At 33.1% G+C, this 60,948-nt stretch overlaps 1 protein-coding gene and 4 long non-coding RNA genes across 5 annotated transcripts; 2 read left to right on the top strand and 3 right to left on the bottom strand.

Moving 5' to 3' along the window:
• The first annotated feature begins 14,110 nt into the window (after positions 1-14,110).
• Positions 14,111-18,698, top strand: LOC141676481 (uncharacterized). Its single transcript, XR_012557035.1, has 2 exons — positions 14,111-14,272; positions 18,460-18,698. It is a non-coding gene; the product is annotated as an uncharacterized LOC141676481 (long non-coding RNA).
• A 7,539-nt stretch (positions 18,699-26,237) lies between these two features.
• LOC141680799 (uncharacterized) lies at positions 26,238-26,726 on the bottom strand. Its single transcript, XM_074486919.1, has one exon. It carries the CDS (start codon positions 26,724-26,726, stop codon positions 26,238-26,240), a length of 489 nt encoding a protein of 162 aa, XP_074343020.1.
• A 15,263-nt stretch (positions 26,727-41,989) lies between these two features.
• Positions 41,990-42,487, top strand: LOC141676478 (uncharacterized). Its single transcript, XR_012557033.1, has 2 exons — positions 41,990-42,092; positions 42,235-42,487. It is a non-coding gene; the product is annotated as an uncharacterized LOC141676478 (long non-coding RNA).
• A 4,254-nt stretch (positions 42,488-46,741) lies between these two features.
• On the bottom strand, positions 46,742-47,333 carry LOC141678513 (uncharacterized). Its single transcript, XR_012557776.1, has 2 exons — positions 46,996-47,333; positions 46,742-46,882 (listed from the first exon to the last, which is right to left on the bottom strand). It is a non-coding gene; the product is annotated as an uncharacterized LOC141678513 (long non-coding RNA).
• Positions 47,334-53,644: 6,311 nt separating this feature from the next.
• On the bottom strand, positions 53,645-54,935 carry LOC141677489 (uncharacterized). The gene is made up of 3 exons (XR_012557442.1): positions 54,847-54,935; positions 53,888-54,022; positions 53,645-53,792 (listed from the first exon to the last, which is right to left on the bottom strand). It is a non-coding gene; the product is annotated as an uncharacterized LOC141677489 (long non-coding RNA).
• Positions 54,936-60,948: the final 6,013 nt, after the last annotated feature.

The following is a 60,948-nucleotide window of genomic DNA, read 5'->3' as shown; positions in this document are numbered from 1 at the left end:
GGGAACGTCAAAAGCAGGGCATTCTTCCTCCAACAACCGAGAATGTGCACGCTTCTAATTCGGAAAATGTTGTTGAGGAAGAAACTGAAGCATGTACTTTTACTTTCTAAATATAACTACGCATGAATTATGCACACTAATTATTTATTGATGGAGAGGCAGTAAGAATTTAATTAATTATTAAATTCGCAGTCACCTTTTTTTGTGTGTGCATGTACTATGAAGTACCAAAGCCCAAAAAATGGATAAGAAGGACAAAACTGCTAACTGTTCACGCAAGGACACGTGATGAAAGACCGGTGATTTTTTTGAACAAATAAAATGTACCTGTTTCAAGAGACGGAAAAGTTACGAGAGAGCTGAGTAATTTTCTCGGAACAGTTGCAAAGGACAATGTCTCTCTTACTTATGTCAACTGGCGCCTGGTTCCTGAACAATTGAAGAAGAAAATGTGGGACTATACTCGGGTAAATTCTATTACCTAAACCTCAGTTTCATTTATTTTTCAATTAACCCCTTCATTTTATTGATCTTGAGTTTATTATATATTAGGACCATTATATTATTCTGAATGAAGCTCAGTCCTGGGTTTATGAGACAATTAATAGATGCTGGAGGACTTACAAGTCTCGGATGAAGGCAAAGCATTACACACAGCATGCCACTGATGATGAAAGGCTTGACCATAGGCCCAAGGAGATTCCGCTCGAGGATTTTAAATTGCTGATAAAGTATTGGGGAGATGAGTCAGTGAAGGTGCCTTCGTGCTTCTTTTTAATATGATTTTAATGAGTTTAAAGATTCTCAAACTGGATTATGCAATTTTTTTATAGGAATTAGCACATGATAACAAAGTAATCCGTGCTTCGGTAACTGACCCACACAATCAGGGTGCCAACAGTAGTGCAGAAGTTGGAGAGAAGTTGGTATGATTCCTAAATTAACTAGTACATTTATGAATATTTCCCCTTTTATTTTGATATTATAATTACGGCCCCATGGTTAAGTTAAATTGGATTAAATTTTGATTATAGGATAAATTTATAATTTAATTAGATGGGGACATGTTCTTAAATCCAATTTTAAAATGGGACATGTTAGAACCCCCCCTCTTTTTTAAATAATGTATCTGTCCTTGTCGATATCATCATTATAACTAGCAATTATTTAGTTGTCTGATTAGTTATGATATTCAGATTATTACAAACCAATCCGCATTTATATAACTTTAAATAATTCACTGTGAACAACCCGAAAAAACTAATAAAATAGAGCTCGCAGACACAATAATTTAGTTGTTCATGTCAAGTGCCATCAAACATTTTTGTGCTTTAATTCTTCAGAAATCAGATGCATGTCTATTTTTTGCTGGTATTTGCTTGAATTTAGATATTCAATTTCAGAACTGCATTAATATTGCCTTCATTGACTTCCTGTACACACTTGATTGTGTCTACTAAATAGTAATGACTACCTAGTTATTTGTTCATAAATTCTTTGATTGAATGTTAGTGCTTAGGCATTTTTTAAATAGTTGATGTGCAATTTTTCTTAAGTAAATCAATAGTTATGTGGTAACTTTGAGCTAGATAACCTTGTCTTTTTCTTTTGTGCTCTATAACAGAAAAATACTGATCCTAATCTCGCCTCGCCATCACAAGCTGAAATTTATTTGGAATCTCATGAACAAGATGGCCGAACATACAAGACTACGGCTGCTCCGCAAAAAAGAAACGTAAGGACTTTACTTTTTTTATGGAGGTTAAATTCTATTTCTTTAAAATTAAGAGATAAAAAATGCTTTGCCAAGTATGTTTTGTTGGTTTAATTTATTTGGTAAAACAAATAACATAAGAGACTTAGCGGAAATAAAAGGCTGTTAAGTATTAGGATAGGCCACCTTAATGCAAACCTTGTTAGTAGTTGTGTAGTTGTGTAGAACAATTCTATGGTAAAATTGATTAATATTTAACAACATTTTTCTTGTAGAGAAAGAACAAGAAAGTGATGGAATCAGATTCGGCTCCTGCAGACACTTATTTGGAAGATTTGACTGCAAAGATCAGGGGAGAACTTGAGGCTAAACTGGAAGAAAAGGTTTCCAAGAAAGTGCAGGATAACTTGTCAGTTATTCTCAAAAAGATCGCAGCAGCTAATCCAGGCTTGAATCTGGACATTGGAGAAGTTGATGCTAATATTTCAAGCGAGGATGATGAAAATGGTACACCAATGACTGTCGGGACTGCTGGGACTTCCAAGACTTCCCGAACTTCTTCTTAGATATTTCTCTTTACAAGCATTAGCTTGAGTTAATAGTATGGACAGTTATGTTATTTAGACTTTTGAATTGTTGGTTTATAACTTTTGGTACTCACTGTAATTGGTGGTGGATGGTGTTTATTTGGTTTGGTTGGAGTTGGAATTTGGGGATTGTTTGGTGTTCTTGTTAGTATGATTTTGGTGGAGTGATGTAGTGAATCGTACTATAATTTTGGCGAAGTGGTTATTATGTTGGCGGAGTTGGTGTTCTGAATGCTGTAAGACTAGTTTGTTGGGGAAATATGTTTTGGTATGGTTGAATTGTTATTTTGTTAATGGCAGTAATGTGTTTATCAAAACTACATTTCGAAATGTTATCTATTAGTGTTACAATCGCTATATTTATCACTGTTACAAAATCTAAATTTGTGTATCTTTTGCCAAAATACAGTGTTACATTAGATTTGTTTACTGTTACGTCAATAATAAAAGTGGGCCTACATGTGGGTCCCACATGGCAGTGGGACCCACTTGATGACGTGGCAGTGGGCCCCACTTGATGACGTGGCAGTGGGCCACACTTGATGACGTGACAGTGGACCACACTTGATGACGTGGCAGTGGGCCCCTTGATGACGTGGCAGCGGGCCCCATATGATGACGTGGCAGTGGGTCCCACTGATTAGCCAATCCATGTGGTAGTCCACGTGGCATTGCTCGCCATGTGTCAGTGGGTCCCCCTATATGACGTGGCTGCCTACGTGGCAATCCAGTCAGGTATGTCCCACATGATTTTTTCAAATGCTAAGGTAACACTGAATTGCCGTTATGTTTGATTTATCTAGTGTTACTCTATCTCCCTAAGGTAATGTTTTTATTTGTGTTACGGTTGATAATCAAAACATTACATTAGATAGCAATGGCAACATTTGCGGATGAAATGGTTATTTGGCGTTACAATAGGCCTATTGCAACATAAAACGGGCCTAAGGTGACGTAAAATGAGTGTCTTATTAGCCCATCTATGGCGTAGTGTAGGCATACTACGATATCTGCTAGTGTAAATAGAAATGATGTATTAGGCATACTACGATATCTGCTAGTGTATGTGTGTTTTAATATATATATATATATATATATATATATATATATATATTTGCACCAAAGATACCAAAAGCAAAAATGAAAAGAGGAACAAGCATAATCAATCATATATAAATAACAATTTTATTATTTTTATCAAACTATACAAAGGATTCTGATATACAACATTGACGAAATAAAAAACATAATTCTCAAAACGACAATATTACAAGTCAAAATGAAATTCTCAAACGCTACAGATCAATATCTTTCTCTTGCAACCTTCTTCTTTCTTTTCATACGGATGCTGAATTGTTGGCCTTGCAGCATGATGTCACAGTACAAAGATAAATGCAATCATATCAAAAGTCTTGCAAGAAACTAGCTCCTTCGACCCCTCTACTTTGCATTATACATAAATTACTGCCTACTAGATAAATTATCTTGTAGTTTAGGGATTGTCTACTGCTCCCACAAATAACATGTAAATTATTTTACAATTTAGTTATGATATCATATTTGGCATAAAGGTTTGCATTTTTACGAAAAATGTAATCATAATATGATTGTTCAGTTATATTAATGGCATTAAGATGAGATAATGGTTTAAAAGTCTGATAAATGGTATTTAAAACATACTACCATCAATATAGCTCTGACTCTTTCATTGAACAAAAAGTTACAATTATCGGAGTACAAATGCAGAACGTCACAACAATATAACTTACCCTTTTGTTCGTCTCAAAATGTCTACATCTAGCATTCGAAAGATTTCGCCATTTTTCCTGAATAACCAAAAGAAAATAGTTTTAAGATTCAAAATTAGAAGCGCTGGAAAACCGTAAAACTAAGAAATAAAAATACCTTGAGATCAATTGTTAAGCGATGGGAAGAAAGGAAAACAAGCATTCTTTTATCTCAGTCCATTTCCCAACTCCATGTCAAGAAACCCCATCAACTAGCTGCTTATAGTGAAAGGGCACTTTGACAAGTATAGTTGGGCAGAGTAGTCTAGTATTAGTATTACAGATATACAAATGGAAAACCTTATGAGGATTTTAACGCATACTATGTATGCACGTACAAAAATCAAACCATGAGAACTCTTCCATAGTTGAAAGAAAAACAACCAAAATCCTATTCAATACTTATGTGAGCTTCACTACCGATTCAACTTTAGTGCTTTGATATGATATCTTGTACACCAGACTTCTCAAACTAATTTTAGTATTTTTATCTTGTACATATTTTATTAAATTCTATACTCCCATTAAGTTTATTTATTTTTTTAATATAAAGTGATACCAAATATTCCTAAATAATTAACTTTTGTCAAGTTGATTGTGCGGCTTCAAATAGTTTAACTCTCATATTTATAATAATAGTATCTGATATCTTATAACCAAAAAACTTCATACAATCATCATTTATTATGTAAAGCATAGAAAAACCTCAATAAACTTCTCTTCATCTATAACATCAAAGATACTGAGGATCATTTTCTCATAAAGCTCAATTTAAGTCCCCCAGCAATGTCTAAAAATACAAGTTGAATGGCTATAGTTACTCTGGCCAAGAAAATGAACATTACATCAATTTTGTATCAAGCAAAACTGAACCAATTTAATGTCAGGTGTAAAATACTAGAATTATAAATACTTAGCATCAGCCTACGACCTTAAGCCCGAAGACAATAAAATGATGAAAGTAGCAGAACACTAAGGAATAACTAGACAGGCAGAGTCATACTACAAATAAATATGAAGGCTAAGAATATTCAGATCTTTAAATTGGTAACTCATAAGCTAAAACAGTAATGATAATCTGAAAATCTAACAGTTAACTACATACTAGTAATAAATGAGTAAAATAAGAAGCATATTGTAATAGCATGACTCCACCACACATACCTTAGATTCTTCGATCTTACCAATAGGATTTTCAATTCACTTGCCAAGCAAAAATTACAAATAAAGCCCTGCAAATAACAAAACACACAAGAATCACTTAACATATACAAACAAAAAACATTAAAACCGAAGAATAACTTACTTTATAGATGATCCAATATAAAGAATCAACCAATCTATGTTAAAAGAAAAAAGTTTTTTAAAAACCAAAATTTTAATTTTGAAACAAAATTTAAAAAAATACTTATTAATTTGAGCGGATTCGAGGAAGATAACATCACAATCAACCAATATCAAGTTTGAATTAGAGTTCTTGAATGAGAGTACTGAAAGCTGAGATTGTGAGAAGAGTGAGTTTGTGAGGAAAAAAAGGAAATTCCATTGAGTTTGTACAAAAGCGTGGGAAATGAAAATGGGTTGGGGGAAGTGTTTTTAACTACGGTGGAATGTTATTAAGCTCGGGAATGTGTATACCATGTGTTTATTTTAATTTTTAAAAAGGCCTACAACCGATGTGTAAATATTATTTTAACATCGCTTTTGGAAACAGTGATATTAAAAAAATCTTATAACATCGTTGCAACCAATATTAAATAAGTGATATTTATTGACAGTTTTTTGTAGGGGATTAAGAACACTGTTTTACATGCCACTATTAATTTAAGATCATGTTTGAAAGTGTAATGAGATATTAAAGACAAATGTTTTTTATAATAAATTTAGAACACTTTTTTACATGTCATTGTTAATTTAGAATCATGTTTGAAAGTGTGATGAGGTATCTTTAGTGGTAAAAGATTATCGTATGTCATGCCAAATTTTTTAAGAATAAATACTTAATCATGAGATCTGTAAGCCTAATTTTTTTGAAAAAAGATCAGGTTTAACATAGGTAAGCCTCTTGCATTATGTTATAAGTAATGAGTGCATAGTTTCCAAGTTCTTCATCTTCATCATTTTCAGAATCATCCCAACTTTTACCTTCTGCAATATAAGCTTTGCTTTGCTGTTTCTTTAGAAGAGCTTCATACTTTGCTTCAAGTTCAAGATAAGCCTTATCTTTGTTTTGCCTTCTTGGGTTTCTTGCATTCTGTAAAAAAGTGGCCTAGTTCATCACAGCTGAAGCACCTTATATTAGATCTGTCAACAGATCCAGTTTTATAACCACTTTTGCTATCAGAATTGTACTTCCCTTTCTCTCTCCTGCTGCTGTCTTTGTTAAAAGACCGTCCTTTACTTTTGAAGTATCTTGGCTTCCTTACTCTGATGTTAGAGAATTTTCTAGCCAAATAGGCCATTAACTGATCTAGCTCATCCAGTTCTTCAAGAGTGTAGAACTCATCATTTTCCAATTCTAGTATGACTTGCTCCTGTGAATCAACTGTTCTCTGCTCACTTATTGAGGTAACTGAGGTATAAGATCTGAGTTCATCATTGGATGTTTGACCTTCATTTACTATTAAAGCACTTGAACCATCTACAACATGTCCTTGGCCAGATCTCAATGATTGCCTTTGAATCATCTTTAGTTCATAGGTTTTGAGAATTCCATATAGAACTTCCAGAGTTATCCTGCTCAAGTCTCTTCCTTCCCTGATTGCGGAGATTTTCTGTTCCAAATGATCAGGAAGAGTAAGCAAGAACTTTAGATTCACCTCTTCAGCTTCATAGTACTTGTCATGAAGTTGCAAGTCATTTATCGGCTTATTAAATCTTTCAAATACTTCAGTAATGCTTTCCTTGGGCTTAGCCAAAAAACCCTCATACTGTGAAATCAGTATTCTTCTTTGATTAGATCTAACTTCCTCAGTTCCTTCATAGAGTATTTCAATCTTCTCCCATATTTGCTTAGCAATGTCACAGTTGACAATGTTGTTGTACATCACATTGTCAAGTGACTCAATCAATATCTATTGTAAGCTGCTGTCCAGGGAGACTTTCTCCTTTTCAGGGTCAGAATACTCAGCTGGATCTTTAGGAGCATAATGAGCTGGTATGACCATGTCTCCATCTGTACATTCCTCAACTCTTACCATAAGAGTGAAGGGTCCATTCTCGAGAATCTGAACATAGAGTGGATTGGCCATCTTGTTTAACAACATCATTTTCTTTTTCCAAAGAGTGTAGTTAGCTTTGTCAAAGGTAGGGACTTTGATGCTACTGCTTTTTTGTGTATTCATTCTTCCAAGATCTTGAATCTGTTTTCTTTCAGATTTTGCTCTGATTCCACTTGTTAGGTAATAAATCACACACAGAGGGGGGGGGGGGGTGAATGTGTTTTTCTGATTTTAGACTTTTCTTGAAAGATAATGGGTGAACAAAGTGAATTAAATCTTGTATAGAAAAGTGTTCATGCAGAAATTAAACTTGCACAAAATAAAGAACACAGATCTTCAAAACTCATTTAATTTTTGTATTAAAAATTAAGATGCTTTGCTACAAAATTTCTAAGCTCTTCGAAGTTAAAGAGCTCAGCTTCTTCTCGAGAGTGTTACAAGAATTTTGATCTAAATTGTTACTTCTAACTAGAGGATCAGTGTTAACTTTATAGCTCAGTTAACTGTTGGTTTACACAGTGGATAATAAATATGCTATTAGCTTTTCTAAATTGTCACTTGTCATTTCTATTTGTAGAAAAGCAAATCTTCCATTTCTGGCTTAGCATATCTTTAGTATCCCGTATTTACTTTAATCTTCCTCTGTCAGTTAATCTTTACCATTGATCTTGCACACACTTCAAACTGTTTTTTGTAGACTTGTCAATCCAGCTGTTGGATTGTTTGTTGATTGTTTATCTTGGATATTAAACTGATCTGCAATTCTGTACTTTGAGACTGTACTTCGAGATCTCCAGTTTGATTTATTTGAACACTTGATATCTCGATAAGTACAAAGGCTTATCGAGATCTCTAGTACTCCATAATAAGTTTGGTTTGTAGAGGTCTTCAGCTCATCGACATCTCTAGTCTTCATAACTTCACTTGACTTATAGATATCTCTGAGTTCTCGAATGGATATAGACTTGTCGATAAATCTAAGTTCTCTAGTGAAAGAATGACTTGCGATATATATTTAAGTTCTCGAGTAGCTTTCCTGACTTCTCTACTCCCGGTGGATATTGCTTATCCGTTGAGTAGATATTGCTCATCCGTCGAGTAGATATTGCTCGTCCGTCGAGTAGATGTTATTCATCCATCGAGTGGATATATAGCTCATCCGTCGAGTAGATATTGCTTATCCGTCGGTACTCTCTGGAGTTTGAATGACTTCTCGATAAGTCATTCTGGAGTTCTCGAATGACTTTTCTATAACATTAAATCTGTGACTGGTAGAGATCTTGACTTAGAACATTTTTCTCCAAACAAATTTATTCAACTCCAAGCTTCTTCAAAATTCTTCTGAGGCATGATCTTCTTGATCTTCTTCCAGATAGAATCCTTAGGCTTGATACTGTTTTAGGATAAAGACTCCAGTCTGCTCCTTTGCATTTTTACAGACTTTAAGTGTTACAAGTACATATTTATTTTAGTTTTAAAGTTGTTTTGGTTTATAACATGGATGATTCTTCTTTTCTTGTTGATTAAATCTTTTGTTAACTTTAATTTGGGTTCATATACACTTATATTGCTCTGTTTTCTCTTGTGTGATGCATCTTTGAATTCTTTTGGATGCTTTTTATCGGTTTGAATTCATGACCCTATTCTTAAGTTCGTTTGTATACTCGTTTTCTCTGTATTGCAAATTTGGATCATTCGGTTATGTGATTCCCTTTCTTGATTGACAAATTTTTGATTCACCATTGTGAGTTTAATAAAGATTAATATATATAATAATCTTATTATTGGATATTTTCTGTTTTTATAAAAGTTTATTGGTTAGGATGATTTGCTTTATTGCTGCTTGGTTGTTAATTATATAAGACTTTATTTTTTTTAACTAGCTGACCCCCATTTTTAATTTTTCTTTGTATACTCTTAGACCATTTTTTTCATATAAGAACACAATAAAAATCGATAAATATCGTAAATGACCTAAGAGCATCTCCAATATATTAGCTAAATGAACCCTTAAATTTAAAATAAAAATAAGTTTGACATGAAATGTTATCCCAAGAGACTAGTTACTTATTTCTTAAAAATTTGACATGCTCCTCTTTTATCTTATTTCTAAGGAATCATATCGCATCCCTTATTTCATTTTTACGAATAAAATATTCATTTCCCTGCATTTCTAGTTCTCCTTTTTACTCTTTTTCTCTTTTTCCTATTATAAATTTTTCAGTATAATGATAATAATAATGAGCATATATAAAGAGGGTTGTTAGATCGTTGTCTTACCCAACAATATCCTAAAGCTAATTATTTAATACATTTATAAGGAATGTACTAAGAGAATATTGGAGATGTTATAAGTATACCATATATACCACATATGCGTGTATGATAACAGATTTCGGTAACGACCGTAGTAACAAAGGTTATAAATGAAACATTGGAAAAGTCCATTACTTGCTGGATGCAGGGGTGTAATTCAAGTCGAGTAAATTTGAGTTCGAGCTTTGTTCTATCGAGTTGAATAGAGACTAAAAATAATGAGCCTGGAAATTATATTCGAACTAGACCCGTAAAATAAACGAGTCGGGTTCGAGCTGTTCGCGAGCTTTCAAACTTATCAAGTTTTTTTATCGATTTTTTGAGTTTTTCGAGTTTATAAACGAGTTTTCAAATTTACCGAGTTTTTGAACCTATTTGGGTTACTATCGATTTTTCAAGTTTTGACTTCAATTTGACCAAACTTACTTGATTATACTATTATAGTTTTAAGTTCAAGCTAAAAATATCATTTCATTTTCATTTCAAAATAAAAAATTTAATACTTTCGGTACTCTACTTTTTCGATTAATTAAACAATATTCTAATATCATTTATTCATAAATAATTTATAGATGCATTTTATCTTCATTACGAACTAAATATCTTAAATAATATATGATGAAAATAACAATAATAAATTATATTTTTTCTATTATGAACGAATTTAATTTCCGCTTGTTCAAAAATGGCACAATGAACTAAGAATCATTAGTATTTCTATAAATTATATTTACTCAATGATTTATCGGTAAATGCAACAAGTGTTATGACTTATAAATTATATTTATAATCAGTGATCGAACTTAACCAAGTGACTGTTATATATTATTAAACAAATTAATAATTGAGATATCAAATACATTTCAATAATGCTAATAACATTTAATGTATAACAGTTTAACATTCTTATTTAATAAAAAATATCTATTCATTATAATTTATAATGTTAGCTGAATATTTGAATTGAAGTATGTAAAAGCCTCAAATTCGAGTTATTGATCGGTATGTATAAATATAATTATGTAAATATCATATCTTATACTCCCTCCGTCCGCTGGATAGCTTACGTACACTGTTGGTACATATTTCGAGACTTTAATAAAGTATAGTTTCATAATATTTTTTCATAATTTTTTTTGAATAAAAGTTTAAACATGAAACTTTTTTTCAGAATTTTTTTTACAAAAATATTATGGAAGTATACTTCATACGAGTATTGAATAGCGTGCCGAAAAGTAACGTAAACAATCCAGTGGAACGGAGAGAGTACATTATTAGCCTAAAACAATTAATGTTATTTGATCGTTAAGTATATTAAACAGCCACTTGAGCTGAGAAGTTGTATTATTACGTGAATAAACTAAAATTCAATTAAGAAAGTTAATATTAAGAGTTGGGATAAGTATATATTTTTTTACAAAATAATTTAATTTTATTTTTTACTAAATTTTTAAAAAAATACTAAATCTCGTAAATAATCAAAAAATGTGCAAATTAGTTTGTAAATTTAATCTTACTAGATAATTGGAAGACACATAAACTAGCAAACACATATTTATATTTTAGAAAAATAATCGAACTCGGAGTTCGAGTCAAGTCGAGTTCAAATTCGAGTTTATTGAGTCGAGTTCGAGTCGATCTCAAAAACCTTAACTCGACTCGAGTTTTTAATCGAGCCCAAAATATATTTGAACTCGAGCTCGATAATAATTCCGATTCTAGTTGAGTCCATTTTATCGAGTCGAGTTCGAGTCGGCTCGATTCGAATTACACCCATGAATAGACAGGTCGGAAGAATTTCAAAAAATATCTAGTTCAAGTCAATTTATTTAACTACTCAATGTCCAATAAATTGAAATTTTAATGTGGCGCTTTCAATTCGCCAATCAAGTGAGAAGTCTTTGAATAGAGACACAAAATAATTTAGTTGCAAGTCTTTCTTTTTTCATATATATTCCTACATGTATGTAGAATCATTTCGGCCATAGTCAAGAAATGGTTTCAGTATATACTCAAGTAATGAAATTGCTCATGTTACTTATCACTCTTATCTCCATCCTTTCTTTATTTCATTATGAAATTTTGTCATCTCAACCGGTTTATTCAGTAGGACGCAAGCTTGTTTTCGATTACCCAAGTAATGTTGCCCCCCATTGTACAATCTAACATTATTAAATATTTTATTTATTATTAAATTATCAATTACATGCTTGTAGATCATATGCTTATAGATGTAAAAAAAAATACAAATTATTTTTTTTGCAATTTGCAGGTCGGAGCGCTATTGAGGTTGGGGGAAGTGGTTCTGAGAGAGGTCCTGGGGCGGGTCCTGAGCCACCGGCTGGGTAGAATTTTTGTGCATTACTAAACTCCGCACTAGATATATTTATATATGGGAACTGATCCCCAGCCACCGTTGGATAGGATACAACAACCGTATTTTTTCATTGCGGGTGCACTCACCCGTCGCAATTAAACATTGCGGCAGTCCGCAATGTAATATTGCGGTTAGTGTATCCCAGCCAACTGGATAATTTCCCTTTATATATAGTTCTCAACTAGAAGAATGAGATTCGGTGTTTGATTTAAATAAATTTGTGTCATTGTGAAATAAAATTGCTATGTACAATATTCACAAGTAGTGTACAGGAATCCATTATATGCACTGTATTTATGATTTCTTAAGCGAAATATATTATAATTATAGCAAATATAGTCGAGATCTTGTCAGTCTTCTCCCGTCACTGTCTCCTTATAATCTGATTAATTTCATATGCCAAATCACCATCATTACTAGTTCATTAATTAATCGGCGGAGGTAATTTTCTTCGTGCAAATAAAGTGTTTCATGACACAATATGATAATATGATAGGAGTGTTCATCAAACCGTACAAACCGTACAAAACGCCCGTCCTGTACCGTCCCATAATGCTCCGCGTGGTTTAAACTTTTCGTGGTGCGGTCGTGATTTACAATTTTATCAAACCGTGTGCTGCGGTGCAGTTTGCTGTATGAGACTTTGCTCTAGTAATTTAAACCGCATCACATATTATTCTAACATATATAATGTTATTATACCTTTATAATAAATATATATATATATAATATTATTGTCCCTTTATAATATAAATTAATATATATAATAAGCATTTATGTAGTAATGTTGCAGCTTACGGTGGATGGTTGGATGTTACCATTTATTTTTTTTGTCAATGACTAAGATAATTTGAAATTTTATCTGATGTATGAAAAAAAAGAAATTGTAATTCATGGTTCAAGTTTACTAAAATTGTATTTTGAAGTAATACAATCAACTTGAAATTTATTTATTAATTAATTTGTTGATGTATTAAAAATTGTAAACCTCCCGCACTAAATTTATTATATTCTTAAATAGTTCAAACCGCTCAAACCGGACCACAACACATTTTTGTGGTGTGGTCCGCACGATTTAAGATTTACGCGATACGTTTATAGTTTGAGAATTCGAACAAACCGCATCCGCAGTTTGGTTTATAGTTTTGACCCAAACACCGAGAACACCCCTACAATGGGGATCTTGTCTTTTGGTTTGGATCGCAAACAATAATGGCTGAGCTAAAAAATTGTTTCAATAAAGTTAAAAGAAAATAATAAATAATCAGCAAATATGGCTACTTTAAATAAAAGATAAAAGACGACTGGATCAATTTTCACCAGGTTTTGCAACCATGACAAAATCAGAATTATATGATACGTACAATATCAGAATTATATGAAACAATATTAGAATTAAGAGATTTTTCAAAAATACAGCAATTTTATAAATATTTCAAAAAAAACTTTTTGTGAAACAATTACATTTTTTTAAATTTTATTTTTAAAAATACAGTTTGCAACTTTTATTTTTTTCAAAGTTGATTTTAAAATTGATTCGTTTGCAAACTTAAAACGCAACTAATGCAACCTTAAAATCAATATTTTAAAAGTATAACATGTTGCAAAAGTTACAAATCGCATATTTAAAAAGTAAACTTAAAAAATTAGATTTTTGAAAATAATTTTATAAATAACATTAATTTTAAAATATATTTATTTTGGGTAATTTCCCTCGAATTAATGCCATTTTAATTTGATTTCTATAAAATAGAAACGAAGTCAAAGTATAAAACTTCAACATCTACAGTAGAGATGTTATTGTCCAGTTTGTTTTACAGTATTTGACAGGGGCAGAGATGTCATTCCCCATAGGCCATGAGGCCTCTAATTCCATGTTGGTTCCTTTTTCTGCAAGTATTTCCATGGTAGGCCATGGTGATCACATACAGCACCAAGAATATAAATCCATGGTAGAATTACCATTTTGAACAAGAATTAATGGCTACTGTGGGTGCATCTATTGTAGTGATCAACATTCTTTTGTTGCTAATCAGTCTTCACTTCATACTTTCATCTGCTGATGCTAAATATTCTGGGCGAGGTAATTATTTCTCTTGGTTGTTATGGATTTGTTATCATAGAAGGATTCTCTTAGTATAACTAGTTCCATTATGCAAAATAATAACAAATTCTTCTATGATGCAGCTAGCCAGTTGTATTTATAAAATAATCTTTATGTTGGTATGTAACATTCTACACTTCTAAATTTTTTATCAAATGACAGGCCGGTCTCACTAGAGGTGGTCAGACGATCGGGCCGGCCGTGCCGTGCCGAATTTCCGGCGAGCCGATTCAGTTAGCAAGTAACCCCTGGACGACACGTAAAAGTGAACGAGCCGAGCCGAGTCGTGCTGGTTTGATAAAATGATAACCGGGATCGGCTCGTGAATTAGGCGAGTTATCCGAATTAGGCGAATTCAGCGAATCCGAGCCGGTTCGTTCGTTCAGACGAGTTAGGCGAATTCAACTTTGCAAAGCTTTTGGTCCACTACTCTCCCTGTCTCAGTCTCACAGTCTGTCTCCCACGGTGGGAGTCCCACCCACCCACTCGGTTTTTTATTTATTTACTATGAATGTGCATGTCTGCTGTGTCTGTGTGTGACTGAAAACTGAAATGTGAATACCAATTACCAACTTGTACAGCTAGAATCAAAATTAACTATTTAGATAATATTTAAATGGCTGAATATTCTTTTAGTTATAATAAAATTCTGATTCATAATAAAATAACATTTTTAACATTTTAGTTATAACATTTTTAATGAATCAGAGTTGTTGTAATATAAAAAACATAAAATCTTCTCAATTTGATTTACAAATTGATTGTAAAGATTAAAGTTACAATATTGTAAACATAAATTGATTAATTTAATTCGGTAATTTTTGAAACATAATAATATTTTTAATTAATTATTTTAAGAAGAAGGTATTTTGTGATTGGTGAGAATTAAAATCTTTTTTCTTTTTTTTTATCTTCATTTTTTCTGTTCAAAATATATTTCCAAATTTTAAAAATTAATATGTATTAAAATAAGAAAAAGAGGACGGTACCTCTATAATTTTAACATATAATCATATAATCATTCAGTTATTAACATTTTCAATTTTTAACATTTTCAATTTTTAACACATTTCAACATTTTTATTTAATCAAATAATAAAAACAAATTTGTTATTTTTAAAATTGTGTTTTTTTTGAATTTATAAAACTAACATGTTTATAAGGAAAAGAGGACGGTACCTCTATAAATTTTATTAATTAAAAAAAATGTTACAATTGATTTGAGAGGACTCCTCTCTAAAAATAAGATACAAAATATAACAAATTTCAAAAATACAAGGCAAACAAATAGTATCAACTAATCAAATTCTTCTTCTTCTCGTGGATCGTTCGCTGACATACCCGATTCCGATGAAGTGTCCATCGTCATCCAAGTATCCTCTTCGCCGTCCGAATCATCTTTTTTCATCCCTTGTTTTCTCTTTGCCGCTTGATCCCAATCCTTTTTGCAAACACATATCTTGACCACATCCGGTGCAAGACTTGATCTTTTCTCGTCCAATACTCTTCTACCGGCACTAAAAGCAGACTCGAAAGCAATGGTAGAGGCGGGAACTACTAAAATGTCCCTTGCAATTTTAGCTAATACCGGAAATTGGTTCTCGTGATTCTTCCACCATGTTAGTATTGAAAAATCCTCATCGAACTCATAGTTATATGAAAAAAACTCTCTAAGCATGCTAAATGAAGTTTGAGGTGTAGATGCATTTTCGGAAATTCTACACTTTTGTTTTTTAGTTAGGATACCAAGCAATGTGGGATTAAACCTACTAGACTGACTAGTCTTAGGTGGTATAATATTTTGAGTTCTAGGAGTGTATAGATCTATAAGACGGTGTAACAAGTCTAAACAATTTTGCACATAAAGCACGTGATTATATGAAACTCCTAATACCGAGTAATAATGTTCTAACATATTTTCTAAACCTTCTTTTCTAACACCGGGATCAATAAGACATGCAACACCATAAATAAAAGGAAATTCGGTAAAATATTCTATCCACTTTTTTTTCATATCAACAATAATTGCACCAAAACAATTATCTTCTTCATATGCTTTTAAAGTAGTAATAATATTAACACACTCAATAATAACAAGATGTACATTTGGCTCGTAAACGTAAGAAAATATCTTAGTACCACGTGCATAACAATCAAGCAAATCACGTACCCTATTTGCCAAGTCCCAATCATTTTCGGTAATAAGTCTATCCTCCACTTGATTTCTTGGATCGGAATTATATAACTCGGTGATAACTATCTTATATTTAATTGCCTCGCATAGTAATTTATAAGTCGAACTCCATCTCGTGGGACAATCAATTCCCCACTTTTTGGGTATTAATCCATTTTCCCTACACAATTTTTTATATTGTCTCTTTAATGTGTGTGCGATACGTAAATACTTAATTATTTTTCTAATAGGTGCTAAAAATTCGATTATTTGTTGAATACCCTTTTGAGCCGATAAATTGACAATGTGTGCATAACATCTAACATGCAAAAAAAGACCGTCTAAAGTAGTAGGAATATCTTGTGCAATATAGTAAATAGCTTTATCATTTGCCGAAGCATTATCCAAAGAAATAGTAAACACCTTGTGTTGCAAATTAAATTCATTAATAGTTTCGACAATTCTCGTCTTTATATTATAACCCGTGTGTTGCTCGTCCATAACATCAAAGGCAATTATTCGTTTTTATAAAAAATAATCAGAATCAATCCAATGCACCGTAACACAAATATATGGCTCACCGCAACTCGAACTCCAACAATCACTAGTTAAAGAAACCATGCCATCATAATCACGAAAAAATTCAATTAATTGTGCACGTTGACTATAATATTGTTTTTGTGTGTGACGTTTAAGCGTGTTCCTAGGAATTCTTTTAAAAGCCGGGTTTATTGATTCTTTCATCATGTGCTCTAAATTAGGACTCTCACCGTGAGAAAAATGTAACTCGTCTAGTGTAACATAAGTAGCAAAAGATTCGATCATTTTATCTCGACTATAGTGGAAAGGCATACCTCCACCGGGAGACGATGTCACAAAACCACCAATTTGTGTTTGTTGCGGTGATTCTCCGCGTGCTTCTCCACTTTCGTGACTTTGTTTCGAAATTCCGTGATGCGTTTTCAAGTGTCGATCAAGTGTACCTGTGCCTGCACCTTTAGAGTGAAGAAACGGGGATTGATTTCGGCCGCTTTGAATACAAAGTAAACAAAAGCATTTAAATTTGTTGGGATCTTCCGGTACTGCCTGTCTCGAAAAATAATTCCAAACGTGCGAGGAATGTCTCGTAGACGTACAAGAGGGCCCTGCAAAATTCGAACATATACAAAATTAATAATATACATCATTCGAATATATACAAAATTAACATAAAAAACATAAAAAAAATTATACAGCATTCGAATATATACAAGAAACATAAAAAAAAATTATACATCTTTCGAATATATACATCATTCGAATATATACAAAAAATTTATATTAACATAAAAAAAACTACCTACGTATTAAAAATGCAAAATTTTAATAAACCAAAAAACATAAAAAAATGAAAATTTATATTAACAAAAACAAAATTTAAAAACACGAATATGAACATAAAAACAAAAAAACTGAGGAAGAATTTTACCAACTTCCGGTCGAGAAGGTCGCATAGAAGTTGCTTGACTCGATCCCTGAGAAGAAATAGTACCCCTTCCTTCTTCCATTGTTCAGAAAGAATTTCCTGAAAAAATTGAACTCGCCGGAATTTGTTGTAGTGTTGCCGTATTTGTTCGAAAAAATTGAACTCAACTCGCCGGAAATTGACCTGTGTGTGAGGCTGTGACTGTATTGTGATTTGTGAGCAGAGAGCTTGAGAGAATAGAGATAAATCGAGTGAGTGAGAGAGATTGAGAGATTGATAGTGAGACAGCTTAACAGTGAGGTCGAGATTATTTATAGAGAAAGAGGTGAACGTTGGAGCCTTGGAGGAGGTTGCAGTTGCAGGTGAACGTTGCAGGTGAACGTTGGAGAGCTCCAAGTTGCAGGTGAACGTTGCGCAGGTGACCGTTGGTCCGGTCTGTGCCGAATAGCGGGCCGGTCTGTGCCGAATACCGGGCCGAATAGCGGGCCGAATAACGGGCCGAATTAGTTCTTATTCGTTTACGAATCACACGGGCCGGTTTGCGTGCCGTGCCGGTCCGTTCGCGGTTTCTGTACTCCTGATTCGTGTACGGTTCGCTTCTAAAGCCGGTTAGTGCCGAATAATTAACTGGCACGTAACGAGGCGAGTCAAGCGAGTTTTAGGCGATCCGGTTCACGGGCGGTCCGACTCAAACCGGCCGTCTGGCCACCTCTAGGTCTCACAATTATACAGATTGGTTGCAATTTGGAAGTATGAAGCCTGGGGGACTAAAGACTGGGGGATCAGTTCACGGAAGTGATTCTCCAAAGAGTCCGCATGGTCGGAAGTAGGAGATATGTATTGGCAGAATCCAAATAAAAGTATCTTGTTCATCTGGCTAAGTATTTAGGTGGAACTCTCTTATGTATGTGGAACTGGAAGTTGATCATATACAGTGCTATCTTTTCGTAATAAGCATTTTAATCATCACAAAAAAACTGGGGGATGTGCAAAAGCATCTAAATTAACATTGGAGGATGAGAGTTTCTAATTCCTATATGCATGACATTCTTCTGTTTATCTAATTTTGTTCGAGTTAATTATTCGAAACGTCCACATTCCCCCACATTTATATAGGCAAAACAGTTGATTCAAATAGTTACAGGAATATATATGTAACGATTAATGCCAGTACGAACACATCAACCGAAAACGAAGCTAAACATAGTTATGTTGCAAGTTTGCATAAGGACGATGACACAACATCACTATTCACTACATAGAAACGGAGTATTCAACCACAAGGGTCGCTTAAGGAACAAGTTCAATGAACAGACGATCGATAAGCAAGTTTTTTATATGACATTAAGGTTGTCGTGACAACATAATAGTTCGTAGGTGTATTCCCTATTTCCCTGATTAATTCTCTTCACGGATGCCCATGACCAGCTCTATGAGAATCACTCGGATTAACCGCAGTAGTGATCCGCCCTGCAACAAATTGAAGTGTGATCATAATAATAATACAGTGTTGTAAAAAATTAAAAATTATGCATCTTAAAGATTTAAATGGCCAGTGTTTAGAGACTCAGAGTCGATTTAAAGATTAGTCAAATTACTTTGGATTCCGGAAATCAGCATGCGCCGTCCAGAGTGGTAGTTTGTATCAACCAGCGGAGATGATGAAATCGAAATGTCACCATGAGTTGATTGAAATACTGAAAGCATGAAGAGAAGACCGATGACTATAAAAAAAGAAGACGCTGCCACTGAAGCCATCTTTTGATCTTATAACTTAGCAATATTTTATACAATCCTTGTATACTTGTAATTAACTTTCATCCCTGATGCATTCATATATATAGAAAGACATGATCAATCTTACGGAAGAAGACCGAGAGGTCCGCCACTTTTAAGGCGTTCATCTTTTGCACTTTAGTAGAAATTGTCTATGAAGCTAATAGGCGAATAGCTAGTTGAATATTTCATGTGTTTCATGACTTTTATTTCAGGTACACTGATTTGTAAACAGGCATGTCTAATTTTTCTTGCACTTGAATACCATATCAAATGAAATATAACCGGGTATATAACTCTTAAAGTTGAGAAGAGTAAAATGTATACTCATGACCTTACTCTCAAAAATAGAAAAATTATTTTTGTGAACACTCACAACTTAATACAATCAATAAAATAATGTGAGATAAATAATACACATAGTGTTTAATATATTAAATATAAAAATGTATAATATCTGAGCTCATAACATTTTCATACCGAACTTGAATTTATATATTTATAAATTTACTATTGACGTGAGCTAAAATTTATATTTTAACTAAAATATATTTATCTTTTGTAAACACACCTATGAATTTTAACAAAACTAAATATTGCAAATATTTATTTAAAGACTAAAAATTTACTAAATTATACACATGCATATTTAAAATAATTATCAAATCATTTCAAAAATTTCTAATAAATAATTTCAGAGCTTAAAATTTTCACTTCAAATTAAATTCAGAAATTATATAATATTATAAACAATCGCCGTGCATGCACGAGTTTTAGGCTAGTACTATTATATTAAAGACGGAACAATAAAAGTTTGGTTGATAATCGGTTTGTTCACCGTAATTATAGAAATGTTTAAAAATAAAATACTTTCATAAATAGATAAATATTCATAACATAATTATAATATGTCTAATAATTTTCGTTAAAACAAAAATAATATATAAAATTCACCCGGTCGGGTTAAATAAAATTATACTATTGATCCAATTTTAAATAAAAAATTAAAAAAATCTACATATAGTTAGTTGGATTTGAAAGATTGGGCTAAAATAAAATAATAAATAATATTGATTCCGCTAAAAACTTATATTCATTCTGTTATTCAAAAAACATTTTACTCAATGAATTAGGCAAAACAACTAATTCAAATCGGTAACAAACTGGGAACACCTAATTAAGTTCCTGTATTGTATTCCTCAGAGGCAAAAGTGACCGGTGCTATCGTCCGAATTGCCAAATTTTATGAAGTAATAAATTTTTGACTAGTAACTTTATAGGAACCTTAGCCCGTCTTGCATCAGATACAGTAGTAGTAGAAACAGGAATATATATAACGATTAATGTCAGTACGAACACATCAACCGAAAACGAAGCTAAACATAGTTATGTTGCAAGTTTGCATAAGGACGATGACACAACATCACTATTCACTACATAGAAACGGAGTATTCAACCACAAGGGTCGCTTAAGGAACAAGTTCAATGAACAGACGATCGATAAGCAAGTTTTTTATATGACATTAAAAAAATATTGAAATGTCACCATGAGTTGATTGAAATAATGAAAGCATGAAGAGAAGACCGATGACTGTAAATAAAGAAGACCATCTTTTGATCTTATCACTTAGCAATATTTATAGTAATTAACTTTCATCCCTGATGCATTCATATATATAGACAGACATGATCAATCTTACGGAACAAGAAATAAGGAACCGAGAGGTTCCGCCACTTTTAGGGCCGTTCATCTTTTGCAATGTAGTAGAAGTTGTCTATGAAGATGATAGGCGAATAGTTGAATATTTCATGTGTTTCATGACATTTTTTTTCAGGTAGATTGATTTTTAAACATGCATTGTCTAATTTTTCTTGCAGTTGAATACCGAATCAAATGTATATAACTCTCAGACTTGAGAAAAGTAAAATGTATACTCATGACCTTACTCTCAAAAATAGAAAAAATATTTTTGTGAGCACCCACAACTTAATACAATCAATAAAATAATATGAGTTAAATAGTACATATAGTGTTTAATATATTAAATATAAAATATATAATATCTAAGCTCATAATATTTTCATACCGAACTTGAATTTATATATTTTTCCGGTCAAAATAATCTCAAAGTTTAAAACATTATTATTTGACGAAATTCTTGAATAGGGAACCCGTTTGGCCATGCTGGAATTATATATAATTTTTCGATTATATCAGCCCTAATATCTGAGACGTTCTTGACAGAATCCTTGAATCCATAATTTGTTTCGATTATATTATATTTTAAATGTTACTCATAGGAGTAGGGAAAAGGACGATAATTCCAATTATTTCAATGGGACATGCCAACCCAGCAAACTCCATAATACCTGTATATAGTTGCATGTAGGTACCTGACACGAGACTCCGAAGACATGTTTATAGGTATATTCGTCAAATATAAAAAATATTATGTTTATAGGTATATTCGTCAAATATAAAAAACATCAAATGGTCATATAGTCGGAGCTGGATATCAACATACAAGTAGGTCTATTTGTTAAAAATTCAATTACTTTTATTATATAAGTCCTTTTCTTTCTAATTAAGGTAAGATTTGTATTCGATACAAACCAAATATAGTAGTATAATGTTGTAATTCTCACAGAGCTAATCTCTGACCCACTTCAAATTTATATTTTAACATCATTTTAGTGTAAAAAATATTCTCCTGCCCAACTCTAAATTTTACACCATTTTGATATTGCACCAAAAATTATTTCAAATTTGGTATCACATCAAATTTTTAGAGTTTTTATTAATGCAAACATTACCCTTGTTCTCCTTACTTTAAACAAAATTATTTCATATACTACCAACTTATTTACTTTAGTTTATTATGTATTCTAGAACTAAAATAATGTTGTATCTGTATATAAACTTAGGACTTGTAAAGACAATGCAAAATAGTGATATGTTTTTGGAACTACTCTTCTCAATAATCAAACTGAAAGGAATACAAGGTTTTAAAGAGAATAACCCCACATGTTGTGGCTACAAAACATGAGACTAATTAACCACACAATCTTATCTAATGCTAATATGATTTTATTTGAAGATACTCCTAAAATCACTCTAATGACCAAATCAATTATTTAAATATGACTGAAATAAATAGGTAAAGCAAATATTCAAGATTAATCTTAACATTCTCCCCCTTAATCTTGAATTGAACTGGCAACCTCCTTAACTCCCAGAAGCTGTCTCATTCTTTCAAATTTAACGGTAGATAGTGCCTTTGTCAAGATATCCGCACGCTGACTCTCACCTGCAATATGCTTTATTACGATCTCACTACGCTCAATGCATTCACGTATGAAGTGATAGCGAATGTCGATGTGTCTACTCCGACCATGAAACACAGGGTTCTTGGCAAGATCAATGGCTGATTTATTATCGATGTAAAGTATCACCGGACCCATTTCTTCTCCTGTCACCTGCTGCATGACATTACGGATCCAAATGCTCTGACATGCTGCAGTAGTCGCAGCCATGAATTCCGCCTCACAGGACGACAACGCCACATACTTTTATTTCTGTGATACCCAAGTCACTAAGCTTTCATTCAGGTAGAAGGCCATTCCTCCTGTGCTACGTCTGTCCTCAATGTGCCCTACTAGATCGCTGTCTGAGAAACCCGTCAGAACATTATTTCCACTCGATTGTGAATATATCAACCCTAACCCCAGTGTACCTTTCACGTACCTCAGTATCCTCTTTACCGAATTCAGGTGCATTATTATTGGGTTTTCCATATATCTACTCACCATCCCCACAACAAATGCTATATCAGGTCTGGTATGCACTAAGTAACGCAGTCCACCCACCAGACTTCTATACTTTGTGCTGTCGACCTTTTTCCCGTCTATGTCTTTTGTCAGCTGTTCTTTAGGGTCCATAAGGTATTTTGTTGGATTACAATCTGATAAACCCGCCTGTTCCAGAAGCTTCTTAGCGTACCCTATTTGTTTGAGCTCGATGAAGCCTTCATTCTGCTTTACTTCTATTCCCAGATAATACACCAATTTACCAAGATCACTCATCTCAAAAATTTTACTCATCTGTTGTTTAAATATCTCGATACTTGTTACATCAGCTCCTGTTACTAGTATATTATCAACATATATGCTTATTATTAGCATGCCATCTTTGTCACCACGAGTGTACACTGCATGCTCTGATGGACATCTCTTGAAGCCATGCCTTTCTAAGCTATTGTTCAATTTTGCATACCATGCACGTGGCGCCTGTTTCAGGCCACAGAATGCTTTATAGAGCTTGTAGACCATTTTTTCTTGACCTTCTTTGACATATCCCTTTGGTTGTGCGACATACACTTCCTCATTGATATATCCATTAAGAAACGCCGTCTTCATATCAAGATGGTGAACCTGCCAGTGGTTTTTAGCTGCAAATGCTAGTAAGAGCCGGACCGTTTCCAATCTTGTAACCGGGGCATACACCTCATCATAATCAATACCATGCTCTTATACATATCCCTTTGCTACTAAGCGAGCTTTATGCTTCACAACTCGTCCTTCTGCGTCCCTTTTCAATTTAAACACCCAATTCAGATCGATCACTTTGTGTCCAATTGGTAGTTCAGTCAGTTTCCAAGTGCCATTCTTCTCTATTGATTCGATCTCGTTGTCCATTGCAACCATCCAGTTTCTTTCTTTTTCAGCTTGCTCATAGTTCAATGGTTCATCGATTCCCATAAATAATAGTTCTTCATCTACTTTAGACCGTAAGCAATTTTGCTCCACAGTCTCAACAATCTAATCGTAGTGCTTTGTTGTATGCGTGATGGTGTCTCAAATTCACCTCCCCATGTCTCACTAACGTCTAATACATCGTCTTCTTCAACCTCGTCACTAACGTGTTTGACATGCATGAATTAAACTCCTCAAGTTCTGACCAAGACCAGCTCATAGTTTCTTCGAAAACAACATCTCTACTCACATATATCCTTTTTTCAACTAGATCAAACAGCCTATACGCCTTGGTGCCTGGTTCACTCCCGAGATTGATTACCTGAATGCTCCTGTTATCTAATTTCTTTATGTGAGCACCATCAACTTTCATATGTGCTAGATATCCAAACACCCGTAGATGTCCTACGTTTGGTTTGTTTCCCGTCCAGGCCTCGTAAGGCGTTTGATTTGACAAAGCTCGGGTAGGCAAGCGATTTAATACATACACTGTATGACGAAAAGTTTCTCCTCACAACAATGCTGGTAAATTCCTCTCCTTCAAATAACAACGTGCCATTTCTACAACAGTTATGTTTCTTCGCTCTACCACCCATTTTGTTGGGGTGTGTAAGGTGCTGTGTATTGTCTTTCTATTCCGGCTTTCTCACAAAAATTCTTAAACGCATTCAAAGTGAATTCCCCTCCACGGTCTGTACGCAGCATTCTTATTTTCTTTTTTGCACCATCTTCAACCTTTGCTTTAAAGCACTTAATTGCGTCCAATGCTTCGTCTTTGCTCTTCAACATATACACCCACATCACACGACTAAAGTCATCTACCAGAAGAAGAAAATATTTGTTTCCTCCTGGTGTTGTAGGCTCTATGGGTCCGCACAAATCACCGTGCACTAGTTGTAGGACCTTCGTTGTACTATAATTTGATTTTTGTGGAAAACTTTTCCTTGTTTGTTTCGATACCAAGCACCCCTTACAGACCTCCTTCGGCACTGACACCTTTGGAAAACCATACACCATATTGTGTTTGTTCATCACGGTCATTGAAAGGTGATTTACGTGTCCCAGACGAGTGTGCCACAAGTTAGTTACTTCATCTACTTTAGACAGTAAGCAATTTTGCTCTACAGTCTCAGCAATCAATCTATACAATCTGTTTAGTGAACGTTGTACTTTCATGAGTAAAGTCCCGTTTTTTTCAAACACCCATAGGTGTGTACCTTTCAGCACAACTTTGTTACCTTCTTCTGAAAGCTGGCCCAAACTAATTATATTGCTGTGTAAAGAAGGGATATAGAATACCTCATGTAGCATCCTTTCTTCGCCATTCCTGCACTTAAAAATTATTGATCCCTTGCCTTCGATCTTCACAGTTGAGCCATCTCCAAATCTCACAGTGCCTGTTATGTCTCTATTCAGTTCCAAGAATTTTCTTTTATCTCCCGTCATATGATTGCTCGCACCGTTGTCCAGGTACCATATATTTGAACTATCACCATTCACCTTTCCCTCTGCCATCAATCTTGGTGTCACGTTGTTTTCATTCAGCATTAATTCGTGTTTTGCCAGTACTAGTGCTTGCTCATATTCATCTGTTTTTACCATAAAAACTTCTTGTTTTCCATCATTCTCTCGCTTTGGTTTTCTACACTCAGCAGCGTAATGTCCATATAAGTGGCAGTTGTAACATTTAATTCTGCTTTTGTCTCTTCCTCCACGACCTCCTCTCACCCCTGAGCTTCCTCCAGTATTTCCCCGATACGCGCGTCTTTGACATTCCTCTCTAGTTAGTAGCAATTTGCCCTCGTTTTTCTCTTTGGCCAACCATTCCTCCTCTGTAAGCAATAGTTGACCTCCTGGCATTTCTGTGTTCCCCTTTATCCTTTCTCCATGCGCCTTTAGTGAACCAATTGCCTCCTCCAACGTCATAGTTTCTAAATCTCCAAATTATTCCATAGTGGAAGCTATTTACAGGAACTTTTGTGGAACTGCACATAGCAGTTTCTTAACCACGTAGGCTTCTTTCACATCCTCTCCCAGTACACATATGTTTGTCACCAACCCATTGAGTTTCAAACAGAAATCATCCAGTGCCTCCGTATCTTTCATACTCAAGGTCTCAAATTCTGATTTTAAGGTTTGTACTTTAGCCGCCTTAACCCTGTCTGCACCCTGACTTATGATTCGCAGCGCTTCCCAGGCATCTTTTGCCTTCTTCTTCTCCAAAAGAGAGAGTAACATATCCTTTGGGACACTCTGATAGATCATTACAAGAGCCACCTTGTCTACCCGGTCTTCTACGGTTCTTGTCTTTGGATCGGCTTGTTCAATCGCCTCCCAGACTCCATGTGCCTGCATTAGCACTCTCATTTTCATTGCCCACACGGTGTAGTTCGTTCGGTTTAACATGGGGTAACTCAGACCCATTGATCCTCCCTTGTTCTTTCCCATATCCATTGCTTGTGTCTTTGACATATGTGCTTCAGTCGTTCCAGAGAGAAACCCTCGCTCTTATACCAAATGTTGTATCTGTATATGAACTTAGGACTTGTAAAGACAATGCAAAATAGTGATATGTTTTTGGAACTACTCTTCTCAATAATCAAACTGAAAGGAATACAAGGTTTTAAAGAGAATAACCCCACATGTTGTGGCTACAAAACATGAGACAAATTAACCACACAATCTTCTCTAATGCTAATCTGATTTTATTTGAAGATACTCCTAAAATCACTCTAATGACAAAATCAATTATTTAAATACGACTGAAGTAAATAGGTAAAGCAAATATTCAAGATTAATCTTAACAAATAACCTATACATTACAAGAATTGTATCAGATTTAATGTATATGGATTGAAGATGAATATGAAAATATTGTAACTTTTACACAATTTTGGACCCTGTAAATTTCACAACAAAATAGTACAATGCATTGATGCTCTAAAAAAACTAGAACACTGGTTTTAGCTCTCCAGACCTGATAGGCTCTCTAGACCTAAGACGTCATCTACATACGTAACAGCGTTAATACGGGATTTTTTGGACTCCAAAATGATACCCCCTCCGTCCCAAAATTATCTTCCCGTTTTGACTTTTCGTACTGATCATGGTAAGCGATTGATTACTAATTTACGTCTAATCTATAAGATCAAACATAGTAATGAGTGATTTTGTTGGATTCGTATTTATGAGTATTTTAATACAATAAAGTTTTTATATTTAATACTAATACAAGATTAAAAATATTAACAATCAAAAGTATATATTTGTAAACGTGTTCAACACAAATAAAAAATGTTTTTAAGGACAGAAGGAGTACCAAGTCCAGTCCATGTGGAAAAATGCCGTGTAGGCCAGGGAGCTTTCGATTCCCTGATGCAGTAGTTTACATAAATGCTTCTTGCTACCTAGCGTACTCTGTCCCTTTGGCACATTTTCTTTTTAATTACACATTTTCTTTTTAATTGTTGAAATATTAAAAAATTTACTATATTACACGCTTAATCTATCTAATTATCCTTTGTTATGAATTTTCATAAGTTGAATTAATTTTTATATTAGTTTATTGAAGTCAAACATTAAAAAGGGTTCATATTAAATGAGGCATACTGTTCATACTCACCCTTTTTAACATCATTTCATTCCCTACACTATCTTAATTTAAGTAGGTCATCAAATTAGGGCAATTCCAAATTTTACTAAGCAAGGAATGAAATTTAAGAAAATTATTATAAGCAACATAGCAAAAGTAGTTGCATTTTTGTATGTCTCGATTGCACTTTTTCCGGGAAACAAAAATGAAAAACATAACAAAAAACACACCTCAACCCCGTTATTCTTTGCTGATTCTACTTTCTAGAAATTTTTCTGTCACACTCTTATCCAAGTTAACGAGCACATCCATAATATCTTAAATCTCTTTTTTTTTTCTCCCAACTGAACACTTTTTTAATCAAAATCAACCTGATCCAAATGCTCTGCAATCCAATATATACGCACAGCTTATAAAGTCTATATTATCTATATTATGATATGATAGACGAAATATTAAAATTTTGGTAGTCGACCAGTCGATACTAACTTAAATTAGTTAGGGATGTATTCAATTGAGATTTTGAAGAATTGATAATAATTCATGGATTTTAAAAGATTTTCGTTGATTTTAATTGTTCGTGAATTTTGACGGAGTTGATAAAAAAATCTCTTAGAGCCTTAATTATTTATAATTTATGATGATAAAAATAACAGTGTATCACACAGATTTTAGGCTAGTACTATATTATAATAGATGAAATATTAAAAGTTTGGTAGTCGATCGGTCAGTATTCACTGAAATTACTTAATTATCCTTAATAGGTAATTATGGATTGGTAGAAGCTCACGAGGGCTGCTAGCTGGGGTTGGGTTAGTGTCTGTAGCTGCCGTGTGGTCATTTTGTGAGTGACTGCTGATCCGAGTGTGAGTGCAGGAGGACCGGTGTCTGGATGGGTACATGCCTCGACTGTTCTTTTGCGCGCAAGCTCCCTCTCACGGGCCACGGCGTGCCGGTCAAGTTTTTGCATCTGGTCTTCGACTTTGGTTTCACCGACCGGTGGAGAGGGTGGAGTTTGTTGAAGTGCCGACGGTTCTCGATAGTCGTTGAGGGTGTTGTTGGATCGGGTTATTGTCATGATGCTGTGATTCAGCCTCGAATGTTGATTGGATGTTAATTGAGTCTTGACCCAGTTAAGTACTAATCAACACAGAGGTGGAGTTTTGGTTCAAGACCGGATGCTGGGCCGAAGAGCTTTGGTGCCCCTCCTTCTATCGCCGAATGATAAGCCTCTAGATCTTCGTGTGCTTTTCTTTATCCTGGGTTGGGTGAAGTTCGAGGAAAGAGGTACCTGAAATAGAATGTCTGGCGGAGATGGGATCTCCGGGGACACCTCCGGTGTAAGAGTAAGTATTCCGGCCAAACTCTAGAGAGACAAAGCTAGAAAAGGTAAAGCTTACTATAGAGAAAAAATGTGAACCCCTTTACCTATTGTTTTCTTAGGTATTTATAGGGAATGAGAGCATGTGGGCATCACGTGTGTTTGGGGGAGTGTGTAGGAGCTGTCCCATCTGTTGACGTGGGCGGCGGTTGTCTGGTATGGGGGTTAGTGACTGCTAGCGGCATGTCAAAATCCCCCACGTGGATATCAGTCGCCCATGTCAGGGTGTTTATAGGGTTTGTCAGGTGGTGCTCGGTATGGCCGGGCGTGAGTGTTTTAATAGGGAATTGACTTGTGCCTGTTCTTTGGTCTTTTAGGGGTTGGGGTCTGGCTGATTGGGCCGGGCTTATCTAGTCAGTTATATTTAACATGAAACAAATAAAGGTTTTGTTGGTAGTCTAGTCTGATCACCTATATTTTGATCATACTCTAAATTTATAATTATATAAAAAAGTTAAATATTCACGAAATATGTATAACAGACTCTGACCAAAATTAAATAATATATAATATTCACCCGGGCCAAAAAATATACTAATGAACCATCTTAAACAATCAAAAGATGATTCGTGAATATGTATAATGGCCCGGGATAAAATATAATAATATACAGGATTCATCCAGGCTTAAACAAATTTATACTATTAATACTTGTTAAAATAACAAATAAAAAAACTAAATATAGTTACATAAATTTGCCGCATCATAATAAAACAGAATAATAAATATTATTGACATAATTAAAAAAAATTCAATAATTGAACTGAGAAAAATAAAATTAAAATTGAAAGATAAGTCGTTGTCGATATAGTGAATTAGTGAGCTCGAGCTAAAAATAATATGCTACTCATCAGGAATAAAACAAAATAATATTCAAACTAGACTAAAATAAAATTTCAATATAAACGAAATATAATTACTTGAATGTGGTTGATATAACGGGCTTATATAATTACGGGTTTCTTTTATGACTATAGTATCCATACCATTTTATTTTAAATAAAAATAGAATTAAATATGTTAATAGACCCCGACCGAAACAAAATAATACAATACTACTGAAACAATTAAAGTAATTTAACTATTGAACCGAGATAAAACAAAATTAAAATTGAAATGTAATTCGTTAGCCAATATAATGATATATATCGGGCTAAAAAAATAATATATACTACTCATCCATCCGGGCTAAAATAAAATATTGTGGGACTAAAATAAAATTCAAAACAAACTAAATATAATTATTTGGATTTGGTTGATATAAGGAGCTTATATATTTACGGGTCTATGTCTATAATATATATATTACTTTATTAAAATAAAACTACAGATAATTCGACACTTTGTTTAACAGTGTCAGAATAAAAAAAACTATATAGACTTTTCACCACACTTGAAAAGATTTATACAATTAGTCTAAGATAATACAAATTAAAAAAATAGGGTAATTATAATAAAATAATATATACTTTTATCAAGGCTAACAAATTACATCATATATCCGAGTTCAAACAAAATAAATTATATTTGAATATAATTAGTTGAATTTGAGTGGTATAATGTGACTTAGGCTAAAATAATATAATGTGTATGATTGATCCGAGTTAAAAAAGATTAAAAATAAACTTTGTGTAATTCACATTTTTAATCTAGACTAAAATTTATTTTCTAATTTAAAAATAATTATCATTTGTGTACATACCTATAAATTTCAATAAAATATGTATTTAAGTCAATAATATTATTTATTTATCAAATATTATATTAGTCATGTGTGTGCATATATAATTATTATCAAATTATAATATTAAATATTTTAAATGTTAAATTTCAAATCTTAAAATTTCATTTCAAAATAAATTTTTAAAAAGTTACATGATATTAAACTCAAACTCTTAAAACACTAGCTGTCTTAGTTCACTCACATAGATTGTATATGTCACCACTTTGCGTCGTCCATTTTTAAGTGTGTGTTTTTAAGTACACCATTTCAACAACATGCTAATATTTCTCAAGGTAAACCTAATAAAAATCACTTCAATCTCATTAAACTCGGTTTTAGTTTGATTGCTAAAATCCTAGTTATTATGTATGATTAGATATAATAGTAATAGTTATTTATATAAAGTAGTCCAAGATTTGAATTTCATCTTCAACCTGAGTAATTCTAAATTAAAATATTTTATTTTGAATACAAGATCTATTAATTGGTCCGAGTATATATTTTTCAACATCTATTTACTGGCTTAGTTTTTACACTTATTTATATTAAAACCTAATTGCAATTATTATAAATAACTATTATAATATACTAATGGAAGATATATTCTGTTATACTTATTTAGACATTACTCTTTTTTAACAAATATAATTAATAAAATATTAAATTAAAATAATAAAACAACAATTATTTAAAACAACCGTGCACTGGTCTTAGGCTAGTATTATTTAATAAAACTGAATATTATATATTAAAATAGATTGAATCTACTTTTTAAATATTTAATTTTTTAAATTCATTTAATTATAAATTATTGATAAATTTTGATCAAATTTTGGAAAATTTGACTGCACACAATCCAATGTGACGGTAAAAAAAGGAATCGAGAATTTAATGTCTAAGTCTATCATGCGCATATATACATAAATGATCACTACTGAAAAAACGTCAATATATATCGATTGGGTTGATTTTAAAAACTGTGAAAACCGATGTATAGATAGGTAATGTCAAAATCACTTAAAATCTCCTAGATAATTTTGCAGTGAAAAATGGGGTGTTAAGTTTGGTTTGTGAACATAATGCTGTTCTAAGTACTGCGAGACATGTAGTAGTTAATGAAGATGTTAATGTGGAACATAACGTTGATGCGGATGTGGCCAATATTGGGGCGTTTGGGGCAGCTGGGCCACTGTGTCGGCTGCTGCGGATATTGTTGCTGTTAATAACCTAACTGCGATGAGGGCTGAACAACGTTCTAAGGACCCCCTTTCAAACAACAATGTGGGGGTCAAAAAATTGTCACTTGGAGTGATCGTGTTAAACAGTCCATACCAAATATTAATCCATCCTCTGAACACAAGGCTGCCTTTACAACTAATCCTGATGGGTCTTTGAATTTGATACCTCAACGAGAATTTTTAGTTCAGGCTCGTCAACAATGGGACACAAGCTGCATAGGGCACTTCATTGGGGGAAATTTTGACTTCAAATTTGTTAGAGAACGAGCTATGGGTTTGTGGAAAAATCGTGGCTTGCTTAATGTTTTTTATAATACGAAGGGCTATTTCACTTTTAAATTTGATACTATTGAGCATATGAAAGCAGTGTTGAATCTTAATTCTATCCAAATGGGAGGTTATTCTCTTTTTCTCAAGCCATGGATGGAAAGTTCGGAATTTAAAAGAAATGTTTTTGACAAAGTTCCTTGTTGGATCAAGTTGTGAAACATCCCACCTTCGTATTGTTGCTCAAGCTCTGGAGTTTTTATGATTGCTAAGCTTATTGGTAGAGTGATGAAATTTGATGAGGCCACTAGTCGATTTCTCCCTATAAATTTGCTAGGGTGTTGGTGGAACTCGAGTACAACTCTCCAAGGCCTCCTTATATTATGGTTCCTTTACTCAATAGCAAAGGAGTGGAAGATAAGTTTAGGGTGGAGGTTGAATACTCTCAGTTACCCTATTCGTGCAACATTTGCAAGGCATTTGTACAATCTCTCTCTAGATGCTCAGATAACCCTGAAAGAGAACCACCACGGGCTAAGAACCCAAACAATAGTGTCAACAAAAATCAAGGGAGAACCAAGAGTGCAGAAACCAGGTCCAGTACTAGAACCCCTGTTGAGAACACAGAAGTCATTGAGAATGATTTGATAGACAAGAAAGGAATGGAAGACTTTGTGGCAAATAATGATATGACTAAAATAGTGACTGGAACCTTTTTGGGCTGTGACGTCACAATGGATGATGACTTAGTTTTAGCAAACTGTGGAGTTGCAAACCTAAATAATGAAGATAATCTGGATGAATTTGATGTGGATCAAAATGCTGTTGTGGGTGAATCTGCCCAAAAGGATCCAGTGGGAACACAAGTTTTTCCTGTTGAGTCCCAGGACTCACCTAGGGCTTCAGATTGTTACCAATCGCCAGGCCGCCTTCGAACTACGAAGCGCGTAGTCAAGTCCCCAGCTCTACGCACAGACAAGGCGCCCAACGCGCGCGCTACTTAATCTCATGCCAAGTCCTAATATCCATCTCAGGACTATCAAGTTGCTACCCAAGATTTTGAGGAACCTATTGAAACCCACAATCCCTTTGGGACCCTTAATGAGTTGGAGGAGGGTGGAATGCCCCCTAATAGTCGTAAACGTAAAGGAAAGGCCTCACCTCCTTCCCTATCTATTATTCTGAGACTCAAGCCTCCCACTGACTCTTCTACTGATCATGCGGACATTAAGGCTAATGGTAAGCAAGTAAAAGCTCAGGGCAAGAAAAGTGTGAGACTCGCTAGTCTTAAAACAACAACTCATCCTTCTCAATGAATATAGGCACTTGGAATGTTAGAGGTTTAAATAAGAAATCTCATCAACGTGAAGTCAAGGACTTTATTAATGCAAATCAAATTTCTCTTTTGTGTTGTCTTAAAATAAAAGTTAAAATTACTAATAGTGCTGCAGTTTCAAAGCGTATTAATAAAAACTGGAGATGGTTATTTAATTATGAATATCATGATAACGGCCGAGTGTGGTTTGGTTGGGACCCGAGCGTATGGTTTGTCACATTCCATTCCAAATCGGCTCAACATCTTACCTGTCACGTTACTCATATTGAGAAGCAGCTTCATTTCACTCTTACGGCTGTCTATGCTTTCAATAAGGCCCATGAAAGAGTCCCTCTATGGAATAACTTACGACTGCAATCTCAGGATATCACTTCTCCTTGGGTGGTTAGTGGTGACTTCAATTGCGTCGCTGTAATGGAGGAAATGGCTGGTGGTAGAGAGCAATGGACCCCGGATATGCAACAGTTTAAAGATAGTATTTTACAAGCTGGCCTTGGCAATCTTCGTACTATAGGGCCTCTCCACACGTGGTCGAACAAACGCCCTAATAATTTGGTCCATAGGCGCCTTGACAGAATGCTTCGTAATGCAGCTTGGCTCCACGATTTTTCTGAAAGCTTGGTCCATGTTAAGATAAAGGGGATCATAGACCATGCTCCTTTATTGCTCCACATACCTATGTAGCTTGAAAAGATACGTAAGCCCTTCCAATTTTTTAATTTTATGAGAGATATAACAGGGTTCCAGGAGGCAGTGACGCGAGGATGGGCCTATATTTGCTTTGGGGACCCGATGAGCATTTTATGCCATAAATTAAAGGAGGTCAAGGTTAAATTAAAGTCTCTCAATAAACAACATGGTAATGTTCTCACCAATGTTTCTATCGCTCGTACTAATCTGCAAGAAATTCAGGAAGCCATTGACATGGACCCCTTGAATTCTGACTTGTGCAAGTCTGAGTCGGTGGCTGCAAAAAATCTCGATAAATGCATTGAAGAAGAAGAAAACCTCTTGCAACAATAAGCTAGAGTTGACTGGCTTCACTTGGGAGACAATAACTCGAAGTTCTTTTTTAACCAAACCAAGGGTCGATGGAATAGGAACAAAATTTTAGCCATAAAAAATAACAGTGGTGAAATTGTGTTTGGTCACCAAGCTGTTGCTAATGTGGCTGTAGAATTCTTTTCTAATTCTTTGGGGTCTCCTCCTCCTTATCAAGAAATTGATCTTAGATCTTTATAGTGTGCTCAAGTAACTGAAAATCAGGCGAGTCTTTTTTTGATGGGGATTACTCCAGAAATTATTCTCAGTACTCTCAAGACCATGAAGAAGAATAGTGCCCCGGGACCTGATGGTTTTAATGTGAAGTTTTTCCTATCCACTTGGGACATTGTTGGGGACGTTTTCTGCAAGGTTGTTAAACACTTCTTTGATTCGGGGCAAATTAACCCTGGAATTAACTCCACTACAATTACCCTGATTCCGAAAACTTTAACCCCAACTCACATGAAAGATTATAGGCCAATCTCCCTATGCTCTGTTGCCTACAAGTGTATTGCAAAAATTCTTGCGAATCGTATGAAACCTCTAATGTCAACATTGATCCACTCCTCTCAATCAGCTTTCATTCTTGGGAGAAGCATCTCGGATAAGATTTTATTGGCTCAAGAATTGTTTAGAGGCTATCAACGTCAATCAGGTGTGCCAAGATGTGCTTTAAAGATTGACCTTCACAAAGCCTTTGACTCGATTACCTAGGACTTTATCTTTGCTTCCTTGAACAAAATGCGGTTCCGTGACAAATTTGTGCAGTGGCTTAGGGCTTGTGTCACTACGCCCCGGTTCTCTGTGAAGATTAATAGTGCTTTGACAGGTTACTTTAGAGGAGCGAAGGGTCTTCGTCAAGGTGACCCTCTCTCCCCGTATTTATTCTCTATTGGCATGAATGTTTTGTCTTGTTTGCTCTCCAATAGCCCGAGTAACTTTCATCATCACTGGAAATGCAAGAGCCTCAAACTCAGCTACCTTTTCTATGTGGATGATGCTGCTTTTCTCTCGAAGGGACAAAGACTCGATTTATCATATTATGAGCAGCCTTGATGCTTTCTCCAAATTAAGCGATCTCAAGCCTAGCATACACAAAAGCACTGTTTTCTTGAGCAACTGCACCACTGAAGTTGTGCACTGGTTCGATCAACATTATAGGGTCCCGCATAGTTCTCTTCCGGTGAAATTCTTAGGCATCCCTCTCATTTCTTCCCAATTAAGTACTAATGATTGTATGCCTCTCATTGAGAAGTTGCTCTCCAAGATGGACAATTGGACGAATTTTTTGCTCTCCTTTGCTGGTAGAGCACTGCTCATCAAGGTAATCCTTAATTCTATTCAAGCGTTTTGGACAAACCATTTTTTGCTTCCTAAAGGAGTTTATAGGAACATCCGTAAGCTCCTAACGAGGTTTCTATGAAAAGGAGATACTAAGAAAAAAGGGGGAGCCAAGGTAAGTTGGCAAAAACTTTGTCTTCAAAATATGAAGGAGGGCTTGGCATTCGGGATCCGGAAGAGTGGAACCACTCTCAATTACTTTGCTATCTATGTAAGATTGTATCCCGTAAGGACTCTCTATGGGTGCAATGGGTGCTCTCCGCTCACCTCAAGCACTCTTCCATCTGGTTAGTGATCATGCCTACTGATTGCTCCTGGATCTGGCGCCAAATTCTTCAATTTCGTGATAATGCGAGACGGTTTATTTCTTATGACAGTGGTAATAGTGCTAACACTTTTCTTTGGATGGACCCTTGGTGGCAAAATGGATGCCTTGCAAATCATAGCAATGACAATGTTTGTTTACAAGCGAGATCCACTATGACTGTAAAGGTTTCTTCTATTATCAACTTGGGTACTTGGAGACTCCCACAGCTGAACTCAAGTCTTCACCATCTTAATCCAAAGTTAATTTCCTGGATACATACTTTTAATTTTCCAGCCATTGATTCCTCAAAATCTGATACACTAACTTGGTGTGATTTGGATTTAAAGAAAATTAAAACTTGGTTCATTTGGGACAAGACTCGGTATAGAGGTCAAGAATGCTCCCGGAGTCCTGGTGTTTGGCACAACTTGGTGGTTCCGCGTTATGCATTTTTGGAATGGTTAATCTGTCTAGGTCGTCTCCCAACTCAAGATAGACTAACCAGATTTGGTTTGAAAGTGGATAGCTTTTGTTGTCTATGTGTAGGTGGCCTCGAGTCCCATGATCATCCTTTCATTAGCTGCTCTTATAGTAGTTTTGTGTTGCAGTCCATTTTCAGCAAATTAAAGATGACTCTTGACAGTACCACCTGGGTGCAGCTCCTGGAATTTTGCCTTGCAGTGAAGCATAAATCGTTAAAATCCTTGACCCTCTTATGCCTTCAAATTTTTTGCTATCATACTTGGGAGGTTTGGCCCTAACAAACTCTTCCAGGGTATCCTAGTGGATGTTATGGCTCGCATTTCTTCATCTGTATGGTTTAAAAATTCAGATTGTATAGGGCTCATTGCAGATTGGTAGTCCTAGATTAGGTTCTTGCCTTGTGTTGTTTTGGCTTTCTATCCTCAATCTTTATTTAGATTGATTATAGATAGTGGTTTCTAGGGGCCTATCCTAGAACAAGGGTTAATCCGTGTCCTTTTTGTCTAAATATACTCAACTTAGCAAAAAAAAAATATGTACCTGTTTTTGACATCGGTTTTGGACTAATGTGAAAGATGACTTAATACATCATTTCTAACTATGTCAATTACCTTGTACAACAATGCTTCTGTAAATAGAAATGATGTATTAGGCATACTACGATATCTGCTAGTGTAAATAGAAATGATGTATTAGGCATACTACGATATCTGCTAGTGTGTGTGTGTGTTTATATATATATATATATTTGTACCAAAGATACCAAAAGCAAAAATGAAAAGAGGAACAAGCATAGTCAATCATATATAAATAACAATTTTATTATTTTTATCAAACTATACAAAGGATTCTGATATACAACATTGACGAAATAAAAAACATAATTCTCAAAACGACAATATTACAAGTCAAAATGAAATTCTCAAATGCTACAGATCAATATCTTTCTCTTGCAACCTTCTTCTTTCTTTTCATATGGATGCTGAATTGTTGGCCTTGCAGCATGATGTCACAGTACAAAGATAAATGCAATCACATCAAAAGTCTTGCAAGAAACTAGCTCCTTCGACCCCTCTACTTTGCATTATACATAAATTACTGCCTACTAGATAAATTATCTTGCAGTTTAGGGATTGTCTACTGCTCCCACAAATAACATGTAAATTATTTTACAATTTAGTTATGATATCATATTTGGCATAAAGGTTTGCATTTTTAGGAAAAATGTAATCATAATATGATTGTTCAGTTATATTAATGGCATTAAGATGAGATAATGGTTTAAAAGTCTGATAAATGGTATTTAAAACATACTACCATCAATATAGCTCTGACTCTTTCATTGAACAAAAAGTTACAATTATCGGAGTACAAATGCAGAACGTCACAACAATATAACTTACCCTTTTGTTCGTCTCAAAATGTCTACATCTAGCATTCGAAAGATTTCGCCATTTTTCCTGAATAACCAAAAGAAAATAGTTTTAAGATTCAAAATTAGAAGCGCTGGAAAACCGTAAAACTAAGAAATAAAAATACCTTGAGATCAATTGTTAAGCGATGGGAAGAAAGGAAAACAAGCATTCTTTTATCTCAGTCCATTTCCCAACTCCATGTCAAGAAACCCCATCAACTAGCTGCTTATAGTGAAAGGGCACTTTGACAAGTATAGTTGGGCAGAGTAGTCTAGTATTAGTATTACAGATATACAAATGGAAAACCTTATGAGGAGCTTAACGCATACTATGTACGCACGTACAAAAATCAAACCATGAGAACTCTTCCATAGTTGAAAGAAAAACAACCAAAATCCTATTCAATACTTAAGGGAGGTCCGATGCCGAGTCAACTTCAGTGCATTGATATAATATTTTGTATTACCATACTTCTCAAACTAATTTTAGTATTTTAGCTCGTACATATTTTATTAAATTCTATACTCTCATTATTTTTTTTTTATTTTTCTTTATTAAATGGTACCAAATATTCCTGTATAATTAACTTATGTCAAGTCGATTGTAGGGCTTCAAAAAGTTTAACTCTCTTATGTATAATAATAGTATATGATATCTTACAAGATTAAAACTTTATACAATCATCCTTTATTATGTAAAGCATAGAAAAATCCTAGTAAACTTCTCTTCATCTATAACATCAAAGACACTGAGGAGCAGTTTCTCATAAAGCTCAATTTAAGTCCCCCATGCAATGCTTGAAAACACAAGTTGAATGGCTATAGTTACCCTGGCCAAGAAAAGGAACAGTATAACACACTTTGTTGCATGGATATGACTAATTAAAGCTCAGACTATTCAGTAAATAATGTCTATTCTCTTTTTTTTTTAATACCAATCAATTTTGTATCAAGCAGTGCAAAATACTAGAATTAGAAATAATTAGCATCAGCCTGCGACCTTAGAGCAACCCCAGCGCTTCATACCTTTTTTCTAATATATTGACCCCACCTAAGCAAAATGGTTTCCGGACAAATCTTGGCTACGCGCCTCCAATGATAGGTCCATTTCACGGTTTTTTATGTAATAAAATATTTATATTATAGCAATATCAATGAGTAACTCTTTAAATTGAAAAAGCAAAAATAATGTCTACCGAATGACTTTGAATATATGATTATGATTGTTATTAAAATATATTAAAGTAAACAACTGGGACAGTCCCAGCATGGAGGGACTGCCCATTTCTCTCCTCTTTCATACAATGGTAGGGAAGGCCCAATTTTCATATTTAACCCACTTCACGTAATTCTAGATAGTAAATGACCCCGTGTTGTGGGTGCTCTTAAGCTCGAAGACAACAAAAAGATGAAAGTAACAGAACACTTAGGCAGAACTAGACACGTGGAGTCATAACTACAAATAGATATGAAGGCTAAGAACATTCAGATTTTTAAATTGGTAACTCATAAGCTATAACAGTAATGACAATTTGAAGATCTAACAGTCAACAACATACTAGTAACATCTGAGTAAAATAAGAAGCATATTGTAATAGCATGACTCCACCACACATACCTTAGATTCTTCGATCTTACCAATAGGATTTTCAATTCACTTGCCAAGCAAAAATTACAAATAAAGCCCTGCAAATAACAAAACACACAAGAATTACTTAACATATACAAATAAAAATAACATTAAAACCGAAGAATAACTTACTTTGTAGATGATCCAATATAAAGAAAAAGTTTTTTAAAAACAAATTTTTAATTTTGAAACAAAATTAAAAAATACTTACTAATTTGAGCGGATTCGAAGCAGATAACATCACAGTCGACCAATATAAAGTTTTCTCTACACCGAACTAACAAAAATCTAGAGTTTTACTAAAATAAAAAGATAGGGTTAAAGGTAATTAGGATTCAACATTGGAGTTCGAAAAGTAGAGTTTGAATTAAGAATCTGTAAACTACGGTTTGAATTAGAGTGCAAATTAAGGGCTTTGATAAAGTTTGAATTAGAGTTCTTGAATGAGAGTACTGAAAGGTGAGATTGTGAGAAGAGTGAGTTTGTGAGGAAAAAAAGGAAATTCCTTTGAGTTTGTACACAAGCGTGGGAAAAGAAAATGGGTTGGGTTAAATGTTTTTAACTAACTAAGGTGGAATGTTATTAAGCTCGGGGAATGTGTATACCGCATGTTTATTTTAATTTTTAAAAAGGCCTACAACCGATGTGTAAATATTATTTTAACATCGCTTTTGAAAACAGTGATGTTAAAAATCCTATAACATTGTTGCAACCAATATTAAATAAGTGATATTTGTTAACAGTTTTTTTGTAGTGAATTAAGAACACTGTTTTACATGCCACTATTAATTTAAGATCATGTTTGAAAGTGTAATGAGATATTAAAAATAATTTTTTTAAATAGATTTAGAACACTTTTTTACATGTCACTATTAATTTAGAATTATGATTGAAAGTGTGATGAGATATCTTTAGTGGTAAGAGATTATTGTATGTCATGCCGAATTTTTAAGAATAAATACTTAATCATGAGATCTGTAAGCCTAATTTTTTTGAAAAAAGATCAGGTTTAACACAGGTAAGCCTCTTGCATTATGTCAGTAAACATAAATTTTTAATTTATTTATACATGACTTAGTATACATTAGTTAGGTTTGCATATGTACACATAAATTTCAATTTACGTATTTAATAAATGTAGACCAAAAAACGTTATAAGAAGTGCAATTAAGTTGCTAAAAAAAACAAAACGCTGGCTGGGGTTCAAAAGTAATATGATACTCCTTCTGTTCCTTTAAACAATTCCTAAATGATATGTTGGTACTGTTCATAACATGAGACAAATTATTAATTTACATCTAATTTATAAGCCTAAATATAGTCATGAGTAATTTTGTTGGATTCGTGTTATGAGTATTTTAATAGGGTGAAATTTTTACATTTAATATTCATATGAAATTAAAGATATTAACGATCAAAAATGTGAATTGACAAACGTGTCAAGTACAAAGAGAAAACGTTTTTAGGGACGAAAGAGTACTTCATAGCTAGGCATACACAATTTAATATTAAGTGCACCGAGAATTATGTAAATTGCCAGGTAGGTACCGTGTTGGTTCCTTTTTGTACATGTATTTCCTCTCTGTATATATGGATTATACATGATATCAAATATGATATTTGATCTGTATACCAGTCTAACGGGATTACTAATTCGTACTCAATACCATATTTTGAACTAAATGACACCTAAGCTCGCTGCAAATAATGTAAATTGCCCGGCAAGTTCTGCGTTGGTTCCTTTCTGTGTATTAATTTCCTCTCTATATTAAGCTCGCTGCAAATAATGTAAATTGCCGGGCAGGTCCGCGTTGGTTCCTTTCTGCACATGTATTAATTTCCTCTCTATATATATGTGCGCGCTCAGTGTAAGTATTAATTTAAGTGCTTACTCTTACAACTCTACAGGTATAACTCTGGGTAAATTTGCTAACTAGCTCAGTGTAAGTATTAATGTAAGTATTGTACTGATCAAGAACTCGCTCTGGTTACTAATCATTAGTCTTCTCCTCATACTTTCTCTATCATCTGCAACTGCTGATAACGAATACTCCGCATGGCTAGGTATTTTTCCCTAGTTTTAATGGAAGTATACATGTATTATTTTGTGAATGTTTGGCACCTACTTTTTTATCCAGACAAAAGCCGGTCCTTACAATTATTAGATTTTGATTTTTTGATATTTAATTATCATCGAAATTTGCAGGTCCGAATGGTAGTGAAGATTACGAAAGTCCTCCACCACCTTTAAGTTCTATTCGCAGAAGTCGTTCGCCGCCGGCTGGGAATGGAAAGAAATAGAATTTTCCATATATAGGCCTAACTACTAGGCGAACATAAGTTCTTGTGGCAGAATAAAAGTAGTATTTTTCTGAGAATTCAAGTGATAGTCGTCTTCCACCTTGCTATGTACTCAAAAATGTTATATTTTATATTAATTCTCTTCAATATTATTTTTAGCACTATTCTTTCACCAATTTTACTGATTGAATAGCAAAAATGCATAACAGAAATTTATTAGAAAAACAATATTCTATACATTGATACCCCACCCCTATATTGGAGTTTCTTGACCACTGCATGATTAAAATACTTTTCGGGCTTTTGCATATCCATACTGTAACTATAATCCCATGATCATACGATCTAGGCCACCGCGTCATTCTTTTGTCAAGCATAATTAATGTAAACAAGAGGTGAAAACGCATGCATAATTTATTAACTGATAATAAAAAATAAAAAAATTAAAAATAATACAAAAATCTCTGCTTTTTGAATAAAAGTTGCACTTTTATAGAGAAAAGGCGATTGAATTCCTAACAATCAGTCCTACTGATATCTTGTTGTGACTGTTTGAGAAATATTAAAATAATTAATTTATGACTTATTCATAAGTGATTTATAAGTAATAAATTGATGGATACTTATAAATTAAATAAGTGTTTAGTTAAATGTAATTTTTTTTACTTAACTGGGCTAAAATAAATAAATTTTATTATAATTATTTTAATTCATAAATTTTAAATTAGAAAGACATGTAAAAACATAAATTTTAAATTAAAAATTAATAAGAAAGCGAAAAATCAAAATAAGTTTTTGTGCAGCCAACCTTATTCTTGATCCAAGAACGTTTGAGGTTCGAACGTGGCTATTATGCAAAAATATAAATAAGTTTTATGTTTTTCTTCCTCTTCTTATTTTTTATTTTTTACACTTTGATTGACCAGAAAAGCTTCTAACTTCGAGTCAACCATGATCTCAAAATTATACCTTAATCGATTTTATTTGATGATTTTTTATGCTAAATTTTATTTGGTGACTTTTATTAAGTGCCGGTTTGAAAAATTTTAAAGTAAATAATTTATAACTTAAACGAATAAATAACTTAAAAGTGATAAATATATAAATATATAAATACTTATAAGTTACACAAGTGTTTGGACAATTTGAAAAAAATGTTAGATTTTTTTTACTTAAATGAAATAAAATAAATAACTTTTAAAATGTAATTATCTGAATTCATGAATTTTAAATAAGACTAACATTTAAAAAAAAATTAGAATTAAAGTTAATAAAAAGGTGAAATATTAAAATAAGTTGAGAAAGGTATATCATCACTAATATTTTACTTATCTACTTTTTTTTGAAATATGAAAATAATTCAATAAATGAAAAGCCATACATCATCTACACATGTAATCCTCCAATTGTTGTTTTGAGCAATCAACCACAAATGTATCACCATAAAAACTTTTATCACTGAATCAACATCATGAAAATTCCGCAGATCTGTAATCTCGGGCATAATGAACTGCAAACAAATCAAATAAAACCTAACTCTCACAAGAGACAAACAAAACCCAAATAAATTGAAAAATTATTGAAGATTAACAAGAGATGAACTAAGAGATGAACTAACAATAATAAAAAGAAGAAGAGATCGGGGCTTTCCACCGGTGAAAGCCGATGGAAATCCCTTAGAGATGATAGGGAGGCTGCTTCAACCTTTAGAGAATTTTAGGGGTTTTTGTTAGGTGTTTTTACTTATCTACTTATAAGTTAAAAATTCAGCTCAAACGTTAGATCTACAAACACTCAATGATACATTATGAGGAGCTTATAAGCCCCCATACATGACTTATAAGGAGTATGCCTCAACAGGCCCTTAAATTAATATGACTTCATTTTTAACATCAATTTCTTTTAATACTACCCCTTACTCATTCTTTAAAATTTTGTATTATAATAATAATAAGGTTATATTTTCAAAAAAATTTAAGAGAAAATTAATTTTTTAATCACCCCACTTTTTATTCTTTAAAAACCTACCACCAAATTAAAATATTTTATTTTTTCACGTACTAAAGTTACATTTTTTTTCATTTTAAGCCATTATGTTAATTTTAAAAAACCTATCGAAGTCTTCTAAGTGTTCTTGAATATTATACTGAAATTTTAAGATAAATTTGGAATCCAAATTCAAAGTTTATGTAATGAAATCGATCGTTGTGAAATCTTCTATATGATTTCATCAACAAAGATTGATTTGAGTAATTTTGACATAACTTAGGATTTAAATTTAATTAATTGTTCACATATTTTTTTTTGATAAACAAAAGTGTTTTATTGATTACTCAACTCATAACAAAATATTACCAGCGTTAACAGGAACAGAACTCTTGGTGAAATTTCCATCTGAAAAAGAATGTGACTTCATTTTGAAGTTATGAATACATAGCTCGTTCGATTTTAAGATTTCATGTATTACTTCGTGATTTTGGCGTTATGATTTTGTGTTCGGCAGAAAAGTGGATGCCACTTGTGTTTTTCGTTTTTCGGCTGATTAAGATATTATTTGTCATACGATAATATCCAGTGCGCACCCGAAGGGTAGCGGCTGCGGGTTACCTACGATTAAAAAAAAAAAAGTTCACCCTTAATTATTCGAAAAAATATTTTAGGTGAATTTTCAAAATTTAAATTATCATATTTATTTCTTTTAAGTTAAAAATATGAAATTATTAAAATTTGAATAAAAAATATTTTAGGAAATTAAATCAATTTATTTTACATTTTTATCATAAATATCAAAAGTTATATTATACAATTACATAAATACCTCTATGCTCAAATTCAAATTTAAGGGTAACTGCATGAATTTGATGAAAATGTTAGCAAACTGAAGTTGATTACTCCATTTAAGAAGAGTTGTTTGAGAAGCTGAACTCTGCACTTGCATGTTATTTTGCCAAACTTATAAAATAAATTTCAATATATTCTTATATAAGTCTAAGAAAATCACAATCCCTGTACACGTCTAAGAGAGAAATTCTCTCCATCTACATCAATATTGCCCACTCAGGAGTCAGGACCATATTATGTACAGGACCATATTATGTACTTACAAAAGGTTATAAATGAAATATTGGAAAAATTGTGTACTTGCTAGCTGGGCTAGAAGAATTTCAGAAAATATCTAGCCCAAGTCAATCGAGTGAGAAGACTTTGGATAGAAACGCAAAATAATTTAGTTAAAACTTACTTTCTCTATCCCATTAAATTCTTTACCTCACTTTTTATCACGTTTTTCAATACTCATTTAAAGTATAACTCCATTATATTTTTAAAATTTTCTTTTCTGTATAAAAATTTTATGTTTAAACTTTTATTCGAAAAAAAAAATTAAAAAATATTACGAAATTATATTTTATAGAGGTCTCGAAATGCGTGCAAATAGTAACCGTAGTGAAATCAAGGGGACCGAGGGAGTACAAGACATTATTCTTTTATTTATATATATTACTCCCTCCGTCCCAACCATTTTTTTACACTTTTCTTTTTGGGATATTCCATCCAATTCTTTATATTTCAAAATAACAGATTTGCAATTTGCAGGGCGGAGTATTGCTTGGGTTACGGGAAGTGGTTCTTATATAGGTCCTGGTTCCGAACCGGTTGCAGAAAGCCCTGGTGGGCTCTGATTGCGGGCTTGTCTAAATATGATTTAATCATTATCGGATTAACTTTTTTTGCATTTCTAGAATTCGCATTAGATATATTTAATTTTCCAAGCAGAATTACAAGATTTCGTATACTTTCGCTTAAATAAATTTTGTCATTACGAAATAGAAAACTACTTCGCATGTAAATCTTAATTATGGATTAATAATATATATGCACTGTATAAGCTATTAAAATATATCATGTAATATTTTGAATAAAAACCGAATCGAGAACCCCCATTCAAGTTCAACAATTTTTAAATTTTAATTTATAGAAACAAAATTGAATTAAAAAACTTCGACCACTAATTCCAAGTCTAGGTCAAGGGACCTCTAAATCCAAGTTGGTTTCTTTTTTCCACATGTATTTTGATGGTAGAATTACCATTTTGAACAGGAAATGGGTACGGTGGGTGCATCTATTGTAATGATCAGCGTCTTCGTCTCCTGATGCTAAATATTCTGGGAAAGATATTATCATTCGAACCAATTCGTGGCACGTAGTTCTATTGTTTCTCGTAAATTTGTAACTAGTTCCATCGTGCACAATAATAACAAATCTTTCTATATATATGTTGCTAGTGTTAGGTTTTATGTGTTAAAATTCATTTTTTTTAATTTTCGTTAGTAAATTTATACTGCGTAGGTACTGCGCGGAGCATCTTTATTAACATTGATCGGACGATGTAGAGTTGCTAATTGCTACAAGCATGAGCAAGAAATTATTCTGTTTATTCACTATTTCGAGTTACATAGTTCTCATATAAAGTTGTATCCTGATTAATTTTTTTCACTTCCCCCCACCACCAGCTCTACTGGAATCACTTGGGTCAACCGCAGCAGTGATCCGCCCTACAAATTAGAGTGAGTTAATAATATAATATTGTAAGAAATTCAAAACTTAAAAATTTAAATTGACGAGTGTTTATGGACTCAAAGTTAGAATTAAAGATTAATCAAATTACTTTGGATTCCGTACACCAGCATGCGCCCTCCTGAATAGTAATTAGTATCAACCAGTGGAGATGATGAAATGTCACCATAAGTTGCTTGAAATGACAAAGAAAGCATGAAGAGAAGACCGATGACTGTCAATAGCACAGAGAAAGAGGCTGCCACTGAAGCCATCTTTTGATCTTATTACTTAGCAATTATCTATACAATCGTAGTACTGTTATACTACGATTATGATAGCATATTAATAACTTCGATCCTTGATGCATTCATATATATAGGCACACATGACTTCTAGTACATCCTTGATGCCACCTAGAGGAAGAAATTGCATCTTTTGTAATTTGGTGGAAATTGTCCTTGTAGCTAATAATAGTTGAATATTTCACGTTTGTTAACTTCTACTAAAGTTATATAATTTTTTTCAAAAAGACGACTTGTTTGTCTTTTCTTTTTTAATTTATGCTCTTCAAATTTAATATTTTAAAATTACTAATAGAGATACTATTAGAGAGATTATAAAATAAAATTTAAATATTTTTTTTGTTAAAAAATATGATTTGATGAAATAATTTTAAAAATAGAAATATATTTTATATGTGATTAAAAAAAATCAGCTACAAAATTTAATATGAAATTTGGGATAGTTATTATAGGCAAAATTTGGCATTTGATCATTTCGGATCAAATTCGGATCAACTGGGATCAATTTGAGATAAAGGATGAAGAATGAGATTTTAGGATGCAATTAATGCATGAGAGGAGGACGTGTCTTAGGGGTAGAACACCCCCTCACTGGGTAAACATGGTTTGGGTTAGTTGAGTGTCGGACTACAATACGAGGAGGAATGTGTTTATAGAGTGAGGACGCGTCTGGGCCTAGGAAGATGTATAATTTTGGATTCATTTGGATAGTTGGGCTTGTCCTCACCTAGGACAAGGAAAAAAGGGCAATTTCAGGACGAGGCAAGCATGGAAGGAGTAGTGAAGATTATTTTCACTAACATATTCATTGTTGGTACTTTTCGAAGAATTTCTGCTTGACTCGGTTAGGGAGGGGGTTGTCCGTGAAAAGTTAGAAGGTATAAAGGGGTATGCCTGATGATTGAAGGCCTCCTCCTTTATTCAACGGGTGTCCTCCTTGAGAATGCGGGGTTAACATTGATGTGTGATTTGGGAGCTCTATTCTTGCATTTAATAGGTGACCTCATTGGAGAATTTTTGAGTCATCCTGTACTTTTCATCCAAGAGCTTGGGATTACCTGTCCTACTATATGGTGGGTTATCCTCATTTGGGGGATAGGGACGCGCTTGGCATTTCGGGTGAACTGTGCTTGTACCTGCGTGAGATAACTGTGACGGAGTGTTATCCTTGTGCAAGGAGATGAATTATCCGTGATCCTACGAATACGAACGAGTTTTGGGCCTTCGCGGTTGGGCCTCATAGTTCGACATTCTTAAACCTAGCGGAAGAAGAATTCTGGAAGGTTTTCTATTGGGCCCTTGAATAAGAATTATAATCCCATTAGATTTCTTGTTCTCCAAGAACTACGTCATGCTTGATTCCTATATAAAGGGTATGTAGGAACATCGAAAGGGGTTATAATTTGAGAGTTAAAAAGGGTCACCACTAACCCTAAGACAATCTCAGACACCAATTTACATACAAACACCTTCTCCTTATTTTTCTGGCAAAGAACTAGCTGATATATTTTTTATGTAGATCTGATCTGTTGCGTAAAAATAACTTTAGCTTGCTTCTATAAAAGATTTAATCACCAAGAAACAAAACTAAAGAATTGATTTGTTTAGATTGCTTAAAGAATTTAATCATCCACAAACTAAACGAAATCTGGATAAGAAAGTATAAAGGAATTAACGACCAACTTTCAAATATTTGCAAGTATAAACTCACGATTTTAATCTCATAAAATTCTATGTCTCAAAAGATTACAATACAGGGGTATATATAGGCTAGGAAAATAACCTTAGACTTTTAAGAAACCCAATCAGATTCAAAATACGCTACGTAGCTAATATTTGAGTCCAACTTAAAAACCCATAAAAAACCTAATCCATAAGGAAAATTACATAAAAACCTACTATGAATAGGAAATCACATAAAACCAATTTCAACTAAAAAATGAAATCCTAAATGCTTAAAACAAGAAAAACCCTTTTTAGTGAAAGTTAAAAATTTGTAAGCCAAAATCCAGTTAATATATAATAACCAGCCCAATCCAATAGATCAGCGCTTTGGTAATTAAACTGACTATTGGTCTTGTAATATTGTCTAACTGATTCTCACGAATAATAATGAATGTAGATCAATCCAAAACCATATTTATCTTCATGAGAACATGGTTATGAGCACATGATACTCATAAATCATTAGATGATATATATTTTCTATGTAGATTAGATCTGTTACGGAAAAATAGCTTTAGCTTGCTTCTATAAATTTAATCACCAAGAAACAAAACTAAATGATCGATTTGTTTAGATTTCTTAAAGAATTTAATCACCCAAAACTAAACAAAATCTAGATAGGAAAGTATAAAGGAATTGACCACTAACTTTCAAAGGTTTACAAGTATAAACTCACGATTTTAATCTCATAAAATTATGTGTCTCAAAAGTTTAAAATATATCAGTATATATAGGTTAGGAAAATAACCCAAGCCCACTAGGAAACCCAATCAGATTCAAAATTAGCTACGTAGCTAATATTTAAGTCCAACTTGAAAACCCATCAAAAACCTAACCCGTAAAGGAAATTATATAAAAATCTATACTGAATAGGAAATTACATAAAAACCAAATTCAACAAGAAAATGAAATCCTAGATGCGTGAAACAAAAAAATCCCTTTAATAATAAATGTAAATCAATACAAAGCCATGTTTGTCTTCAGGAGAACAAGTATGTCATATTGCGTGAGCCCGTAGGGTTTACCTAGTGCGCATCCGAAGGTTAGTGGCTGCGGGTTAACTACGATAAAAAAAAGAACAAGTATGTCAGCACAAGACGCTCATGCATCATTCTCAGCTTATTTGAAAAATAATTATCCTCAATTAATAATAAATGCATATGAATAATTAAATATCATGCTCCGCATCAGAACCTCTTTAATATTAGTTTACATCCACTCTACATTGCATGTAATATAAATTTGCAATCCAAATCAATCTCTTTAATTTTATTTTCTTAATAAGATCACGTTCAATACTAACACTAAAATGACTCTAAATATTATTATGATTTTAGACAAAAAAGTATATTTTGATGTTAAGATAGGATTTCAAATAAAATGTTAATTTTATTTTAAAAGAAAATATTTTCAATTTTAGTAAAATTTTAGTAAAATTTTAATAATGTTGTTTAATTGCTGATTAAATTCTAAAGGTAGGTGTAATTACTTTTGTTACTCATCACTAATTAAATTAGTTGAAAGTGGGGTAAAAAAATATTCAAAAGTCATGATAGAATTGTGTTACCTATACAACTAATACCAGGGTAGCCTCAGAAAGAAAACTTTTGATGAGGTAAAAGTTGATTAGGTTGGGTTATATTTGATTGATATTATAAATAGGCACCATTATTATATTTTTTTTATATATGACTACAACAACCATCAACAAATATCAAAGGGTCCAACATGGTATACCATGTACGCATCCTCCGGTACAAAACGTAATAAAAGAAACATTGAATAAGTTGAGTATTTGCTAGCTGGGCTGGAAGAATTTCAGAGCATATCTCGTCCAAGTCAATAAATTTAACTACTCAATGTCCCATCAATTGAATTTCTAGTGTAGCGATCTTATTTCGTAAATCAAGTTAGACGACTTTGAATAGAGACACAAAATAACTTAGTAGATGAAATTCTTCATATATATCTATAGATGCAGAGATTCTTATGAGCCAAAGCAAAGAAATGGTTTCAGTAAATACTCAAGCAATAAAACTGGTCTTGTTACTTATCACTCTTCTCTTCACAATTTCTTTATTTCATCATGAAATTTTATCATCTCAACCGGTTCATTCTAAACATTTGGTGGAACGCAAGCTTGTTTTCGGTTACCCAAGTAATGTTCTCTCCCTCTCCGTGCAACTAACAATCTAAATTTACCATTAATTGAAGTCTATAAAACAGGCCATCATGTATATTATAGATGCTGATATGGACTAACTATTTTACTCATAATTAAATCATCTATTATATATTTATAGATGAAAAGTATATTAATTATATTACATTTTTCTACAATTTTGTTTTCCAACTTGCAGGGAGGAGTGCTGCTGGGGTCGGGGGAAGTGGTTCTCAGAGAGGTCCCGGCGCTACTCCGGAAGAAAGCCCCGGCGGGCTTTGATCGCGGGCTTTTCAGGTCCGGTCAAATATCCTTGCTCGGTGGAGTTATGTGCATCTTTATTATACGCACAGGATGAATAGTTCCCAAGTAGAAGTACTAAAATTCTTACTTGGCTTAAATAATTTTTTGTCATTGCGAAATAGAACTACTTTGCACAACAATATTAATTAAGTTATGGATTAATTAATTATTAAGCACTCTAAGCTTTATCATTTATGTACAGGGAATTTTTAGTGCAATTTACAGTAGTTTGTTGTTGATACAGCTGAAATATAATCTCATCAGACTTCTCTACTTTAGCCTAATTAATTTCATATGCGAAATCATCTTCATTACTACTCCCTCCGTCTTGACCAATTTTTTAAGTTTGGTTTGGACACGGAAGTTAAGAAATATGTATAAAGTACTGAAAAAAGAATGAAAAAGTGGATGAAGTGGTGGAATCCGTTGATTTTTAATGTATAAAAAGGAGATAGTAGAGTAAAAATAGTGTGAAAAAGAAAGAAAAGTAGGAAAGTGGTGAGACCATTGACTATTTTTGATAAGTTTTGAAATGTAAAGAATTGGATAAGACATTCAAAAATGAAAATGTAAAGAAATGGCTGGGACAGAGGGAGTAGTTCATTAGCCAGTAAATATATGTAATTTTTTTCTTGCAAAGAAAGTGTTTAATAATATATAACGAGATTTTATTTGGATTTGTCTAATCAGAATCATGCATTCAAGTATAGAATGTTGGTGTAAAATGTTGATGCTTTGATCACTACTAGAAAAAACACCTTAGACATCGGTTAAAAACCGATGTCTATGTAAAAAATGTATGATGTCTTCGCGACTGATGTCTAAGACAGACTTTCACAACGGTTCTGAAAAACTTCTGATGTCAGATATCAGATTAGACATCGGTTATATATATGTAACCGTTGTTAAAAGCCTATTTTAACATCATTTTCTTTAATATAACCAATGTTAATTTCAAAAATAGACATCGGTTGTTTATTCTAGAATTGATGTTATTGCCCTGTACTGATATCCCTATATTAACATAGAATATTAGACCATGCATTAACTACGATACTGAAAAAAAACTTAATTTTCAAAACTCAACCAATACATATATATTATTAACCAATTGAATTCAAGATCAACAAATTCTCAAAGTGTACAACTAATCTCCAATACGTCTATCTTTCTAAAAAAAACTATTCCCGTGATAAGTACAACTAATCTCAATGTATAAAATCAACCATACTCCTAGTACTCAAGCCAGCCCCTTTGATGCTGGCTAGTCATCTTGTTCTTCATGTTCTTGAGCAATGACAATAACTTTTAACCTTTTCACCCCATCCAATCTTGAGATCTTTAAAACCTATGAATGAGATAAACAAAAGAAGGTAACATATAAGTTACTAATGTCTGTTAAAACTAGCAGAGAGGCCTTATATGATTAAACACCTAAATTATCACATTATTGAAAATTAAAAATTAAACAACATAGGAACATGGTTGCTCTACCACTGCAATTAGAAGCAGGAACACCAGTCTAGCAAGTCCATGCCAATACTCACAGTACCAAATACATCATCAGCTAGATAAAATAAAAAGTTTAGCATCCTTGCAAATCTTGGTTATTTTTGAAAGGGGAAAACAACTGACATAATGTCACTAATTCTGCTTCAAATTAGCTAGATAAGCCTCCAATGATCAAAATAAATACCCACATAAAAGAAAATAGTGAAGTAAAAAGAATAAAAGAACATATGTCCCTCAGAGATCAAGCAGGTACAGTGAGACATGGTGTCCTTTCTGTTTATTGCGTTAATGTTCAGACGACGTCCTCATTTATATGTCCAGCAGTCCAGATACTGATCAATGAAGCAAAAAGTGGTGTGTTCCCAATTAATTATAGCAAAAAATTTATGTAATCGACCAGTATCTGAGGTAAATATGGCTGTATTTTGTGCATTATATTATAATCGATGATCTTTCTCAACCCTAAATCATATTTTTAGCCCTGTCCATATTTTAAATCTGGTCGGGAAAGCCCTGACCAGATTTAAACCAACCCACCTTAATCTTACTTACATGACAGATAATATATATATCATGGTCATTTATCTATTGAATCATAAAGATACATGTATATGTATTGCAAGTGATAGTACCTTCACAACGCGATTAGGCGTCATCAGAGGAAGACCAAGTTCTGAAAGTTTTTTAGTACCCCAACTTTCAAACCATTGCAGACTAGCACATTCCTCTAACATGTGAATAACTGTGGGGCTGGGTTATAATATTCTCGATCTTTCCTACCCCAAGGTCAACCACGGGAACACTCTTCATTCTGTATTTTGATAGCAGCAGAAGCATAGTAAAAAATGAGTTTGAAGACTGCAAAGCAAGAAAGGGTGCCCAACGAAATGACCCTGACATATCCTGGACATGCGTAGTTAGAGATTTAGTAAAGTAGGATACAAATGGGAAAAGAGTGATTTACATTACACTGAGGTATATATAGAAGTTTAAAAAACCTTGGGATTCTTGTAAAATTCAGAGTTATATCTTGGAGAAGACATTCCAGAAGCTGCTCTTGCAATGGCATGGCTCATAGCTGGTTCTGATTCAGGTATAAAATCAGTGTGTGCTGATCCGTCCTTGTTTTCTAACTGCACGAGATCGGAAATATAACTCATATACACTAGATTTATCTATAGTAATGAAGGAAAGATAGAATTCTTTTGCTAAAAATAATTTCTTTAATTATTTATATCATCAAATGGAAGACTAAGTTAGAGATAGAACTTGTGCTTCCTGCAGTACTAATTAGCAACCACCGGTACCTATCTATCTCCTATAAATTATATCAGTAATCAATTAGTCAAAGATTCGAGTTTGTTACCCTGTGATTAACAATTATGAAAACAAGATGTAAACTTGAAACAGAGGGATTAAATATAAAGCTATTTACAAAGATACGGATAAACATGTTTTGACTGATAGAAATGTACAGAGTCTGATTGTACTTGTCAATTATGTAGTTACAAACCTGATGTAGAATCCATACAATAATACCAGCAAACTCTATGATACCAAGATATCTATCAATCCAAGTAGCATTCTCCGGCGCATCAACATCCACAGCGGACATTAAACCTATTGTAAATTTTTACTTAACTTGGGTGTTAATCCCAATCATTTTGATAATCATTTACACTTTTCTGGATGCACCACTATAGCATCATCATTAGTAAATATCTACTCTAGACAAATTCTCGGACCATTGTCAGCGAACTTGTAGCTATTGATGAAATATTTTCTTTATCTTTTCAAATGCCAGGATAGGTGGTGATATTTACTCCTGAGTGAACATAACGATAATTAGGTACAACATAGTGCACTTTATTAAAACAAAACACCTAGTCTGTCAAAAAAAATTCCATACTACAATGTAGTATCAGATTTATAGAGAACTGTTGTCAAATAGCTATACCTTTCACTTCCGATGCAAACTGTTGTCAAATAGCTCCACCTTTCACTTTCGATGCAAAACTGGTAACTTCAAATTGGTTGCAATTTTCCTAAGCAAATATTTGGCAAAAGCATGAAAACAATAATGTAGCTGAAATCTTACCTGTTGTGCTGTACCCTAATTAAAAAAAAACAATAGATGCAACATTAGTAGTTCATCCATAAGAGATCATACTCAAAATTGACAAGTTATCGCTAAAATAACATTTACTACTACCAAGCCGACAAGGCAACAATAACAATATGACTCAAACACTTGACAGCAAGGTGGACTAGCATCTAACCTGTAGAAATTCCATGGACAAGTAGTATGCTTGCTTTACATTCACCTTTTCATAGAAATCATATGTCGTATTCTAGTTAACGATAAGTGAATCACGAACACTCTGTGCAGTAGCAAAATATGCTACTTGGATTAATAAAAACATATATAAAGCGAAAACAAACAACAAAGGAATATTAATATTAAAGAATATTAATATTAACAAAAACAAAGATACATAATCGCATGTATCGAGAATAAAAATGACATAAAAAAGACTTGTAATTAAGAAAGAGCATTAAAACCCTTTGACTACTTTATAAACATAGAGATTCACAAACAACAAGAGTAACTCATGAATACTCATATTTGCTTCAAAAACATGAAAATACCATGAGTCTAGAAGATTTGAGATGGGTAGTGATGTTTCTAAACCTGTTGAACAAACCATTAAAAAGTAAGTACACTGAAAACCCAATCTTGATAAAGAAAACAAAACACAATTGAACAAACTAATCCAAGCCGCGTCGAGAAATTAGGGTTTCACACAACAGGAATTTGATTAATTGAAGATTTACAATTTAGGGTTTAATTGGAATCCTAATTACTTGTAATATGAGACGATGATATAAATTAGGGTTTTAATAATGGAACTATGGTAAGAGAGATAGAGAGATGAAAGAGAACGAGAAAGAGAGAGGGAGAGAGAGAGAGACATATGAGAGAGAACGAGAAAGAGAGAGAAGAGAAAGAGAGAGATGAGAAAGAGAGAGAGAGATACGGGAGAGGAAGAGAGCTGGGAGAGAGTGCTCGGGAAATAATTTGGAAATAAAGGGGGGGAATAATTTTTTGTTGTTAAGGGGGGAAACATTTTGAAGATAATGGGGGGAGGAAGTATACGCGTGTTTTTTTTAATTTTTTAAAATTAATCATTAACAACGGTTGTAGTTTCAAACCGATGTCTAAAAAAATTTGACAACGGTTATTCTATAAACCGATATCTAATTCACGTTTTTCATTTTTCTAAATTACTATCGACAACGGTTATTTTATCGACCGATGTCTAATACACGCAGTAACATCATTTTAAAAATAACTGATGTCTAAAAGAACTTTAACATCGGTCATCTAAGCAACTGATGTCTAAGGACCGATGTTTATTGACAGAATTCTAGTAGTGGATGATGGAATGGAAATTGTATGACGCTCCCACGAATATTATCCGTATATATTTTTAACGAAAATGCTATTTTTGTTTTATTTTTTATTGGAATATCAAGTGGAACTCCAATTAAAACAACTAAACGTACTATTTTCGTACTTTCTATTGAAAATTTCATTTGCTATTCGAATTAAATATTTCAGTGATATTTTCTTTACTGATATCACCGGCTAGAACGTTGTCAGCTTAATTAATTGAGCATTTTTTAATGGGAAAGCCAATGCAGCATGAAAAGAATCCAAGGATTGGAGTACATGAATAGCTAATAAGCACGGCTAGAGGTACCAAATTGAGTAATAAAATTTGGTACCAAATAATATGGCACCGATGAGTTGGTAATTTGGAAAAATGTTATTGGTGAAATTTATGTGAATATAGGTATTCATTATTATTAATTAACTTGTATCCAATCAAATCATGATAATTGTTATTTTAAAAATATTTTGGATATCATTTTGGTATTTACAGAATTATTTATAGCTAATTCACTTATCAAATTTGTTGGAAAAAAAGAAGATAAATTATCTTCACTAGGTTTTGCAGTCCCTACAAATTCAAAATTTTATGAAGTAATATTAGTACTCCCTCTGTCCCATTCATTTCTATACACTTTCCTTTTTTTGATGTCCCGTTCAATTCTATACATTTCATACTTATCAAAAATAGTAAAAATTTTATAATATAAAAATCAACTATACCCACTACTTTCTCTCACTACACTCACTTTATTCATTAAATTTTGAATGGTCCCACCACTTTAACCAACGTTATACTTTTTTTCACTAAATCAAATTTTTTCGTTTTCTCTCATCCTACTATCTTAACAAAACTAACATTATTTTATTATGTTTCTTATTCTCCGTGCCCAAACCATTTGTATACAAATGGCCGGGACGGAGGGAGTAATATTTACCTCAAAATACATGTAACTCGTAAAATATCAATTAGCCAAAAAAAACCCGTAAAATATGTCATATAATAAATATATCATATAATACGATTAGACCCCAGTAGCATCAGAAAGCAAATAGGTGTTGGGTATAATTCTAAATAGAATTAAAACTTCGCGCAACAATAAGGTAGTTACATATATCACAATTAACAAGAACAGACAGTTAACCAAATAACGAAACAAAATCACAAAGGAAAACAACAAGATATAAATTAGTAACTGAAATTGACAAAGATAGGACATAACACTTAGCTCTATTAGAAGTTTTAACAAATCTGAAAGTACCAGAACAGCTGAGGCGCATAGGCTTCGAGAAGTCTAGACTATTCTTGAAGAGATTATTACCCCACTTACACTGTGTTGGGTTGCAGCAATATCGCTTTCAGGATACAACAGCTCAGAGTACTCTGTCCACAGATACGTAGCACTCAACAACGACCTGTAGCTTAGTTCACCCAGAAAAACTATGCTATATTCTGTATGTTTGCAGGAGAGAAAAAGAGAAGAAGAAGCAGCTTGGGTTTTCACGATTCTGTGATAACAGTATATCTTCTTCCCTACGTTTAATTGAGTATATATATATATATATATATATTAATATATACCCCAAAACGTATCTGAATATATTACATTAATTAAAATAAATATTCAGACTTAAATTGCATTTGATGAATATTTCCAGAAATATAACAGTCAGCCCATCAAGATTTGAACTTAGCATCAATGGATAATGCACTCAGCAAATCCATCAATGGATAATCCGTATTGTGTATCAACGGATAATCCACATTGTGCATCAACAGATAATCCACATTGTGCATCAACGGATAATCCACAATGAACTTCAACGGATAATTCCATCAACGGATAATCCACATTGAACTTCAACTAGTAATCTACATTGAGCTTCAACGGATAATCCACACGGTTTTACAGATTCAATATTCACATTAAGACAATATAATAAGTCACTAAATATTTTAATTAAACATTTCAAGCTACTAAATTCAACTAAATTTCTTTATGAATTACAGTAAGATAATGACCGAAAAATAATTTGGTCGAATTTAGGGGCTAAATTCGACCGGTTTAAATTCGATCATTTTAATTTCAACGATTTTCGGTTAAAATTGATTGTAAATACGACCGTTTAAATCCGACCGAGGCCGGTCGAATTTAGCCGTGTCCAAAGAATTCGACCACATGCGGTCGAATTTAGCTCCGGTCGAATTTAAATCAGTTGTATTTAACCTCATTTTCTTGTAGTGAATGGATTTTTCTTGCTCTAATCCTATTATAACTACAAGACCATCTACATTTATATATTAATGTAGTTTTGATCCTTTATCTCGACTAAGACTTGATCATGTTGATCTTGCACGCAAAGTAATAATTTTTTTGCATTATGTGGAAATTCAAAGTACCATTAAAATAATCATTTCTGATTCTATTTGATAAAATATCTTTCCACGAAATTCCAAGTCCCTGGATAATTTACTCATTTTTTCCGAGTTTTGAAAAGTAAGAAAAGTAAGTGAAATTGAAGGATAAATAAAATGGTTGCAACTATATCTGCAAGCTAGCAACCATATATGCAACCACAACTTTAAATTTGAAAAAATCTGTTGAAAATTACATTTAGTTGCAAAATAAGTCGCAAATGATTGCAAATGAGTGCTCCTACGGAGCCAATACTAATATCACAAAAGCAACCATGAAATCAACAATTTGAACAAAATTATACGAATGCCAGCCAAAAGATCTCAAAATTTGAAGTGAAAAGTCGTTTTCTGGGTCCAGGAACTCGAATCAAATCAGAAAAGCAAATAGTTTAGTGACTAGCAAATATATTTTCTTTGTATTCTCAAAGTAATAGAACTCGATAACTCCAAATCGAGGCTCCTTCCTCGAACTTGAGGGTGGAGGTGGTGGAGGAGCTGGATTCTGGGGCTGGGGGTGGGGGAGGAAGAAGATGTGAGAAAGGGTGACAAAGGATGAGGATGATAAAGAGGATAGAGTGATTGTATTTTTACAATTTAATTGTGTGTATGTTTAAGAAAATAATAAATTTGTAAGACTTTTGATAAGATAGTAGAATTGTAAATATATATATTAAAATTGGTATATTTGTCAATTTCCCTAAAAATAATTTATGCAAAATTCTATAACCCTAAATTCACTTGTACGTGTAGTCCTTCCTTGTCCACACAACAGCCAAAACGCTAATGCTGAACCCAATGCCAAAGCCGAAGTCGAATATCAAAGGAGGTCCGAGTTTGGCCATATTCTTTGAATTTATTGACAGTAACTTCCATAATAATATTTATATAATTTCCTTTTACAGATAAGAATTTATATGAAACAATTTAAAAATTTAATCTTTTAAATATCATTTTCGAAAATACAGTTAGATAAAACTTAAAAAACAAAAGTACTTTTAAAACAAGTTTAAAATAGCAAGTAGGGAGTTTAAAGTAACTATGTTGAAGTACAAAACAAATTCTATATACTTTTACAATATAATTTTTTAGTTTTGGTTAATTTAAATTTTTTGATTTTAACAGAATGATCAAATTTAATTAGTAGATAATTAATTTGAGTTAAATTTATAATAGGTAAACAAATTAAATTTTTTGAACATATTTAATCTCCTAAATGATATTTAACCTTTTTTTATTTGAGTTAAACAAACCAAATTGAGTAGTAGTATAAAATTTCAACCACTATATGCACACAACCGCATCGAATTCCTAACCTTGCGCAAGGGGCACAATGACTCAAACACTGCATCAACACTTTGTTGGTTTAATTTCAATTTTTGACTTAAACTGAATAATCAAATTTAATTAATTGATTATCAATTTGAGTAAATTTATAATGAGTTAACAACTTGAAATTTATCTACTTTAACTGAATGATCAAATTTAATTAATTGATTATCAGTTTGAATTAAATAATAAGTGAACTACTTGAAATTTATTAAATGCATTGAGCCACCCAACCATATTTAATTTTTTTTATTTGAGTTATAAAAACCAAATTTGGGGGTATATAATTTCAAGCACTACAGGCACACAGCCGAAAGAACAGTGTTTCGGTTCAAAAGTCCTCCTAAATACGTCATCTACAAACGTAACTTTAGAATAAAGTGCAATCAATAATGATGAATGCCGTGTAGGTCTGGGCACCTCTATATTTCCGTACTGGAGTAGGAAATTTCTCAGTACTGGTGTAGGAAATTTATAAGCCGACATCTACCGAGTAAATATGATAAACCCATAGATCTAGCATTTTGTATATAAGCAGGTTAGTTAAATTTTCTAGAGAAGAACAAGAAATGGCTCCGGCGACTGCATCCACTGTAATGATCATCAAGTACTTGCTCTTGCTATTCATCATCGGTGTTCTCTTCATACTTTCTTTGTCATCTTCAACTGTAGATGTCAAACATTCTATACGCCGAGGTATTTCGATTGACTATTAGTTTATGGTTTTAGGTCCCTTAAAATTCTCTAAGTCATGCTCATTAGTTTCACACACATATATATAGTAAAATTATATGGAGTTGTCTGAGTGATTTATGTTGATTTATGTTCTGCAAATAAAATATCTTCTAAAACATGTTATT

The sequence above is a fragment of the Apium graveolens genome, chromosome 8 (assembly GCF_009905375.1).
Source record: "Apium graveolens cultivar Ventura chromosome 8, ASM990537v1, whole genome shotgun sequence".
NCBI lineage: Eukaryota > Viridiplantae > Streptophyta > Magnoliopsida > Apiales > Apiaceae > Apium > Apium graveolens.
This window is presented reverse-complemented; position numbering and strand designations above follow the sequence as displayed.

Bases quoted from the DNA above. Each gene is read 5' to 3' on its own strand.
- LOC141680799 (XM_074486919.1), bottom strand. From the start codon at position 26,726: ATGGATATGGGAAAGAACAAGGGAGGATCAATGGGTCTGAGTTACCCC.